The following is a 60,948-nucleotide window of genomic DNA, read 5'->3' as shown; positions in this document are numbered from 1 at the left end:
TCCATTGAAGACACTTTCTCATTGCAAGAAATCCTACATCGAATTATTTTCTTACTTCTTCTTATGTCTTCAATGACACATGTAGTTTCATCAGTCTCAACTTTTGCTTCACTGGTGGACATTCTAGATTCAGGGTCAATTTGTTCTCAACGATGTTAGAATCTAACTCAAACATATCTTAATATGTTGATGCGAAGACACCAACATAATTAGTACAAAATCTTGATCAATAGGTCTTGTTCATCCCTTTTTATAACAATACCAACTTTGACTTCTTTTTTGTCATCTCCATTTCTAAGATATATCATTTTAATTTCTTCCCCATGAGGTTGAATTATTCGATCTTCTTGCTCAACTAACTTCTTCAACTAACATGGAGTTTCAAAATTATCGTCATTTTCATTACCTTGATAAATGGAATGATCTAAATTGTAGCATAGGATGCTAACATTCCCATTTTCATAATGACTATTTTAATATCTCCAATTTAAATGGAATGATCAAGATTGTAGCATAAGATGCTAGCATTCCTATTTTAATAATGATTATTTTAATATCTCCAATTTCAGAGTTAACATGAATAAATAAAGAAGATAAAAAGGTTAAGACTACATGAAATAAGAGAGAGGGAAATAAAGACAATAATTCAAAAGTTTAAGCTACATTTCATTCCTATAATATTCTGAAATGTGACATGCAAGCTCTTCACAAAAACTTAAACAAAAGTCATAGGCATAGTCTTAACAATTTGTGTTACAATTACTTTTAAAGTGAATTAACAACCATAAGAAAAAATTGTTAATCTTCCATTGGTGAAGCTCCACATGGGAGTTGCATGGATACACGAGGTTGGCATGATCTTCAACATCTTGTTTTTCTTTAGTCATAGCCATTTTATTTGTATTTATTAGTCCTTTATTTTGGAAACTTTAATAAGGTCACAAATAGGAATTCTCTCAATTTTATACTTTTTGTTCCCTCGACGAGCCAACCTCAATTCTTTCTGTTCCTCAACTATTTTCTTTTTATCAACCTTAGTGAACTTATACCATCATCCACCACAATTCTTATTCTTTATAAGCTCAAGAAACTTCATAATCCCTTTTAATCTTTTCCCTAATTCGAACAATGGTTGATACCAGCCACTAACCATGGCTTGTGTTGTCATTATTGTTGCATTCAAGGTTCATGGTTTTCAAGGTGGAGGGTCTACATAAGCAATGTTGATTAGCTCTAAACATTGAAATACAGTTTCTAAGGCTTATTCTATTGCTCCAACATAACTAGTTTGAATAGAGTTAGTCATATGACATACACTAGTGTAAGGAAGGGTTTTGGCACCAATTACTTTTCACATTCTAATCAATTTCTACAATAGAAGTATATCCAAACGAAATAAAAAGAAAAGGATATTTTGGCTTGGGTTTTAAATCAAAGCATAAACTTGGGTATTAGGCTTCAATTGCCTTCAAAACTAAAGCATAAAACAATAAAAAAAAGATGGAAAATAAAACAAATAAAGGAAATCACTTCCATTCTTTTAATAATCGAAGCCTAATCCCTTTCTAATTTTGAAAATAATTTAAATTTAAGGGGAGAATAGGCTTCGATTCTCTAAATAACAAAAGCCTAATCCTCTTAAGTTTAAATTAGTTTTAAAATCAGAAAGCGATTAGGCTTCAGTTATTTTCAAAATCGAAGCCTAATCCCCTCTTTATGCTTCGATTTTGGTAATAATCGAAGCCTAAAGTAGACCTTTTTTTTCAAATACTTTATTTTTTTGTTTTTGTTTCTACCTACATAACAAACCTGGACAAAAAGAAAATAACTAGAACCAATAGACAAAATCTATATACAACAGTATATGAATGACAATTTTATATCATTGCACTTTAAATAATGTACAAGTAAATATTTCACATCCTAATTACTCATTATTATACATTTGTAGTATATATTTTGCACAAGCTTTCCTTACATATTCTATCGACTTCTTGTGCATTGGTGTGAGAATGTTGAATTTGTACAAGAAGACAATAATTTCTATTAGTATATCAAAAGGAAAAGTTGCAAAGTATTTGATTCAATTAAATTATTATCGTTTCCCAATCACTTGTAATACGAGCACGAATAATGGTTGTTATCCATTGCATAACATAGTAATCACACTCATATAAGTTGGTTTCTTTATGACACTACAATATATCAAATAATTATAAATAGTTGAGGAAGAAAAGGAATCAAACAATTATATATGGACCAAAAAAAAAAAACTGGAGGGACAACCATTGAAGCATTTTAGTTGTAGTAGTTGATCTCCTGACAACATGCTATGTCAACCAAATGAACTATGAAAAAATGGAATGTTTTATGATACTCCTATATAATAAAGAAAATTCATTAGATTGAGGTTATTACCAATGTATTACCTGTTTGAGATGCTTTAGGGGAGACTTGGTGATGTATGTTGTTAGCAAAAGAAGGAAGCCTAAAGATTTTGAATGATGATCAAGCAAGAATGAAGACAAAATGTTAAATGTTTAAAGTTATCTTGTAAAATAAATTAAGTATTGTTGTAGAGTAGTTTCACTTAACTTAGAATCAGCCGCATAAACTTTGTCTCTCAAGGTTCTCTCATTTTTGGAAAAACTGTAGTGAATGATAATGGATTATCTGTGCAAACTTTCATTTTTCAAAATCATACTAGAGTAATCGATTATCCCTTAGAATAATCGATTATCTTGTTTAAAATTTGTTTTTAGAAAACCTACTGGAATAATTGATTATCCTTAATGATAATCAATTATCCTTGGTAGTTGGAATATTTTTGTTCAGTTTTTAACCTAATTTTCGAAACTCCTATTTAAAGAACTGCAGTTCAACTTCGAAATCACCTTTTTGAGAAGCTATAGTGCTAGTGTTGTGATTGCAAAAAAAGTTCTCTCAGTGTTCTTAAAAGAACTTTGAAAAACTTAGTGTGGGTAGAACGATAACTTTTCCTAAGGGGGTTTCTAGAAGATTGAGTGTTGCTACTGTTGCTAGGAAAGCTAGGTCAAGTTCTCTGTGTGATTCAGAGAAAGGTTGTTCATCTCTTGTGTCTTCAAGAGAGGTGTTTTCTTTTCCCTATTCTTTTGTTATTTGTTTGTAATATGATATTTTTAGTGATTGAGTTAATCTCTCTGTTTAAAAAGATTAACACCTAACGTAGGATCTTTTGATCTGAACTAGTATAAATACTTGTGTTAAATCTTGTTCCCTATCTCTTTATTGTATCTACTGCTGCATTTAAAGTAACTAATATTAAATTAATCGGTAAATTTTCAGAAAAATTTTAAAGTATTAATTTTAATATTAAAAAACAATTCACCCCCTCTTGGTTTTTGTCTAAACGTTAAACATTCCGCTGTGCGATATCAACAATGTTTGGGTGTCATCAAACTTATTGCCAAAATGAATGAGATAGGGGTCCATGAACCCGTATATAACACTCAACCCTACATTCTTAATGATACCAAACATATACCTTAACAAAACATTGATTTAATATAACTAACTAGATAAATCAATTAAATATAAAGAATGGTTTAGAGACTTACATCATTCATAACTAAATAAGTGTAATATTCAATTTTTCCCGCCGCAAGTTCTAAGATATCTTCCTTATATAAATACAATGGGATTTCACTATCTTTCCTAAATGCAACAAAATCCTACTAAAATATCATCTGCTCACTGCTTATGGTGTCGACAAGTTGTTGTAATACACCAAGAGAATTGTCCATAGGTATAGAAGGCTTCTTTGTAGGTCTAGGACTTTCCTCTCAGTGCGACTATTGTCACATGAAAAACAATTTAAGTATGAAGATAAAAAACATGGAAACATAAAATAAAGTAATGTAGGGTTTAAGAGTCCATACCATGAGGTTAGATATAAATTCAATAAAATCCTTAGGCCAGACGAGGAAAAATTGAAATGCATGTGTTGTAATTAGTAAAAGAAATAATTAGCCAAGAAAGGGGTGTTAAATGGGCCTTTTCTATAACTTTAGTTCTTTTTAATCTTGTAAATATCCTTCTAGAACATGCATTTTCAATCGATTTAAAACAGAGTTAACAAGTTGATTTCATTAAATAGAGAGTCAATCAGACAAAGAAATACTTTTTCAATTGATTAAAACACTAAAACTAGAAATTGAAACATTGACAAATTATGTAGAAAAACGAAATTAATGATAAACTCAGAAAGTTTTAACAACACATTAGGATTAATTCCAATTAGTAATACAAACAAAAGTACAACTTCATATTATATCAAATACAAGAATACAGTAAAGATTGCTTTAAATAGATTTCTTGAAACTTTTTATCAAGGAACAAATAAGGAGAGAAAGATCAAACAAGTGTACACAGAGTTTTATACTGGTTCACTAAAAAATGAGCTATGTCTAGTTTATCATGACAACATAGCCTGACAATCCATTATATCAAAAGTTTGACACAATCCACCATGATTACAACTCTCTTTAAAAACCAGACTTTATAGGTTGATTTATTTGTTTAATCTGTTGATTCAATAGGTTGATTTATTTGTTTAATCTGTTGATTTCATTTAACTAAAGTGAAAATAACTAATTAAAAGTTAATTTAGCTGATTGAATATGTTAATGACAAAAACTATAGCATCTACCCAATTAATATGTTAAAAACTCATTTAACAGGTTAAAAGACTGCAACCAGACACAAGATACATATACTCTATCAAATTGTCTTCATGTTAAGTTCTAATCTTGAAGCTTCAAGATCTTCATGGGAAAGCTAGATTAAGGACACATCAAGCTTGATCAACACACCATTTCTTCAAATCTTCATCAATTTATTAAGACTTTATATCTTCATCAAGTTTGCTTATGCAATATCTTCATCAAATCTCCAAGCATCAAAGTCATGTGTGCTAAGATGTGCCATAATATATATCTTATCTGTTGGAACAAGAACTAAAGATCCTCCCATGAGAACTTCCTCTACCGTGACCTTAATGATAGTGTCCGACAGTTGCATACCATGAACAAATGTGGTTGCCTCAAATACTTTTCCATGGGCCACTAATGTCCTCCCTTGACCATACTCAACACATAGTTGACATTGGCGAGTTTCATTAATGTCATCTTCTGATTGGAGTGGAACTGAACAACTCCCCTTTTCATTTCTACATGTCAAAGCCAATGTTAAAGTTATTTTATCAAAGAACAACTATTCAATTCATAACTTAGCATAAAATGATTGTTAATTTTAAGCGTCGAAGGCAGAAAAGGTTTTGGTGTATGAGATACTTGTGGACATATGACATAACTAACGAACTGCTAATAAACTTGTTGGATAACCCTCTTAGTCACTTGTTTAGTGATTTCATTATAAGTTGCAGTTTGATACTCGAAGTGATTTGCTACTTCAGCCTTTGTAAAATCTCAGCACTTTGTGTGCTAAAAGAATAACAATGAAAGCCTCTAAAATAGTGGCGAATGTTGACTCCTGATCCAACAACACACGCATATCCAGAGTTCTCAGGCTATCCAATTGCAGTAGCAAGTATTTCATGATGACCTTTAGGTGTAAAAGTACCTTGGGAGCTTTGTTTAACCAAGGAGTCCTACAACATAACAACAAAAATTTAACATCTAACATGTATAAAATGATAATATTATTTAAAGAAAAATTATATCTTACAATTTTTTTCTGATATTGTTGTGCGGTGTCAGGTGTAAGGAGCTTAATGATCGTATACGAGCTAGTTTCCACTTTTCATGACGCCATAGTGGTGAAGGAGGTTGAACAACATCATCCTCAGAAGGTGGGGCCTTGATTTTTGCTTTTCTTTCAAGATCCTTTCTTCAAGTTTTCTATACGCACCATGAGATAATATGTGTAGGTTTTTATTTTGAGCGTTGATCCTTTGGGCTTTTTTCCTAACATCATACAACATATAAGATCCATCTCATGAATTAGTTTAAATTTTACTCACTTATCAATTGAGAAATGAATGATTTAAAGTAAAGTAACCTTCCAACCCTTGATAAAAGAATATTAACAAATTGACGTCATGCTTCTTCATGATTTTCCTTATATCTAGAATAGAGATTTTCACCATTTTATATCCAAACATGTATCTAGACGTCAGTTTTTTCTTAAACCCACAAAATTTAAGGGCGACTAAAGAAAGACATTTATTTTTTAAATTTGCTACATTTGGAATATCAAATGTCATCTACAATAAAAGAAAAAATGCACATTACTTTTATTTAGGAAGTATCAATATAATCAAACTATAAATTCAATAACATTAATTAAGTTACCAATAAATTCTACCAAATTATGTTTTGATCAACCTCAGACACAAGATGAAAAGATAGAATAAGGATGAAAATCCTATCACATGCCAATACTCCTAAGTAGCTATTGAACACATCCACATATAGACATGAAGCCACATTAATGATGATGTCAACATCCATAGGTGTCTTCTCACCACTAACTCTTCTATTTAAGATTTGTGTCAAGCTAATGGCTCCTCTGATAGGTCTCCTAGAAGGTCCTTCATCCCTTGATGAATTTTAATGGTAAGCCATATCTCTGTTAAAAGAAACAAGCACAAAACATTAATAAAAAACATAAAAAATAACATAGGACATATTATTTAATAAAACACAAAAAATTATACAAGAATATGAAATTCATAGACAAGTTGTAGACTACTCATATGTATATTCCCTCATTGTGATCTTCTCGAATTGCATGTATATCATCAACTAGAGGGTCTTCATCAAAATGTATCACTATTTTAAAGGGATGAGTGTCAACAATATGAAGATTACTCAGATTCTCTTCATTAACACAATTTTTTTTTGCCATGAAGAACGACATATCAATTTCAAAGACAACATCTTTTACATAAAAAACCTTATATGCTTATTGTGCCCTGATAAAGGGCTTGTCTTGATAACCCACCTTCCAAAAATCAACTAGATTCATACCTAATTCATCCATTGTGACACCACTCTCACTGAACCCACTTACATTAGAACATTGGAGTAGTAAACATAAGATAGTCAACCTGCTAGATCTCTTCTATTATACCATAGTACATCATTAATCCAAATGTAGGATTTTGATTTTTGGATGTGGAAAATTGTACCGGCTCGACTTCAAGACTAATTCCACTATTTTGTATTGTATTTTTATCATCCAAAGACTTTGTATAAAATGTGAAATTATTAATTTTAAAAGCTATACAACATAGGAAACCAAACCTCAATCCATTTGCTAGCCACGTCAAAGTCTCAAAAGATTTTGAATCTTTCAAAACCTCAACTTTAAACCAAGGCATAAATGTTCTATTATGCTCCATCAATTGCCATTTCTCTTAAAGTCTCTGGTTGTTCTCTTTCACAATGGCTTTGTGTACAGATAAGTACAGGATGACCTCATATGTGTTGTTAAGGATGTATAGATGTGCTTGCAAAATTTCTTCACAGGAACTCCTATTGGACTTTCTTTTGTCATGTACTTTGGATAAAACTCAATACTTTCTTCAACAATACACCTTTCAATCACAACCATTGAAAGATGGAATGAAAAACATCTCTGGTTGACAGAAGATGATAACAATCTCACCTTAAAGTTCATCTAACTTTACAGGATCAATGACTTTACCCCAAATTGAAAAGGAAAATGAACACAAACGAGTTATAGTTTGTGTAACATTTTTTGGTAAAATACCATGAATAGCCACTAGTAATAATTGTTTTATTAATATGTGGCAATCATGAGACTTTAGGCTAACAAGCTTCAAGTAGTGCATCAACAATAAACTCTAAATATTTGAAGAGTATCACTATGGTACCTTAACACTCTTTAGACAAAGGAAAAACTTATCTCTAGTGGAACATGTGGGGGTTGGGGGTGGGAGTACGGTTACCAACCTCCCTTGGTACCAAGTCTTCTTCGATCTTTGTTTGAAGAAAATCCAAAGGAGCATTTACTCCATCTTTTTCTTTTCTTGAATGTTAAGAAGTATACCAATCAAGGTACCACACACATTCTTCTCTACAAGCATTACATCTATGCAATGTCTAACTTCAAACTTTGACCAATATGGAAGATAAAAAAATATTGATTTTTTTCTTCCAAAGGCTCATTACAAATGACTTCTTTGACATTGTCCCGAAGACATGATGTACTTTATTAACTTTTTCATGAATTTGAAGCCTAGTCAATGGAATTGGTGCATCGTCATTCTCTTAATGACCATTAAATGTTTTATTTGACATTTGATAAGGATGATTAGATTGTAAAACTCTTCGATGGCACAAATATATTGTCTTACTTTTGTGTTTCAATTGATGAGCTACAATGTTTTCTTCACATATAGGGCATGCTTTATGACCCTTGACAATGTACCCTGACAAATTACTATAACCTGGGAAGTCATTGATGGTGCAGAATAACACTGCATGCATCATGAAAGTTTCATAAGAAAGAAACATCAAATATTTCAACCCTGTCAACCCATAACAACTTCAAGTCTTAAAATAGTTGATTGAGATAAACATTTATATCATTTCCAAGCTACCTTGGATCAAATATCATCATAGACAACATGATGTACTTTCTCTTCATGAACAATCTAGGAGATAAGTTATAAATGAATAATATGATAGACTAGATATTGTGGTTGATACTTAAATTACCAAATGGATTCGTTCCATCAATAGTTAAACCAAACTGAAGATTTCTCCATTCTTGACTAAAGGATGGGAATTCCTAATCAGTTGGATGCTGAAGCAGTCTATCACATCTTCTCTTATATGCATGTCATATAAGGTTTTTAACGTCTTTTGGGTTTACAAACAAACGCTTAAGTCTGGGTATGATCAGAAGGCATTAAAGTAATTTCAAAGTGGGATCATCCATTTCTATCTCACCATTATCTTCACTATTGTTTTTCCACTTGAACCGTGATAACCCACACTTCAGACATTTTTTCAACCATTCAAATTATTTCCTATATATTTTGCAATCATTAGGACATGCATGTATATTTTTATACTCCATACCCATCAAACAAAGAATTTTGTTGGCATCATAGTTGCGAGCATGTAGTGTATTTCCATCTAGAAGCAATAAATTCAACAGTAGTGGCAATTCTGTGAAACTCTTATCGGTCTACCCATTGGTCGCCTTAAACATCATGAGTTACAACCTTGTGGACTTTGTTTATTGCTATGTATCAATTTTAAACATATGTTACGAAATTTTTTCAACATTTCGCATTAGTTTTCAAATTACACAAAATACAAACTATAGTTGGCAAATATTCATGAAATTTTAAGACATGTATATTAATATATATATATATATATATATATATATATATATTAATAAACTATGAAAAAGTGATTAATCTTCGTTAATTGTCTAACCCGACAATTCAAAATTTAATACATATAAATTATAAGTACTGCCTCCTCTTATATAACCGGGGTCGAGTTCATCCCCGACCAAGGCTGATCCTTCCAAAGTTACTTCTATATTGTGGGTTGTCATGGGAGGGTAAGGTAGTTTTAGGCTAGCCATGTAGCATTCTCTAGCTACTCGTTGATCTCCGTGTACTATGAGGATATCTCGTGACGGTTATGGGAATTTCATGGCGAGGTGGGGGGTGAAAACTATCACACCAAGGGTGTAACATCCCGACCAGATATTACGGATTTAAATATTAAAATAAAGAAATCTAATTAAATTGCATTCAATGAAATATCATTTCCCCAAAAATGCGTGAAATTTTAAACTTTCATTACCTTAACAATAATCCAAAATCCATAATAATAAATATTATTATAATTATCCAAAAGTCTAGTAATATCAATGATTACAATTTATTTGAAATCATAAAAATAATATAAAAACTCTGAGAAAATCTGTCTCCCAAGTCTAGCCCCGCTCTGGCTCTATGCCTCCTAGACCCACCTGCAATATTATCTGCTCACGTATACCACCTGTAATACCCTGCTAAACCCAAAAAATCCACACCTCTGTAACTGTTTGGGGCCTCTCCCACTTCACCACTATCTCAATCTTAGTCGGGTCCACTACTATCCCCCGGGCTGAGATCACATGACCCAAGATCCTGTTCATGTAGTCCATGAAAATTGTAGGAGCGTTCGTCACCCCAAATGGCATCACCACATATTCGTAGTGTCCATATCGTCACCTGAAAGTTGTCTTCTGCACATCCTCAGGCTTGACCAAGATCTGATGATATCCAGACCTCAAGTTAATCTTGGAGAACATTGTTGCTCCTCTCAACTGATCCAGCAAGTCATCAATTCTTGACAGTGGGTATTTGTTCTTGATAGTCAACTTGTTCAGTTGACGGTAATCAACACACAACCTTGAACTGCCATCCTTCTTCTTCACCAATAGTACAGGTGCTCCCTAGGGTGATGCACTTGGTTTGATGAACTTCTTCTCAAGTAGGTCCTCAATCTGCTTTTTCAACTCAGCTAATTTTGTCGGTGTCATCCTGTACGGTGCCATCGAGACTGGGCCAGCTCCACGGGTGAGAACAATAGTTGAATCCACATCCCTACTTGGCTGAAGTTCTGGAATTTCATTTGGGAAGACATCTGCATACTCATCCACCATTGGTATGCTTTATATCTGCTCAATTGTACTCTTTTTCTCTACTTGAGCCACTATCATGAAGCAAGTAGCTCCAGCTTCTATCTCCTTCATCGCCTGATTAGACGATATAAGCCCCAATCCTTCTGTATTTGGGAATACTACTCTATGTCGTCCGTAATCGATGACAATATGGTTGCTTGACAACTAGTCCATTCCAAGAATCACGTCCAGACCCTCCATTGGCAAGAAAATGCGATTCACCTTGAACCTGCGGCCTACCACCTCCATAAGGCATCCCACACAAACAGAAGTGGTGGATACCTCGCCAGACGCTAGTGTCACAACTATCAACTCGCACCCCAGCTCTCGAATCACAAGCCCGAGCCTCCTCACACATTCATTAGATACGAATGAATGGGTAGCTCCTGAGTCATACAACACCACAACCTCATGATTAAACAATAAACAAATAGTCTGCACCAGGTTACTTGACTGTGTCACCTCAATGGTTGTCAATAAGGGTGTCAAAACGGGCCAACCCCACCCTATTTTGACCCATTTTAAACGGGTCGGGTCAGGCTGGCCCGTAAGGGGAAAATAGGTTGTGTTGTTGAAAATTGGCCTGCGGGCTGGCGGGCTGGCCCGCCTATTTATTTTCACATGTGTCCAGATTTATATCTCGTTAATAGTCCATGATTCGGCCTTAATTATTTCTTCTTCCATCTTCATTGGGGAAAATTGAAACAACTACGAAACTGAAATTGGGGAAAATTTTAAGCAACACCAGCAATTACGATTCACAAAATGGGTCCAAAGAAGGGCAAGTCGCAACAACAACAACCACACATACACCATAACCTCCAATTATGGGAAACGAATTTTAGGGTTACGAAAATCATAAATTTAGGTCACAAATAAAAAAAAGGAACCAGAACTCAAATTACAAACAAACTTGTCTTCGCGGTGGTCGTGGCGGTCGGAATCATCGTGGATCGTAGTCCAATGGTGGCTCTACGTTCTCCGTTCACTACGCTCTGCCTTCGTGAATCGCAATCCGATGGAGACGTTGTGAATGGCCTGTAGTCTACATTCGTGTTTCCTTGTCAGTGACATGGGTGGAGGAGAAACGCGATTGGTCTCTTCTGATTTCCCAAAACGCGGGTGGAATGGAGTGGAGGAGAAGAGAAGAGAGTGTAATGTTAGGAATGACTGTCTGGCAGAGTAGAGAAAAGAGTTCGAAAAAATTAAACACAACACCATTGCCGCTGCACTACACGTGCTTTTTATGAATTATTAACTCATTCGACCCGCGGGTTGTCTCGGGTTGGCGGGCTGAATTTTTTGACCCAGCCCATGCTATTTTGGTCGGGCTGGCGGGCTGGCGGGCTGGCCCATCGGGCCCGACCCATTTTGACATCCCTAGTTGTCAAGACAAATACATGCCCTGGTGCTCTAGCCGCTCTCCAACTGGTTTCTTGGCTGGTGCACCTCTTACTAGTTTATTGTTAGGGCAATGACATGCAAAATGTTAAGTCTGTTCACATACATAACACTTGCCAGTTCTAGATCCTCCTCTAGAACTGCTAGAGGGTTTTGGGCAGTCCCTCTTGACATGTTATCCCCCGAATTGTAACATTGCAGTTTCCTGGCTGAAGATTGTGGTTTGCTATAGGGTTTCTTCTGTTGTCGAGTACCTACGAGGGTTTTCTGTGACCGCGCCACCCTGTTGGGCCCCATCTCCAGCTGCTCTACTGCCTTGGCCTGCTTCACCAAGACCGGGAACTCTCTGATCCTCAAAGGTATGAGGAATCTTTGAAGATCATGTTTCATCTCGCCCTCATACTTCTGGCATCTCCATTCCTCCATGACAGTGGACGAGTAGAATCTCGCCGAGTACTCAAACTTGTCTGTGTATGCCTGCACAATCACGTTCTCCTACTGGAATGTGAGGAACTTAGCTTCCTCTCATGTGTGGCATTGTCAGGGAAGTATTTCTCCAGGAACCTCATCCTGAAGGAAGTCCAGGTTACCTCCTCTACCCGGGTCTGCATCAGCTGCTGCATCCCTTGCCACCAATACTCAGCATCCGCCACCAGTAAGAATGTGACGAATGAGAGTTTCTGTGCATCAGTACATTCGATCACCTTGCATATCTTCTCACATTTCATGAGCTAAGCATCTACTTTGTCAGGAGTGGCCTTGCCCGTGAATTTATAGGGCTTATGTCTCTTGAAGTCCTCCATAGTTATCGGGCGAGCAAGTGCGACTATGGCCCTGGGTTACGCTGCAATGGGCTGCATCGCGTCCACCATATGATGAATCACCTGAGTAATGTCATCCGCCCCAGCAACATTCCTCCTCCTCCTGTTTGCCATAACATGTGCATGCCACATTTTTAGCTATTCAAATCTCATAGCTTAAGTCATAATTATACAAGCAAGGTTAACACAAAACACACAAACAGTTACGCAAACGTAACACAATAAGCTCACTCCCCATAGACCCCAAAAATCATTTTGAAAACCTTTGCTCTGATACCAAATGTAACATCCCGATCGGATACTACGGATTTAAATATTAAAATAAAGAAATCTAATTAAATTGCATTCAATGAAATATCATTTCCCCAAAAATGCGGGAAATTTTAAAACTTTCATTACCTCAACAATAATCCAAAATCCATGATAACAAATACTATTATAGTTATCCAAAAGTCTAGTAATATCAATGATTACAATTTATTTGAAAGCATAAAAACAATATAAAAACTCTGAGAAAATCCTTCTCTCAAGTCTAGCCCCGCTCTGGCTTTATGCCTTCCCAGACCAACTTGTAACTAGTAGTGGATCTTGATCAAAATTTTTGGGGGAGCCAAAATAATATGCTTAAAATTTATATATATTTAACATTATTGTCACCATTCAATGAAAATGAATAATACTTTAATATAGCTATAATTATAAACAAACTACATTATCTAACGTATTGTCCATTGTATGCGATGAGTAACCATGTTGTCATATTTTAATCGTCACTCATTTTTTGTCAATTTTAAAAAAATGAATTTATTCTTTTATTTTTCATTAATATACCTATTTAAAAAAACAAGTTTAAGACTAAATTTTTTTTATCATAATATAACCAATAATTGAGAGACATAATTACTAAAAAATTATGATAAACAAGTCAAAATTAAAAATTGTCTATATATATATATATATATATATATATATATATATACAAAAGGGTCATGAGATAAAAAGATAGTAGTAAATATTAAACGTATTTCACTACCAAGTGAGACCGGAGAAAATTTCTTTTTTTTCTTTTTTAAGAATGGAAGGAGAAGATATATAAAATGAGGGTAGTGATAATAAGTTTTTCCTTAACTTTTTTTTTTCTTCGTAACATAAAAAAGTGAAATTAGGTAAATGTGAGAGATAAATACAACATGTGAAAAACTAAAAAGACAATTAGAATAGAAAATAAAAATTATCATAATAATTTATTTTCTTTATTATATTTGATTTTTTATTTTATAATTTATTAACATTAAATGTTATACCCTATAATAGAAATAAAAAATACCTAATTTTATTTTTATTAACTTTTCAATATAATATTATCTAATTTAAAAAGATATATATTTAAAAAAAAATTTAACAAATTTTAAACATATATAATTTTAAAAAAAATTAAAAAATTAAAAGAATCAAAAAGTTTGGGGGGCCGTGGCCCCTCCCTACCTCAATTATGGTCTGCCACTGCTTGCAACATTATCTGCTCACGTATACCGCGTATACGATTATCGTCACACACAAGCAGATAGGGTGAGCTAACAGAATAAATATATATACAATACATTTATATATATAACACAATCACACCAAAGGATTTGATTTCATCCCACATGGCCACAACCATGTTAACTGTGTTCTACGTCTTCTAGTGAGTACCTCAAGATGTCTTGCTGCCACATCTATCGGCCACAACCGATAGATCACGTGCGGGAAACCATGCTACGGATCACAAACCATAATGCTAGGTGGAGTTCCCAATATGAACATAGCTCATAACGTCCCAATACTACCAAACTCGTCAACTAATTACTGAGATGGACAATCTATCTGGACCCATCCGTGCGGGCCACAACCAGCACACTTACATCGGCAACACTCACAACCCGAGCCACAACTCAAGAGTTCCTCGTGTTCATCCGCCATTCCGAGCCACAACTCGAGAGATGCCATTCCGAGCCACAACTCAAGGGATATGTTTCGAGGCACAACTCAAGGAACACCAGCAAGCCGACCTTTAAGTTATCCTAGAAGCTATGTAGACCACGCAAGTCACACAAGTAGAATATAATTATGTTGCACCAATATCACCTGACGCTGCTCACGAGGCGCCAAGCACTTTCCACTTCCAAACCGTCTTGAGGGTATGATAAGTCAAACATTTTCTCTCATTAAGTGCTTAAATTTTGGGGATTTAATATCATTTTTTGCTCTTAAGAATTAATTTTAGTTGCATAATATATTATTGGATATTCTTAAGTTTAATAATGCAACTGAAATTTAATTTAGGTCCTTAAGAGTGTGAATTGGGAATATTTCAAGTCATAAAATAAGTCCCAAAATCAGAATTTTGGAGAGAAATAATTCAGGTGCTAAATGCACCCCTAGTTTTCATTTTTACAGCCCCCCTTCTGCAATTGGGCTATCTATTTCTGAAGAGAATATTTTTGGAGTTAAATGCACCTCCAATTTTTATTTTCCACACCCTTTCTGAAATTGGGTCTTCTAACTCTGTTCTGCACCTTTTCTTTTTACTAATTTGCACCACTAATATCACTTAAACTCCACTCAACCAGATTACCCACGTGGCAATCCTCCACTTACTAAAATAACCTATTAAAACTTGCCACGACCTCAATCCTCCACTCACTAAAATAACCACTTAAAACATGCCACGTCACCGCACCACCGTTGACTTTCTCCTTCGCGCCTGCAACTCGTTGGGACAACTTCCTTTCCGTCGCACCGCCGTCGTGGTCATCTATCGCAGCCCAAACGACCTCTATTTCTTCTTCGTCGCGCCTCCCTTTTCCTTCATCATCATGTTGCCGAAATCCCCCATGGACGTATCACTTGAGATCTTAAAGTCTTCATACCCCGCCGCCACCGTGCCAACCACCGTAACCTTCGCGCAACCACTCATGGCAGTTAAACCCTAATGGAGAGAGAGAGAGACTATTCTGACATGTGGCAGCCTCTCATTGGACTATCAAAGAGTTAAGACTAGTCAACCAGTCAACTTTGGGCAAGGGCAGTCAATGTTGGTCAATCAAGTACTTTCAACCATTTGGGCTAACACTTCTCCACACAATCAAGTACTTTCAACTATTTGGGCTAACACTTCTCCACGTTATATAAATCAATAATCAATGCCTTAAAGGCTTCCACTACCCGCATTTATTAATTAATTAATTATTTAATTAATTAATTTTTACGGGTTTTACAAAGGGCATTAAGTGATGGGCATCCCAAAAGCATGTTATAGGAGGTATGGGCGTCTATGACCAATTAGCGTGTAAATATGGTTTTCATTTCCCACCCCCCACCGAAAGTCGTGTGTAAGTCAACGTAACCCATGGTTGGAACTCTTTCTCCAGTAAAGTCGTATATGGGTTCGTCGTATGGTGCTAAATCTTCTAGGGGTATCTGAAGTTTATGAAAAGTCATTCAATATAGGATGTCGACCGAGCTTCCTTGGTCGACCCAAACATTTCCAGCAAAGTCGTATGGGTTCGTCGTATGGTGCTAAATCTTCTAGGGGTATCTGAAGTTTTTGAAAAGTCATTCAATATAGGATGTCGACCGAGCTTCCTGGGTCGACCAAAACATTTTTTACCGCGAAACTTTCGAGCTCCACCATTATGACCATAGGATCCTCCTGATTCGGGTCTGTACCCTTGAAGTTCGAGTTTGTGAATGTTATGGGAGGCATCCTCCTTTGGGATCTGCCGATTATGGCATGGACTGATTGGACAGCTCTTAGATGCCTTTTCTTGAAGGAAGATGAGTGCCCTCCCCCCACAAACCCTCTAGAGATCGTATTAATTGTTCGCCTCAGTGGGGGTCTATCGTCTAGGCATTTGTCTTGTTGTTGTTGTTCCATCCTACGCTCTACGTTCTGGTTTCTTCCGGGCTCTCTTCTCGATTCCTTACACTCAGGTCTTCTTTCTTCTCTTCGCTCGAATCTTCTGTTATTAGTTATGTCGTAGCGGGGTCGGGACCCTCCTTCTCCCACATTTTTTACGTAATGTTTGAGGTGACTAGCACGTATCAGCTCCTCTATTTTGTTCCGCAAGGTTTCACATTCTTCGGTCATGTGTCCACTGTTGCGGTGGTAGTGGCAATACTTGCTCATGTCAGCGTTGGGCAGGTTCTGGAATTTCCTAGGCGGCGGGATGAGTTCCGCTTGTAGGACTTCATCTAGAATGCGGGATTTGGGTGCATTCAAAGGGGCATAGTTGGAGAACCTAGCTTGTTTCTGTTCTTCGGGGCGATTTTGGTCGCGCGTCATGGATTCTTTATTGGATCGTCTTATCTTTGTTTGGGGTGGGGTGGGCTGGATATTGTCTTGGTATTAGCACATATCTTCCACCCTGATGAACATAGCAACCATCTTTCTAAGTTCTTGCATCCCAAGGGGTGGGCGCATGGCTAGCTCGTATATGAAGGGCTTTGGCCTAGTGGCGATTATCATGTATGTTAATATAAGGTTTGGGGCTGCTTACTATGTACTAAGGGATTTCTTGGTACAGAGTAAGTGGCCTTTGTAAGATCCGTGAAATTTAATTAATTAAATAAATAAATAATTAATAAATGTGGGTAGTAGGAGCCTTATGGCATTTAATTCTGACATGTATGATGTGGAAAAGTACTAGCTCAAGTGGTTAAGAGTACTTGGTTGTGTTGAGAGGACTTAGGTTCGAGTCCTATGTATGTCATTTATGTGTTTTTATTTATACTATTTTAATAATGTGATCGATCATGATGAGTGATCACTTAATCTTAGGATTCTATGAATTAATAAGAAATACGAATTTGGCATAATGGTTGTGCATTGGCTTGATGATTGGATGGTTGTGTGTTCAAACCTTGATAGACATGAATTAAACCTTATATTTGCTAAATTTAGCTCTGGCATGAATGTGAAAGGGCAAAGGAAAACCTGAGCAGCCAAGGGGGCTGGAAAACTAGTATAAACCACAAATTCAATGACCATTAAGTGTGTATAAAAGTAATTTTCGTTTTGCACTATTTACCTCTCATTAAGGCAATATTTAGTGACCAAGCAAGAGAAAGAGGGTGGTTTTGGGGCTGTCATTGTGGCATAAGAAGAAGATCACGAATTCAGAGAGTGTGTGGTGAGAATTGACTATTATTGGGAGTGGACTTGAGTGGAGGAACTAGGCGGTCTAGTGAATCGAAGAAGAACCCTCAAAGTCTAAAATTTTTAAGCAAAGGAATCCAGGTTAGGGGAAACTGAACTCTTTTCTTTTATCTTTTGTGGGCTGATGCATGATTAGTGTATTTATTAAATGTATGAATATATCCAAAAATGTATGAATATCGTGTGTTTTGTTGTATATTGTTTTCCTATCCTGTTGGGTGTGTGAACTGATATGGGGCAGCTAGGGTTTACAGTTTTCTATGATTTTTAGCGTATTTCCTGGTTTTAAATCATGCCTTTTAGGTTTGCTTGCCATTATAGAGTCCTTGGTAATGATTGAGCTGTGTTTTGGTAATTATTATTGTTGTTTGCGTGCGTGAATAGGGAAAAGCCTTTGTTATTTTTGCCCAAGCGAGCAACCCTCGCCAAGGTGAAAGTCGCAAAGATTCGACCCTGGTTCGATTCAAGCATCTCGCTCACGACCAACTCTGGGGTTGAGCGACATGCCATCTCGCTCAGGCGAGAACGGCTCACTCAGGCGAGCATTCGAGGATATCAGTCGCGTTCTCTATATGAATCCTTGTCCAGGCGAAGGACTATTGTTTTAGGCGAATGATGACCTCGCTCAGGCGAGAAGGTCTCGCTTGGACGAGGGAGCTTAGCTTGAGCGAGACAGACATTCTTGCTTGGGCGAAGGCTGGTTATTTTATTGCGAAAACATAGGAATTATGTGAATATGCCTATGTTGTTGGTTCGTGAGAACGGAAAATTGTTCTGTGTGGATTCTTCGCCCGGTGATGCTTTGGCAATGCCAGGCGGATACGGTCGTGGTTGGAATTTTATGTTTCTGATGTTGGGCTTGAAGGACTAAGTCCATAGGCGATATGGGATGTGCTTGGTTTGAGTCACGAGCAGGGAGTCATGTTGGGTGAACTGCATGCAGAACGTGAAGGGTTTAGTTCACCGGAGGTATTCTTGTTTAGGATGAGTGAGCAAGGGAGTTCATTTCATGCTTAAACTTGAGAATGCTATGAGTGAGGGAGTTCATAGTAGGAAAGCCGGGTATACGTGTCCAATTTCGAGTGAGGAGTTTGGATGACGGGTGAGGGAGTCCGTGAAGCAGGACTACGAGCGGGATAAACTTGTAGGTTGGACCACGAACGAGGAGGGTCCTGGAAGCACAGGAAAGTCCCATGATCAAGAGTACATGCATAAACTCATAATGGTTATGAGTATGGGAAAATGGGTGTTTATTGTACAAAGATAAATAATTATGAGTGTTTGGGTGGGTTTATTTCATTATTATTTTTATCTATGTGCATAGCTCACCCTATCTGTTTGTGTGTGGCGATGATCGGGTAACTTGTTATCCGGGAGCAGATGTTGATACAAGTGAGTTAGGAGATGCTTAGTGGCGGAGAGTGGGAGCATATTACATGGGGATTTATAAAGACTGCTTTATTAAATTTTCATGTAATTTAATTATTGGTTTTTACTGCTTTTGACTTTTGAATTGCAAAGATCGATTATGACTATTTTGCCCTTATATCGCGATTCTTAAGTCTAAAGTTTAATTTTTTTTTTGCCTTTTTGGGAAATGATTTGATAATAAATGAGGTATTTATTTCAATAAATTGTTTATTTTTATTTATTTAAGTAATATCCTATCAGGATGTTATAGCCTTGGAGGTTGCTGATGGTTGCTTACTGTGTACTAAGGGATTCCTTAGTACAGAGTAAGCGGTCTTGGAGATTGCTAATGGTCGCTTAATGTATACTAAGGGATTTCTTAGTACAAAGTAGGTAGCCTTGGAAGTTATTGGTGGCCGCTTACTGTGTACTAAGGGATTCCTTAGTACAAAGTAGGTAGCCTTGGAAGTTACTGATGGTAGCTTATTGTATACTAAGGGATTCCTTAGTACAAAGTAGACGACCTTGGAAATTACGAGTGGTCGCTTACTGTGTACTGAGGGATTCTTTAGTACGGACGAAGCGGCCTTTGCAGTTACTAGAGGCTAGCGATGGCAACGGGGCGGGGAGGGGACGGGTTTCGCTATCCCATACCCATCCCCGTAGAAAGAATTCTTCCTCATCCCCATACCCAAACCCAACGGGTATCAAACTTTTGACCCATCCCCATCACCACTAGGTAACGGGTATAATCTCGTACCCATACTCGTACCTATGCTCTAACTACTTCAATATTAATTTTTATAAAAGACAAAAATTACGGTAAAGAAAACATAATATTATCTGTACTACACCTAGGCGACTTAGCCTGACTATAACCGTAAAATCCGCGTACATAACCCCCAAGGACGCAAATGATCACCATATATGCTGAGCGAATAAGAGTAACTAACCTAAGCCGCTAACTTAAAGAAATTAAGCGAGAACTTGACAGATTTAGAGATTACTAGCAAAGCCCCTAGGGCCCACAATAATTGAGCTAAGGGGCCTAAGCTAGGCCCAGGCCCACCTGCGGCCCAAATAGAGGCCCAACCCATGATGTGGCCAAACATAATTAATAATCTATAAATACGCATGGTGTAAGACCCGCTAAATTTAAATAATTAAATAATTAATTATTTAATTAATGCGAGTGAGAGAAGCCTTTAACGTATTAAATGCTAACCTTCATGACGTGGAAAAGTACTAGCTCAAGTGGTTGAGAGTACTTGGTTTGTGTGAGAGGACTTGGGTTCGAGTCCTATGTATGCCATTTGTGTAGGATTTAATTTTTATTTTTCTTTTCTAATATGTATGTGCGTGTAAGTAAGAAGATAGCAATTGGGTTATACCAGTTGGCATGAAATATGAATTGGCATGATGGTTTGGTATTAACGTAGTAATTGCATGGTTATAGGTTCTAGCCTTGGGGAAAACCTAAATTAAACTTTATATTTTTTTTGCTAATGCTAGATTTGGGTGGAATGGGAAGGGTTAAAGGAAACCCTAACTGATTTAGCAGCCAATGGAGGCTGAAAAACAACCATAAAGGGACCATGAATGGCCATTAACCATTAATTAAGTGGGAATCCCGTTTTTGTATTATTAACCTAAATTTAAGCACTGTTTAAAAGGTAAAAGTTGAGTATTAGGAAGGGTTTTTCCAAGGTTGAGACTATACCAGAAATAGAGCATGAAAGGAGAGTGATCGTGAGTGTGGAGTGAGGTTCTGGGTCTGAATTGGTAGAAGAGCAAGAAGGAGATTGGCAAACAAGAAGGAAGTAGCACATTTAGCAAATTGAGCAAGGAAATCCAGGTTAGGGGAGTTCCTATTCCGTGTTTTAATTGTTGCTATCTTATAATGATGTGTCCTAGATCATGTTTGAATTGTGAAAGCTTTGAATCCTGGTTCTGTTCGCGTTTTCTGGAATTTTCCAGAAACCGCATGAACTGCTGCCAGGCGGCACATGTGGTTGCACCCAGTTTCTGGGTTTTCGTATGATCTGCATGGCGGCCGAGAGTGACCCACCAGGCGCTGCTGTCACTGTTGTTATTTCTCTCTCGTTTTAATGTGTTGTCAGTGATGTTGTGATAGTGGGTGGTATTCTTATTGCACATATATGAATTGTATGACGAATTATGGTTTACAGTTCCTAAATTGATGGAAGTTGCATGAACTTGTGAATTGAATTGAGGGTATAGGGTTTATGCTGGTGTTGGGGATAATAATCATAGACTATTTCAATGATTGATGCATTGGTTTTATCGTATTGAGCATAAAATGGATGATGGATGAACTCTTTATGATGTACGCATCTAGAAACCCATTGGCATGAAGGTGAGTACAATAATTTGGAATATTAGGGTGTATTATAGTGCTAGAAAAACTTGGGCAGAACCCAGATATGCATGCACCGCCTGGCGGCACAGGAACTACCGACAGGCGGCTCGTCAGTTTAGGTTGCTATGTGATTTTGTATGAAATTGCATCCTTAGTTATTTAAATTCAGAATTATTATAGACTCAATTTAAATGGAGGATGTAGTTGTAAGTGGCATGATAGTGACTAAATAAGATTAATGAAAGTGAAAGCGGAAATGATGACATGGAGTAGTATATGTGTTAATTAGTTGTTTTATGAAATGAGTTGTCTTCCAAAAAGTATGATAATTTGGTAAAATGAAAAGCGTGAACTAGAATGTGGTTATTGTGAATAGATGGTATGCTAATAAATGAGAAGAATGTCAAGCGCAGTGGGTGGAGTGTAAATTCAGTTTGATGAACATGTCTGGATGAAGGAAAATTATGTTTATTAGGGGTAGCTACTATGTCACTTTGTTTGTATTATTGTAAGAAGTGTGTGTAACATTGGTATGTGAATTGCTATGAGATATCTTAGTATTCATCTGCTGAAGTATGTGACTTGTATTCTGGAGTGTGTTACAACATGTTTTAAAGTAGCGCTTGTAAAAGAATGTGGTGGGATGTGTCCATAATGAAAAAGGGATTGATGGGATACATATTTGTGTGGGATGTTAACTAATTATAGAATATGTCTAGGAAATCATGTTGAGTTAAAATTTCAAATGTTGTATGTTTTAGGTCTGTTAGGACCTGTTTTTAGGTGCCAAAAACAAGTAGCATTACGCTACTGGAATGGCGCCTGACGGCATGAGCGGGCCGCTAGGCGGTAGAACCTTCAATCAGTGGCAGTGGCCACTATTAATACAGCGCGCCTGGCGGTAAGTATGGTTTCGCCAGGCGGAATCGGTGCAGTAGGAGACCTGGAAGAAGATAGGCGTCTGGCGACACAGGGAGGAAGCGCCAAGCGGCGACAATGTCAGGGGTGCCTGGCGGCGAGAAGGTGTCCGCTAGGCGGTGGCGGTGTAGTGAGGATACTGCAGGCGCGTTGCGCCTGGCGGTGTGTGATGCCCGCCAAACGGTTTGGAGCTAAATTCTGCCTAGCAGCGTGTAATGCGCGCCAAGCGGTTTTGGTCCAGTGATGGCGCACGAGGAAAGTTTTCTACACCGCTTTAGGGGATGTTCATGGTGCGATGCTTTGGCTGGCGGCCCAGTTACGAGTGCATCTTGTATTGGGGTAACACGTGACCACTCCAGGTTGTAGCCTGGTGGTTTAGGAAGTCTAGTGGAGTGTGCGGGTTGTGGCTCGTACGACAAGGTTTCAGATGATTGCCCTCTTCGGTGGATTCTGATAGAGATTTGGTAGTCTGGAAATAACTACAACTTAGGTTTGTTTTGGGGAACTCCACTTAGTGTCATAGTGAGATGTTGTGGCAAAGTTATTTCCACGTGTGTACTATCAGGTGGTGGCCTGTAGTCGGAGGGGCGAGTAGACACTCGTACAGTAAAGATCGATCATTGATCTCACCTAAAGGGTATATAGATGATAGACGTCTAAAGGCAAGTGTTGGAAGTGAAGGAGTAAAAGAAAAGGGGAAAGTGTACTAACTCGGGTTTAAATTTGTTGATGTTGCATTTAATATTATATTGTTTGGTTTTATTTAAATGAGCTCACCCTATCTGTGTGTGTGTGGCGATGACCATGTAACTTGTTACATGGGAGCAGATGTTGATGCAGGTGAGCAGACAGATGCCTAGAGACGGAGTGGGGATATCTCAGGGTTTATCACTAGTCATTATGTTGAACTATGATTTTCTATGTAATAATTTTATAAACGATTTTAATTGTAACACGTACTGATGCGATTTATTTAAATTTTCCCAGTAATTAAAGGTACGCATTCGTTAATTCCCTGACCACGAGATTTGACTTTCTGAGAATCTTTAGCTGACTTGAACGTCAGAGTCTCTTCCGCAGGTAACCCCTCCCGGGTCCAAATCGGTCCAAACCGGGACACCAGCAGATAGCGCATACATACTGGAGAAAGCTTGCTAGGGAGATTGCGGATTGAGGTAAGGTGATACTCGTGTCTGACATCTCTTATTTATTCTCTGTATGAACAATTGGCACCCACCATGGGACACAAAGTGATACTTTACAGATCAACCCGCATTCTCTCGAAGATGGTCTCAACCCGCAGCAGAGCAGGAGTTAACAAACAAACTGAAGCAGGTCCTGTAGAACCTGCTAATACCACCCCGGACTTGGCCGCTATCCTGGAAGGTCAAGCCAAAATGCAACAAGGGTTGGCTGATATGAAAAAGTGCAGTGTTGATGAAATGCAAACACTTAGACAGGAGAACTCACGCCTAAGGAGAAAGATCGAGGCCGATACCACCCAAAAGGGAAAGGCCAAGGAAACATCTGACGCCGCAAAGTCCCCAGCTTTCCAGCCTACCGAAGAAGAAAGCGAGTACAATCCTACCTCGCACACCTTCACCACCACTCAACAGACTCCCATCATCTCAACCCATCATACACACTTCCATCCCACCCTCCCAGGAAACACTGCGGCACCTACCCCCACCGCCACCCACATCCCACCTCACAACTTCCCTCCCACCCTTCCTACTACCCATATCCCACCTCACAACTTCACATCAACCTTTCCCAACCTCATCCACCATAACATCCCCCTCACCCGGTACCACTCCCACAACCCCGGCGCCACCACTTTTTTACTAATTTCATCACCAACACCCCTCTCCCTGCCGAGTGGGAACCTTTCACACTGGATCGTTATACAAGCGATGCAGATTCAGACGAGCACCTCAAAGTCTTTATCACCAATGTCGCCCTCTACACTTCTCACGATGCCGTTTTCTGCAAGGCCTTACCTACCACCCTTAAAGGCCTCGCCCTCAAATGGTTTACCACTCTACCACCATACTTCATCGACTGCTTTGACACCCTCTCCAACATGTTCACTACTCACTTCGCTGGCAGCCGCCCACATCAAATCACAACCATCTCTCTTCTTGGCGTCAAACAAAAACAAGACGAGACGCTTTGGGCCTTCATCGACTGCTTTAGTAAGGCTGCCCTCCGCACACCACACCTTAACCAAGAAATGATACTTCAGCGTATGACACTCACTCTCAAACCTGGCCCCTTCGCCAACAATGTCTACCTACACCCACCCGCCTCCATGCATGAACTGAAGCTCCGTGCTGCTTAACATACATCATTTTAACATAATTACATAGAGTTATGATAAGATGAAAAATATATTGAAGATGCGAATGAGTTTCATGACAAACCAAATAATTAGAAGAGATAAAAAATAGAAAGTATATATATATATATATATATATATATATATATATATATATGGTTACTTAATTAATTGTGAATATTTTAATCATTTAAAAGAGGATGGATGGGTGTACTGTCTTAATGCTGAAAATACTGCGGATAGGTCCTGAGCGTGTTGGTGATGGCTTGGGGATTTGACAACCCTGTTGTCGACGTATACTTCGACACATTTGCCCATTAAATAGTTGAAGACTTTATCCATCAGTCGTTGGTACGTTGCCCCTGCGTTTTTGAGATCGAATGGCATGACCTTGTAGAAGTAGTTGGCGTCGTCTGTAATGAAGGCGGTTTTGTTCATGTCGAATGTGGTCATGGGAATTTGGTTATAACCGGAGTATGCATCAAGAAAACTGAGAATCATGTCACTAACTGCACCGTCGACAAGTCGGTCAATGTTGGGTAAGGGGTAGGCATCCCTAGGACAGGCTTTGTTAAGATCCATGTAATCAACGCACATCCGCCACTTGCCATTAGCTTTCTTGACCAGAACCACATTGGAGAGCCAAGTGGTGTAGTGGGCTTCTTCCATAAACCCTGTGTTGAGCAACTTGTCGGCCTCGGCCTTGGCCACTAATCACCGTTCTTCGCCAAGCTTGCATTTTTTCTGGGAGATATATCGGGCCTCCTTGTAAAGGGACAACTTGTGGGATGCAACGTAAGGGTCAACTCCGGGTAAGTCAGCAGCTGACCAAGCAAAGAGGTCTGTGTTGTTGATAACGGTTGGCGTAAGGATGTCGCGCTGTTCAGGTTGTAATCCAGTGCCGAGTTTAATGGCGCAACCATTAGGGAGCTCCAGGGGGATGGTTTCTTCGACCAACTCGAGGCGGGTATCCCGGCCCATTCTGGGGTCTAGATCAACGCCAGATAAGGCTATCTCAAAGTCGGGTGGCCGTTCAATATGATTGGTTTGAAGGATGGGAAGCTGTGGGCGTAGGCTGGCCATGTAGCATTTGAGTGCGAGCCGTTGGTCGCCATGAATGGTAAGGATGTCGCCGGATGAGGATGGGAATTTCATGGCCAGATGTGGTGTGGAGATGACAGCGCCAAGAGTGTTGAGTGAAGGTCGGTCGAGGTGGACATTATAAGATGTGGGCGCGTCGACGACAAGGAATCATATAGGAATTGTCTTGGTTTGAGCGCCATCGCGAAAAACGGTATGGAGGTCAATGTAGCTGCGGGTGGACACCTTTTCCCCGGAGAATCCATATATCGGCTCATCGTATGGGACCATGGCGGTGTTGGAGAGTTGGAGTTTCTGGTATGTTGCCCAATAAAGGATGTCGACGGAACTGCCTTGGTCAATGAGGACTTTCTTGATGGCATAATTTTCTATCTCATCGATGATGACCATAGGGTCATCTTGCTGGTAATCAACGCCATGAAAATTGTCGTCCGTGAAGGTTATGGGGGGCATGCGACGTCTGTGATGAGAATGGGTGATGTGGTTGATGGATTGGATATGGTGAAGGTGTCTCTTCCTGGCGGATGAGGTGGATCCGCCACTAGCAAAGCCACCGGAGATGGTGTTAAATAGTGTCGCGTAGGGGAGGGTCGGTAGGAGTGACATCAGTGGGAGCCGGTTGGGGGTCGTGGTTTACGGTTGGCTTGGGCGTTTGTCGTGGCGAGAGTCACCGGGAGGGCGTCAGTGGTTAGAACGAGGAGGGTGATTGGATTGGGGAGGGTGGTCATCTCTGTGGATAAAGCGGCGGAAATGGCCAGCACGAACCAATTCTTCAATTTTATCTTGGAGTGCTTTACATTCCTATGTGGTGTGGTTGTGGTTTCGGTGATAGCAGCAGTATTTAGTCATGTCGGCGTTGGGAGGAGTGGTCGTCTTGCGTGGTGGTGAGATGAGGTCACCCTGTAAGGCCTCGTCAAGGAGACAGGATATAGGGACATTTAGGGGGGCATATCCGGTGAAGCGGGGTTCTCGGGGTTCTCGGGGTCTCGGGTCAGGTCGGGAAGGTTGTGGAGAGGGGGTGGCTGTGGAGGGTGTGTAGTCATTGCAGAATTTTGTATGGAGAGTTTGCATGTCCTCCATGCGGACGTAGTCGGCGGCAAAGTTTCAACTCATGCATAGAGGCGGGTGGGTGAAGGTAGACGTTGTTGGCGAAGGGGTCGGGTTTGAGAGTGAGGGCCATGCACTGAAGTATCATTTCTTGGTTTAGGTGTGGTGTGCGAATGGCAGCCTTACTGAAACGGTACAATGAAAGCCCGAAGCGTCTCGTCTTGTTCATGTCTGACGCCGAGAAGTGAAATTTTTGTAGTTTGATGCGGGCGGCTGCCGACGAAGTGAGTGGTGAACATGTGGGAGAGGGTGTCGAAGCAGTCAATGGAGTATGGCGGAAGGGTGGTAAACCATTCGAGGGCAGGGCCTTTAAGGGTGGTAGGAAAGGCCTTGGAGAAAATAGCATCATGGGAAGTGTAGAGGGCGACGTGGGTGATGTAGACCTTGAGGTGTTCGTTTGGGTCGGTCTCATCGGTGTACCGTTCCAGTGTGAAAGGTTCCCACTGGGCAGGGAGGGGAGTGTTGGCGATGAAATCGGTAAAAGGATGACGACGCCTAGGTTGAGCAGATGGTAGCAGGTGATGGGGGATGGGATGGTGAACGAGGGTGGGAAAAGTGGAAGTGAAGTTGTGAGGGGGGATTTGGGTGGTAGGGAGGGTGTGAGGGTTGTTATATGGTGGGATATCACTAACACAAAAAAGCCTTTTAACGTCCGACATTTTCGACCTTTGACGTCTGCCCAAACACCGACGTCGTATCGGGTGACGTCAAAATAACGTCGGAAAAATAGCAGACGTCACTTGACGTCGGTCCTTTTGGGAGTCCGACGTTATCCAACGTCGGGGCCAGTAATTGCAGACGTCAATTTTCGCACCAGAAAGAGGGAAAAACCTGAGCAATTTAACGTCTGTCAGGGACTGTCAGACGTTAAATAACGTCGGCCCTGCAACAGTCAGACGTTAAATTACGTCGGCCCTGGTACAGTCCGACGTTAAATTACGTCTGTCAGGGCACACCAGACGTCAAACTGCTCCATTTTTTTTAAAAAATTTGACTGTTTTTACAATATCCACACGCCTGAAAATCAGAAAATTCCCATAACAATTTCATAAAACTTTCAGCACAATTTTAGAGTTACAGTTATATATAATAGAACTAAAGTTTCAACATATATTCTAAACTAATATAAATAACAACAAACTAAAAGTTTCAACATGAAATTCTTGTACAATAAAGTTTTTAAAACGAGTTCTAATTCATGGTATCAACTCCATCTCTCCAATAGATATGTCTGCTTTCATATATGCAATCAAGAACAACTTAAACCACAAAAAATGCATAATAAAAACAATGGGGAATACGTAGCAGACAAGCTTTGAAAGCCAAGATAATACGGTAGAAAATCAACTCACCACAAAATCCATGTATTCCACAATGTTGTTGGCATAATTTCTACTAATTGTCACTTTCAATATGTACCTGCATGATTTCAAAAAAGGATTTACTGCCTTCAGTTAAGTAACTATTATGTTAATCCCTTACAAACTTTAATTGTTTAGCTAATAACAATGTTGACTGAATTATGAAAAAGGTGAACAGATGGAATCATCCATGACAGCAAAACCATTAGCATATTCAGATGGTAACCTTTAACTAAAAATGGTTTAGAGGATGAGCCATTAGCTTTATAGCATTTGCCCATGACTTTTAAAATTCATATTAGAGAATCTAATTATTCTGAAACATTTATTGAAGAAAAGTAAGAAACAAAGTAGAGAAATTGAGAATTCAAGGTTAGCGTAGAAATTGAGAATTCAAGGTTAGCGTAGAAATTGAGAAATCGAATGGATATGTTTTCCTTTCATACAAATTGCCAGGAACATCAAGTTCGCGTACTGCGCATAAGTTATAGGGAGTTAAAAATTATGAACAAGTATCATAAAACCTCTAACCAATGTTACATCAAAGCATCGCCCACCATGAGAGAGCATGAAACTTAGGAGAGTACAAGGAGAACAAAACAGATTTTGTATTGGAACTTCTAAATATTAACATGATTTAGAAGAATACCATGTACTATAATTTATAAGTATGAGAAGCAATTATGAAATTAACTAACTATTCAAACACCTCTATAAACGAAAATAGAAGGAAAAGACAAAAAATGAAAAATCTCAATTGTTGCTTATAAACTTACCAAGAGAAGTAAAGTCATAGAAGTTGCCTCTATCAAAATACAATTCTGCAAGCAAGGAAATGAACTAATGGAGAATCATTCATTATACACACAATGCTAAAAAGTAATGCCACAGCTAAAATCATTGAACACAATTAATTCCATATACCAACAATATCCATTAATTCAAAACTTTGAGCACACTTCTTTTGATGGCATTTAGAGGGATTTATTCCATGACCATAGTATGTATTGAGATGAGAAAAAGATAGAACGATTCAAATCCAACTTCCTTTTTTCTAGATATCTTGAATGATATACACACACATTTAACCACAAGTTAAAATCATGATAAATAGAATAATAAAAAAATATATATATAGATATAATTGTTACAGTAACTCTTTATTTTTCTTTTGATGTTAGACAAACATATAACCAAAAATTAGACGCAAAAGAGTATTGCCATCACTATTGAATATAAACATAACAATCTGCACTTTTACCAAAAACGATAACTAAGGAAACACTAATTCTTGTACATAAATGCATATATCTAATAATAAATATAATCTTATTTACTAATTTTACAAATATTATTATAAAATTTTAAATAAAATATAAAAATAGTCTAAGACTAAAACTATAATGACATTTATAAATTATACAAGTAATTCTATACATACAATGAACAAATATATACATACAATGAAAAACTAACCTTCTCTAATTGAAAGACGAACTTTGATAGGAAGTCTAGGGTCTCCGCACACTGCTGGCCAAATGGGAACGAAGAGCAAGTGGGACGAATCTCAAAACGCTGCAAATGGGGATGAAAACGAAAAATAATCGGTTCAAAACGCGTAAAATCAACCCATAATTAAACCCCAACAAGTTTGATGGCGAAACCCTTTCGAAACTCACCTGGAGGGGGTCGGAAATGGCGTCGCCGGCGGGAACTCTCGCGGAAACGATGAACAGCGCGAGGGTTTCTGCGTTTCGCGCAGAGATAACCTAAAACTTAACGTCGGGGGTCTTATGTCCGACGTTAAGTGACGTCTGGCGCGCACTGGTCCGACGTCAAGTGACGTCTGTCTCGCACTGGTCCGACGTCCTTTTTTGAGTGACGTCGGGGTATTTTTCAACAGACGTTAAGTAACGTCTGACGTGGAGCGGGCAGACGTTAAAAATGTCTCATTATTTACAAAAATGCCACCGCGCATTTTTAACGTTGGGCTTTTTTTAGGCAGACGTTATTGGGGTGACGTTAAAGGCCTTTTTTGTATTAGTGTATGAGTAGTGTGTAGGGTGGTGGGCATGTTATAGGGCGAGATGTGGGTGGTGGGCAGGGTGGCGACGGGGGTAGGAGCTGCAGTACTCCCCGGGAGGGTGGAATGGAAGTGTGTATGATGGGTTGAGAGGATGGGAGTTTGTTGAGTGGTGGTGAAGGTGTGTGGGGTAGGATTGTACTCGCTTTCTTCTTCAGTTGGCTGGAAAGCTGGGGACCCTACGGCATCGGATGTTTCCTTGGCCTTTCCCTTTTGAGTGGGCTCGACCTCAATCTTTCGCCTTTGGAGTGAGTTCTCCTGTCGTAGTGCCTCCATCTCGTCAGCACTGCGCTTCTTCAAATCAGCCAGTTCCTGTTGCATCTTGGCTTGACCGTCTAGGATGGCGGCCAAGTCTGGGGTGATGTTAGCAGGTCCTGAGGGACCTCCTTCAACCTGTTTGTTAACTCCTGCTCTGCTACGGGTAGAAACCATCTTCGGAAGAATGCGGGTTGGTCCGTAAGGTATAATCTCGTGCCCCACGGTGGACGCTAATTGTTCCTGCAGAGAACAAATAAGATATGTCAGACACAAACGTTACCTTACTCTGGTCCGCAATCTCCTCAATAGGCTTCCTCCCGGCCGATACATGTCGCCTGTGGATATCTCGGTGTGAACTAGTTTGGACCCGAAGGGGGTTACCTGCAGAAGAGACTCCGATGCTCAAGTCAGCAAAATCTCTTAGAAAGTCAAATCTCGTAATTAGGAGAGTAATGAATGCGTACCTTTAATTGTTGGGGTCCATGCCTATTTATAGGCTTATTAATTATGTCCTACCACGTCATGGGCTGGGCTCCTGCTTGGGCCATAGGTGGGCCTGGGTCATGGTCCAGGCTCCTTAATTCGAATATCGTGGGCCTCAAGGGCAATACTGGTAGTGTCCAAAATATGCTAAGTTCGTGTTTAATTATCCTCAGTTAGCAGCTTAGGCTGGTTACTTCTTTGGCGGTCTGGGCCAGGTACTTATCATTTATTCATACATGGTGATTATTATTTGCGTCCTTGGTGGTTACATAGATGGGCTTTATGGATATAACTTGGCTAGGCCGGCTAGGTGTGGTACACCAGTCCCCCAACCTTTGCCAGTATAGCTGTGACGGTAAAGGATGAGAAGTGTTGGTATGTGTGGCTAGGCTGGCTAGGTGTGGTACAATGAGTATTATGGCAGGGATATGTACATCCCCATTCCCAATTGACAAAGTCGGGGATTTCCCATCCCATACCCAGTCAATTCCCCCGTCAAAACAGGAACGAGTTTAGACAATACTCACGGGACAGGTTTATTTGCCATCTCTACTGGATGCCGCTTAATGTGTACTTAGGGATTTTTCAGTACAGAGTAAGCGGTTTCAGAAGTTACTGAAGATTGCTTACTATGTATTGTGTGTATTTGCACTTAGTTCATGGTATATGGTTGGGACATAAGTGCTAAAGAAATGGGTTTCAACGGCAGATAGTGGAGAGCCTCAAAAACTTCTGTTCTGCGGCGGCTGATAGTGGGAATGTAATAGACACGAGGTTAAGCAAAAACGAACAACGAAAATTTTTCAATGGTGAAGGAAGACGAAGAAGGAAGGTACTACATTCCTAGAAAAGAACAATTTGGAGTTCAACAACATACAGAAAAAGAAAACAAAGGAGCAACAATGAACAATATTCACAAAAGAGAAAAACCACATCAATAAATGATTTAAAAAGTCAAATAATGTCCTATAAATAAAAATAAACAAACTTTTAAAAGTATTAACCAAATATCTCAACAAGAAATTTTTTTAATTAAATTATCAAAAAGTTTTAATTTACTTTGATAAAAAGTTTCAATTTTGTTTAATACATTAGTTAAAAAATTAACTAATTTTTTATTTAAATCCTAAGAGTGTTTTATTTATTTTGAATTTAAAATATATAATATTTTAAGTTAACATTGATGTAAAGTAAGAAAATAATTTAAATTATTCATATTAGACATGCAATAAATATATGATAAAATTAGATATCGACACTTTGATAGTTAGTTTGTGGCAAAAGAAAAGTGGAAGCTCTTGGTTCTGACACGTGTGTTTTATAGAGTTGATTATATCCAATTAATTTCTTTTTTCTACATATATATTAACATTGATACCCACACTTTTATAAATTGAAGTTTTTTGTAACAAAATTAAATTACAATTTCAGCGTCGAACTAAATAATTTTATCATCTTAGTAGTTTTTGTGAAACTAAATACTGAGGACGAGACTTTTATCATCTTAGTAGTTTTAGTCAATTTAAATATAATTATCTAAAAGAAAAGAAATATTAAGTTACATAAATCTATATAAACATTAAGCCATTGTTACGATTTTTTTCTTCTTCTTCGTCTTCTCTGAACAGATTTAATTGGATAATTGATTAGGAATTGCCAACCAACTTAGCTTTATGACCTTACAGAAGCCGTATACTTCCACAAATCAACCAACAATGCACATTAGACTAACCACTCACTATTGTTTTTTAATATTTGCTGCTATTAAACTAACTCACTCATCAAAGTTTCTATGCATCAGAATTGACGCCCATAACAATGGGTGTTATAGGATTACGACATATTTTAAAACAAATAAAAAATATTTATATCACTTTGAACTTTTTTATTTTACCAATAATAAAGAATACATTAATGAGAATATTTAGAGTGTTTCAGCCCTTTTACAAAAGCATATAAAAAGATGTTTAATCACAAAATGATACACAGATACGAATTCACAAACTCATCTTAAAATCTAATAAATTAAGCTAACTTACTCTTCCTCTCTTTGACACCTTTTAATATCCTGTATCGGTCTTATGATATTCAACTAAAAAGGTTTAGATTTCCTTTTCCATCATATAACATAGCAAACTTTCTAGGTTTTTTCTTTCTTTATTATTAAATCACTACATCATTTGAACTATAACATTTTAGTTATATTCACACTACTCCAAAGTTCATTTATCATATGTCCATGAAATATATTATTAAAAAAAATGTAAGAACCAAATCAAACTCATTCCCAAAAAAAAAGAAATACAAAACAGACTTGTTACCAGAAAGTTACACAACCTACAATATGTAAGACCCACTTTTTCTGCTCCTTATTTTTAAAGGGTTGCCCCAAATTAGTTGGACCTAGGGTTGACCCATAAGGAACCAAAACCCTAAACCAGCCTAACACTCTCACTCCCATCTCACTTTCAGAAAACATCAATTCTCAAACCCCCGTGTCCTCAACAGAAGCTCTGCTAGGGTTTGATTCTTAGCCTCCGTCAAGTTTGCTCAAGCTCTTTCAATTCCACGTAAGTTACTCCTTAGCTCATACTAGATCTCCCCTAGTCTTATTTTCGTGTTTACTCTGAGGCTCATCTCAATGAACTCGTTCTGCTCCATTTTGCTATGTTTCCAGCTCACTAAGTCGTTCTCGGAGCTGTGGTGCTCACTGTTTGCATATACGAGTCATTTGGCTAGCTCTTTCAAGGTAAGGGAAGCTAGAACTTATTTGTTTAATGTGAGTGTTGCTTGTCTTGCTATTGTTCCATGATTCTTAAGCTTGTGTGCCACTATGGATGCATGGGATGCCTGGTTATATTATTTGGATATGTATGTATGGCTATTGTAGGGAGAATAGTGGTGAGATCCGACGTTTTCGCCCAAGCAAACCTGTCTCGCCTAGGTGAGACTTGCAGAAATAGACCCAAACTCACACTCGAGCTCTCGCTCAGGCGGAGAGCTCTCGTTTTTCGTGAGATATTATCTCGCTCAGACGAGAGGACCTCGCCTAAGCGAGAACGTATGAAGGTTTGAAGCACGTCGCTGCAATTGTAGCCCAGGCGAGGAACCTCACCTTTGGGCGAAGGGTAGCCTCGCCCAGGCGAGGGGTGGCCTCGTTCAGGCAAGGAGGGCTCGCCTAAGCGAGAACTCGTGAGTCTTGCAGGGTTCTCTGTTGGCAGTCTCGCCTAAGCGAGAACCTGTAGCTTGAGCGAAAGATCACTTTCACCTGAGCGAGGGTCCTTAGCTTGAGCGATTACCCTATTTTAAGCATGAAGTATGTGAAAATGTATGAGATCTCTGATATAATGGGCTAGATTCATGAGTTTTGGTATGGTTTTGGCACGAGACATGTATGGGATGGTTGGCATTAAAGTGACATGGAATTGGTATGAGCGATACTTGTATATTGGTTGATGGAACATGTTGGTTTGGTTAGGAAGCAATTCCACGATAGTTTCGTGGTGGTGCCTCATTGGGTCAGGGCGTAATTCCATGAATCTCTAGGTGAGATCTCATGGTGGTGTCTTAGTTGGTCGGGACGTAATTCCATGACCCTTGTTAATGGGAGTTCATGGTGGTGCCCCATCTATATAATTTAGTAAGGATTCAAGGCAAGGTTGCATCCTGACACTCTAAAGAGTCAGTTAGTCTCACATAAAGCGTACTGACTCTAGTGGTGAGAATAGCAGGAGGTCTGAAACTCATTTAGGGCTAACCTTGTGTGTGGGGGATGAGACATTGTGACATAGCTTGGTAGAGCAGCTCGGTAGAGCAGGGAAGTCCACCACAAGTGCAAGCATCCGCTGAATCCGACTAATTATATGTATCCGGATGAGTCGTGTCTGAGTCTTAGTGTATTGTTTGCAAATCATAACATGATTGATTGGTATATGTATCTTGAACTATGAAATTGTATGTAATTGCATGATAAACTATTTTTAGGCTCTAGCTTACCCTTTTGTTGTTGTATGTTCTGTCTGGTGTGGTTTTCTCTTTTGCGATGATCATCAATTTATTGATGTGAGCAGATGTAAGAAACCCTTGTGGTCAACAGGGGAATGGTGACTCCGCTACATAGTCCGCCTGGGCTGGATTCCGCTTATTGGGCTTTTCTTTTTGGGCTATGGCCCATGTATTGGCTAGTCTTTTGATCTTAATTTAATCACTGTTGGATTTTATACCCTGTCTTGTATTGGCATCGCGGTGCGCCTCAGGATTTTTCTTTTATGAATTCTTGGATATCTTTAAGGAGTGATTTTATAATCTGAATTTTTGCTCATAATATTATATTGTGTGACGTGTCATTTAAGTAAGTTTATTTATTAAATGGGACCAAAATACGTAGAGTTGATACCTATTAAAAAAAGGAAAATTATATTATGACTTTCATTTTTTTACTTTCATCCTTTATTTTGTTATGTGACTTAGTGTTGGCCATTAATTCTTTCAAAAGAAAACATAATGGTACATTAATCAATGACCCACTAAGCTACGTCAAGAAAGAAATGATGAGAGTCAAAAAAATTAGTCATATTGTCCAAAAAAATGTCTAAATTATTAACAATAGAGAAAAGTCAAATCACTATAGCTTATCAACACAATAATCTTTTCACAATAAATGAGATATATTGAATTTCTTATTCTCATATCTTCATATATATTCTCCATTATTTTCTAATTAATTAACCGAAAAACAATCAAATGATATATTTTAATATCATCTTAAAAATTATATTTCAAATTCTAATTCAAGTTTTTGAAATTGGTTTGAAAGATAATATTCACACTCATTTCATATCAAATAAGCAATTTATAATTTCAAATTTAACAGCATTCCGCTAAAAAATATTTGAAATATCTGAGATGAAAGCACAAATTTTTACTAGAATTTATCAATATATATAGATATATAGTTTGTTGTTTGTAGTTTGTAGTATCTCATAATGGAGGAGATACATTATTGGACCTGACAGTGCAACTAATGAGAAACAGTTTAATATGATGTTGTGAGGAGTTATAGGTGCAAGTACATTCACAAAAATAAGTGGGTTTCAACTTTGATGATTTAACTTGAACGTTGACAAAAAATACATCATACTATAATTATTGATCTTGATCCCAAATGTCAAGTTTCCATGACGACAAATCCATCATGTGCTTAATTGTGAGTGTAATAACATGTAAAGGTCGTAAGCTAGTTTTGATGGTGACAACCCAACAACAAACGTTTCATTATTAATTGTTAGGTTCTAAATCAAAATGTGTTGATACAACATTACCAAACCCTAACATTTTCTCTTCCATACACTAATTAGTAGTTTTCATTTGGTTAAATTTTGGACGTGTGAAAAGACATTCCCCCAATCCTTCACCTAAGATATGAAACACATGTGGATGCTATATACCCTTTTTAGATATAAAATGTGGATTATCTTTTAGTCAAGATTTTAATTTTTATATGCCATGTTACTTACTTCCTTGAAACATCATCATCAAGTAAATAAAACAACATTTGTTAGAAGATTCTTCATTTTTCCAAGGTTCAAAAATATCTTTTTAGATTTGGATTACTTAACTTTTTGAAAAATAGTTTTTAGTAAAATTTTATTACAAAAAACTATATATTATATTACTCTTATTAAATCGTAATAAAAAATTAAATAATATTTTGCCGTAAAATAATACGTAATTGTTTTATGATTTAATAGTATTTTTAATTTTTATATTGTTAGTAATGATTCAATATTTATTTTTCTATTTATTTTTTTATTCAACATAGTTTATATATTTTAGATCAACGGTAATGAAAGGGACTAAAAATAATTCTCATAAATATAGTGAAAAAAAATGCTATTAAGCTTTTGTTAATTATTTAAGAAAATTTATGTACACATTTATAATAATAAAAAATTATCACTCCTTTTGTTACTTTTAAGTATTATAATTCTTAGTATTTTCATTGCGATTTGAAAATTTTATTTCATGTATTTTTCATTTGTACTCAAACTTTGTTAATATTTCTGCATTAAAATTTGTGATGTAATTGTTAAAGTCTATAATATTGCAATTAAAATGTAAGTTATTTCATGGAGAAATTATCGGTAAGAAAAAAAATTATAATGAAGTGTGCAAAGAAACAAATAGAGAATTGACAAACATATGATAAGAAAGGATCAATAATTAAAACAAGAGTGAATAATCAATAATTGAGTATAGAAATAGAACAATCACATTCCCAGACAAATATGAAACAGAGGTTTCCGTATAGAACGATGAAGATGCATCTATCTCCATTGCATAATGAGTTGTCAACATGCATATATAAAGCTATAATTTCAACAATTCTAGAATTACTTGTTATAGAATATTTATTATTTTCCATCATTAAATGTATATAATTTTGGGGAAATAAACGTTCAATTATTTTTATACTCTCATGAAATAATTTGTTTCTTCTTCTATTTTTCTTCCGAAAAAAGACACCGGTTAAAATATTTCATATATGAGAAAATTTCAAATTACTTTACGTTTTCTTAAGGAAATTACTGATTGAAAATTTTCAGTTAATATTTTATGATAAATTAAAGTGTCGGATAGGAGTTAATTAAGGATTTATTTTTGAATTTTTTATTTATTTTTAATTACAGTGATAAAAAATCATTTTTATTTTCACCTTTTCGAGAGTTTATATAAAAGCAGTGAAAATAATCATTTTTATATGATTATCTGAAAATAGATATAAAAAATGGAATTTTTGTATTTTAAAGTTAAAATCATTAAAAATAAAATACTTTCCGAAATCAAATAATTTAAGTAAAATACCAATACATGTTAGTCCTCTTAGAAAGAAAAGTAATCAATGTTTTATTAGTTTTCTAAATTGAAAAATATTCTGAAACAGACTACAATTAATAAAAAGTAATTTACTGTTAACACCAATATTTGTGAAAAAATTTTAAAAATCTTAAGAGACAGTTTGTGCTTTTGTACTATATTATGATTTTAAGGTTCATGAAGTACTTCTCCAAAATAATAAAAGTTTATATTTTTCTGAATTATTCTAAAGTCAACTTAAAATTCCATATCATTACATAATGGAAGAATGATGATCTGAACAAAATGGGGCATCTAATTAAGGTGCATCAACTCCAAACACTGTAAACATCTAGAGTAGCTAGCTCTATGAACAGTGTCTTTGATTTGGTGTGATTATATAGGTTAGGTTATTTGACATCAAACAAAAAAAGAATATTCTGGGTTGAAAACAGCTATGGTTATGATTTAAATATCCATTTCAGATTTGGCTATAGTATATATTCTCAACTAAAGAAAACATATAACTAATTTATAAGGTAAAAATAAATCTAATAAACTATACAAATTTAAATTAACTATGCATCTCAATTTGTTTAAAGTGTGTTCTCCATATAAACACTTATAAATAAAAACTTTCAGAGTTATTGTCTTAAAATCTTTTAAAGTAGGTCTATATAAATGAAAAGACTCTTGTATATGAATTACAAATTGTTTTAACCTCAAAATCTTAGTTAGGTCAATCACTCTTTATTAGAAGTATTATTCACTTTAGATTTTGAAATTCTTTCATAGTTTTATTTGACAGAATATTTAAGTTATTCTTAATCTCTTGTAAGTAATATGAAATTATTGGTATAGCGGAAACAAACTAATTGAGATAGTTCATGCTAATTTTGTTAAATGCAATTTTACTTGGAATATGGACTATTAACTTCGCACTTTTCTTTTCTTATTTGATAATTGAGACACCCCAATAATAACATATTACAAGCTTCCAAATGTTGTCCTTGTGATCAAACTTAAAACAGCAATGCTAATTAGCGATATATAACTACATTAGTTGTCACTCGCATTATTAGGATAATAATGTAGTGATCAAATATCTCCCACAACTTTTAACCTGAAACATATTACAAATATATATTTTTAGGTTGAACTAATCTTATTCAACCATACCCATTATACAAAATTTGACTGAAACATGATTATTTTTTCATTTATTAAACTTTTATTGTCTTTTTTTTAAATGGATTGAATAAAATGTTAAAAGCATGCCTTATTATTAATTTTAAAGTATTTTAGGGGTGGATAATAAATTGAACTTCTTTTATTTGATTTTATTCAAAAGACCAATTTTTTTATGTTCTAATACATTTAATAAGTTCTACATCACCTAGGAGTTGAGACTAAGCATAATTTAAATACTCATGTTTCCCGTTGACTTTCAAAGTATCTTTTTAGGACAAAATCGTGACGTAACTCTACGTTCTACGTTAGGACTCGACAACTCTTCTTCAACTTCTCTTGTCTTCGATTAGGAGTCTTCAAACACTACGAAATGTCACTCATTCTTTTTTCTTATTAACAAATCGTTTTAATTTTTCATAACTTAAGTTATTTTACCTTTGTAGGATTATTGTCTCTTTCCTTATAACAGGTTGAGTTTGACCCCTTATACCTATTTGTTTTTCTTTTCCTTTTTCTTCTTCTATAATCTTCATGTGATGAAAAACGTTTGTTCAATTTTTTTATAACACTAACCTGTGCTAAAGTTTCATACTAATAACTAAAATGATTTATTAAAAAAAATTGTACTATTAGTCAATTACTATTATGGTCATCCATCAACCTTATGGAATACCTCTACCTTTTTTTATGGAACATAAACTAAGATTGACTTTGACTACTAAAGCCAAATGAAAGGCTACAAAAGCATGTGTGGAAATGACTTTCTCAAGCATAAGAGTGCGTGACTTTCGATACGTTACAAGTTAATAATCTTTTGTCCCTTGTTAGCACCATTTTCTCTTCCAGCTACCATGCTTTGACTGGAAAATGGATTTCAAACTCCACAACTGTAATATAAAATGACTGGCAAAAAATTTATATATATATATATATATATATATATATATATATATATATATATATATATATATATATATATATGATGTTACTATTGTATTCTTTATAACATTATAATATGCATACTACTATAATTCTACGCGTATGTGGAATGAATATATGAAACACTACTTACTAAAATGATTGACTTCAATAATATTTGTCTGATTTCTTGAAAGGAAATCTTTGGGTTCATGTATTGTATAGTAAATAATGATTATTGAAAAAAACGAAATCAATTCTATAATATCTTAGAAGTTTTAATTAATTTCTATAAAATCAACTTTAAGAATAAGAATGTTAAATATAGGTTCAACTAAACCTATTTCACTACCTAAAATCATGGATTAAGTTGGACTATATTTAAATTTTTAACCTGTATATATAACCCAAATAATCAATGAGTGAGTTGGGTTAGTTTGATTCGTTAAAATGAGAATTAGAAGCAATACATTCATTGTTTAGTTAAATATGGTTTTGTTAGACGTAATGTTTTCATGTTGTTTTTACTACAAATTTGATTCAAGATAGCTACTATAAGAGCCTTTGTGGCTACGCTATTCAGTAGAATATTTTTTAACTGCGATATTATATTTATGTATGAATGATTTATATTTTTTATTCATTCGATATGTAACTTATGAATTTTTTAATTTCATATATATATATATATATATATATATATATATATATATATATATATATATATATATATTAGAAGAATAGTATTAAAATAGGTCTTCGGTGAGTTAAAAGTATTCAAATTGGGTTGATTTAACCCGATTCACAATCTTTCTTGAAGAGGATGGTAATAGTTAAGATAAATTATGAAAAAATTTATGATTTAGTAAGTTGGATTCTTATACTACATGATGGTTAGATTAGGGTTTTGTAATCGATAGGTTGGATGGATCAAAGAGTGTATGAAATCGACTTCTGTTTGTTTCAGTCGATTCGTTTCTATAAGGGGATTGAGACAGTGGATCATAAGACATCATTCTTATTCCTTCAACTAGTGGAGGCCTTAGCAAGGTTGGTTAGATAAGAGATCAAGAAAAACCTATATTGTGGAATCAAAGTGAGTGCTAAGAAAAATGAAGTTGAATATTACAATTTGCAGATAATACAGTTTTTTTGTGAGTGATGCAAGTTTTTAAAATATTTGGAGAAGTTTTGTATTGGTGTTAGGACTTAGGTTAAATTTTTCCAAAACTAAGATTGGAGTGTTATGCAACATTGATACATAATTACTTTAACATCCTAAACTACAAACACATGAAAATACTATTTGATTACCTAGGAATGGCAATACGAATCACTGCAACAAAAATCGCTTTAGGCAACAACATAAAATTGTGACTTAAATCATAAAAATCGTGGGCTAAAGTTTAAACAACAATTTTTTAGGTGTGATCTAGGTGAGCGTAGCTGTAGATAATAGGTCACAGTTTCCAGTACAACAACAATTTTAAAATTGTTTCTTAAAATTCTCATAATAGGCAACGATTTTAATGTACGAGTTTTTCAAAACTTCACATTTTCAGCACTGTGAGCTTTTGGCGATTTCAGTCTAAAAACAAAGGAAAAGGAAGAAATTCAAATTTTCGTGTTTTTGGAATTGAGTTTTGCGTTTTCAGTCAAAATAAGAGGGATGACATATTTCTAATCTAAAAACTTTAATTTTTAGTGTATTTTAGACCACATTCTTTATGCATTAGCCCACACTTTTTACAAACAACATTTATATAAATGTTGCTTACAATGTTTTTATGCCACGTCAAACAAAGTGTTGCCTTTACTATGTTTAGAGCACATTTTTATACTCGTGGTCTCATTTAGTGTTATCTAAAGTCATTTTTGTTTTAGTGGATAAATCCAAGAAAAAAATAATTTTGTCAAACTATGATTGCTAAAATTAGAAGCAAGTTATCAAGTTGGAAAGGAAAATTATTGTTTATGTCTAGTCAAGTATGTCTAAAAAATTTGGTAATCTTTGCACTAGCGTTGTACTTCTCTCTTTCTTCGAAGCACCAAAAAGTTTGTTTAATGAACTTACAAAATTACAAAGAAATTTTCTCTAAGGATGTGGGTCTGAGGATGGGAAGATAGTTTGGGTAAGGGGAAGGTTGTGGGTTTTGCTTGTTTTGCACGCGTAGATGTGATGGCCTTGGGTCTAGGATATGTTTGAATGTATGATGAGCGGGGAGGTTTGTAATTGAGTTTAAACATGTGATTAATATAGACGGGGAGTTTCGTATAATTTTTGCTCACACTTGAGGGTTTTACAAGTAGGGAGGTTCGTAATTACATGTGTTCACGCGTGTTGGACTACGAGCGGGGAGGTTCGTAGAGGTTGGACTACGAGTGGGTAGGTTCGTAGAAGCATATGATATCCTTAAGGCCATGGTCAGTATGTGCACGATGTGGTTGGATGTGCTAGTCTCATATAAGTTATGAGACTATGATTTCATATTTACCTTGTGATATAAGGTCTTTAAGTATGTGGGTCTTGCCAAGTGAAGTTAACTCTTTTGGGTGAGATGATAATGTTATTTATGTACTTTATTCTTTTGTTTAGCTCACCCTTTCTGGTTGTGATTGACAATGATCGTGTGACTTGCCACACAAGAGCAAATGTTATTTCAGGTGATGATGGCGAGGCATAAAGACGAAGTGAGTGCTAGCTTGGGAAATTTTACTAAAGAACTATGCTTTGGAATGTTTTATTATTTTATTTTAATTTGGATTTGGATTTTTAACTTGTAATAGTTGAATTGCGAATTATGGATTGTTATTTTAAGCGAATAATTAAAGTTTTAAATTTTCTCGCATTCGGGATTAGTATCAAATGAATATTTTTGATAATATTTTGCTGTACCAAGTAATATCCGCCTCAAGTGTTACAATAGTTACTATGCATATACTCTAATTGAATATTTTACAAAAGAAACACTCAATTCAATTTTGAATAAAAGATGAAATCTGACTTGAAAGGAAGAATTGAAGTAGAAACATGTTTAGAAAGTGGATTGGTTGGATTTAACAGGTGAAAAAAAAGAGAACATGTCATAGATGGAGTGAATCACGAAAAAATATTGAAAAACAATGAATTCTCAATTTATTAACCCTCTTTGTAGTGTGTAAATCATCAACAAACAAAGACTAAAAACAACAAACTTGAATCATAATTCCTTCTAGCTAACTATGTAGTCGAGAAATCCTTGCAAATTTAGAGAAAAATCTACTTCACAAGTGAAAAAAAAATGAAATTTGCAAAGTTGTGTGCCTTTAGCTTTCACGTTCTAGCTCTATGCATTTTGGTTCATGATGTAAAAAAAAAAATCCTCTCTTCTATTACAAAATTCCTATTTAATATCCTACAACCTAATGCATACAAGAATCGTGGGCCTAGTCTTTACAAAGTGGACCAAGTTCTTATCTTGTGGGCCAACTTTGTAAATATTAGAATACTAATATTTTGGGCATAGTTTGGGTTTGGACCAAGTAGTCTAGTTTAGGTCTAAAAGAAGATGGGCCTAGTTTTGGACCAAGGTGTGTGCACCTAAAATTAAGATTTCTTAAACCTAGAGGAGTGCAAACTTGCCTTGGATGTCTCTCTTTTTACGCATAGGAGCATGGAGCATGTGATTGCTTAGGTGGCAAGTCATAACTTAAGCATGTTCACTTTTGGCTCCAAATTTCAAATTTGATAGACAAGTTTTGGCTCTCCTTTTTTAGACCATTTTTAGGGTTTCTTGGCCTATAAATAAAGGCTTTCACTCATGTATTTTTCAAATATAATTTGAGTAATGAAGTGTTGCCCAATTGTGTACACATGCCTTTTGTTTGATCTTACCTTAGAGTAGAATCCTCTCTAGACTACTCTAGCTTCTTTCCCTAGAAGTTGGTCTCACCTCTCTTAGAATTCCTCCACCTAAATCAAACTAAAACACTTCAATCCTCCATCATTCTCTTAGCTTCCATGCCACTCAACCTCATCTCTTCATCATCTTCCACCATGGATGTAAGCAAGCTTAGAGGAAGCCCATCATTTGGTATTATAGTCATGTTACTCGTGACTTTTCTTCAAGAGATAAGTCATCCTCCATTTTTTTATTTATTTTTGGAGTTGTTTACATTTTCTTTTTCATGTCTTGATGTGTTTGTAGCAATTAGCTTGTGGTTCTAGTCATCTTGTTTGGTTCAAAGCTCATTGCTATTCTTAAACCTTCATTTATGTGCTTTAGGTGTTCTATTTTGTGTTTTACCATTTGCTTTTAATTTCTCTTTGAGTGTTTGTTATTTTTTTTAGTTAAATTTCTTTATCTTTGAGTCTTTTTTAATTTTATGATCATTACATGTTGTCTAAAAGTCATGTTTAGTCCATATATGTCATTACATCTATGTTTAATCATTTGAATTTTGAAAACAATTATGACGCTTTTTTGTCTTGCTGATTTGCACATACTATATGGCTTGTGGTGTTCTAAATTTCAATTGTGTTAATTGGAGGGGCACCTTCATATTTAGATTACCTTGGTTATCTTAATATCTAGTGTGAATCTTTCTTGAGCTTGCTTAATCACTTAATCACCATTTTATTTGTCATTGTCCTTTTAAGTGCTTTTTAATTTGCAAATTGGAGTTCAGATTTTTTAATTGGTTCTTAGCGAATTCTTAGAGTTAGGATTCTGTTATGTTCATTGAGTTTCTCGTTCTATAATTTTCTTCCAGTAGGTTTCATTCCTTGTGTAGCTTTTTTTCTTTATTTTACTTCAAGTAATTTGTATGATGAATTTGGAATGGTAGTGATTTAGTAGTTGTTGTGTTAAGCTGTAGGAAAATAGTTAAAAAATACAAAAAGAAGAAAAAGAAAAGAAGAAAAAAGTTAAAGAACAAGAGCAAAAGAAAAAGGACAAAAAGAATGCACTAGAATCACTACTATAACTTGCATTTTGTGTTGTTTTATGTGCTTTGAATCTTGAAGTTTAACATTTTGTAAAATGCACATGAGTGTCTCAGTTTGATGCTTATTAAGTGACATTATGCACTAATATCTCATGACCTTAAGAGACAAGAAACATTCATTTCAATTATAGTCTCATTCTTTAGGTAAATCTTTTGAGTGCTTTCTCTTATTTTATACCTTTAATTTCTTGATTTTATTTTCTTTTTACTCATGGTGTATGTCTCAGTTTTACTCTAATTGAATTTAGCATCCTTAATTTTGTGCTTTTCTTGCTTTACTTTCTTGGCCTCTTTAGGTTTGGTTATCATATATGATATAGTTTTCCTTTTGGAGATGTTCTAACTTTCCTAAGGTAGCATCCTAGAAAGTGGAGTTCATAACCTTGAAGGAGAATCCTATTTGGGTGAAATCAACAAGAGTAAGTGCAAGAGAGTAAACACTTGTGAGCTAATCGAGAACACAAAAGAATGAGAACTTGAAAGAACTTTAATTTTTACAACTTGTGTGATTGTGTTTCATTTTAAGTTGTAATTGCTTTAAACCTTACTTGAGTAATTCGACCTAATTAAGTGTCATAGGGAAATCTTAGGTTTTCTCTCATCTCTTATTTAGAACCTTAATCAAATTGTAAATCGGTTTAGACAGTGAGTGTGTCTTGTACTAACAAGCCTCACCTTATCCGCCTAGCATGGCATATTTAATTGCTTATTTGTTTTGTTTAGTAGCTTAATGCAAGTCATCTTAGTCTTTGACTTAATGTCAATTAGGAAGTCTTGTGCAAGAACATTGAATTCCCTTGGCTAGGAAAGACTTGGTACATAAGCAATCTAAGTGGTTCACCTCTCTTTCCTGAAGGAGAGCTCAAGAAGCTTGTTATCTACTTGTTCTTTGAAATTTCTTCTAATGACCAAAGTTTTAAATCTTAGAAAATAAAAACAAAAATTTTAAGATGTTTAGAGATCCCTTGTACCAAATTGGAAGTGACTCAACTGAAGGAGAGAAAACTTTAAACCAAATTGCTTAGGAGCTTAAGTCACATAAATTTGGAGGAAGCAAGAGGCTATTTTAAAAGAGAAGGAAAAGATTGAAACAAAAGCCAAACTTGCTATGCTAAAAGAAGATATTAGGCTTCTTAAGCAAAAAGAAGAATGATTGCAAGAAAGAATGAAGAGTAAGACCCACTTTAGAAGCTCCAAGACTCCTACATTTATAACACACTATGAGGAGGATAGTAAATTAGTGGATAATTTCTATCAACCTTTTCCTCCACCACCTAGAAGACCTAGAAGAGACAATGTTCCTAGCGAACTTAGAGAACATAGAGTATACCTCCCTCACTTTATTGGAAAATAGGATATAGAAACCTATATTCATTGGGAAATGAAGATGGAACAACTTTTTTCTTGCCACCAAATAACTGAGGAGAGGAAGGTACCCCTAGCTACCTTAAGTTTACAAGGCAATGCTATGTGTTGGTGGTCATCCCTTGAAACAGGGGGGAGAGAGAATAAAAAATTCTCCTCAAGTCCAATATTAGAATGACCTTAAGGGTGCCCTAAGAAGGAGGCACATTCCCTTCTACTACCATAAGGAGCTTATGGACAAGCTCTAAAGACTCCATCAAAATAATATGAAAGTTGAAGAGGGTTCTAGTGAGAATGAGGAATCACTTAAGGATAAAAGGGAGGATACCCACCCTTGTGATGAAGACATTCTTATGATTAGAAGGACTCTCAATAATAAACCTAGTCCACAACTATTGTCACAAAGAGAGAACATCTTTCATACAAGATGTAAAGTTCAAGAAAGTACATGTTCTCTCATTTTAGGCAGTGGGTCTTGTTTCAACTATTGTAGTACTAGGCTGGTTAACAAGTTGGACTTGATTGTTATACCACATCCTAAACCTTAGAAACTTAATTGACTTAATGAAGACGGGGATATGACAGTTAACCAACAAGTGAAGGTCAAGTTCTCCATTGGGAAATATGAAGATATTGCGCTTTGTGATGTAGTCCCAATGGAAACTTGTCACATTTTATTAGGGAGACCATGGTGGGAGCTGATTAAAATCTAAGCAAGGAAAAATTTGCATTGTGAAATAAATTGGATGAACACTTAAATGATGAAGTTTGCTTTAAGGTTGACTTTTACATTTAGGGTTCCAACTGGTGGTTTAAGAGTTGAAGACCTTCAAGGAAATTAAAATGGACCTGTAAAAAGTCAATTCAACATGAAGGAAGCACCAACTCTAGCAAATTCATAATCTGACCACAATGAGCCATTCTATATGCTAAAATTTTGACTAAAAGTTGACTTTTTTATTTTCAAGCTCAAAGGCATTGCAAGTTAATGGAGCATGTAAAGGCACCTAAACACACTTTTGCAAGGTAGAATTAACCATTGGAATGCTTCCAAATAGTGTCAGTTGGACCAGAGTTAGGAAATTTAAGTTTAGTAACTAGTGTAGTTAGTTTGGTGAGTTTTTTGTTTTTGGCTTTTAGAATTTAGAAGCTAATGAGCTAAGTTCTTGGATTCTAATCCTCTTGTGATGCTTTGTATGAGTTGCTTGAAGTTTCTGTTGACATGAGAAGCCAAGGTGGTTTGCTTCTTGAAGATTTGATGAAGATTGAATGAAGTTCTTTTGAACTATCTTGAAGCCATAAACATTGGAATGAAGTCTACATTGATGAAGGAAAGGAGATTTGATGATATCCATGGTGATCAAGGCTGGAATGTGTGCTCTCCATGTACTTACATCATTAAGAAAGTGTGCTTGTAGTTTGTAATTCATGTTGTAGACCTTAAAGCATTAATTAGATGTAGTTTGGTCTTTGGTGCGTTTTTTAATCTGTTGAATGGTTTTTCAACAGGTTAAAATGTCTCTTTTAATCTGTTGAATGGCTTTTTAACAGGTTAAAAGGTTGGCTGCAGTAGTCTTAAACTACAACAAATTCAATCAGTTGATTTAGTTTTTAATCTACTGATTTCACTTAAGTTAAGTGAAATCAACCGATTGATTTGAAAATCAACCTGTTGAATTTCGTAACAGTTTGACTATAAAAGCTGTGATTTTCGACAGAGAGGTCTGTTGATCATTTTAGAGCACGAATTGGTTCTAGAAACTTGTGGAAACTCTCTCCTTCGTGATCATAGGTGTTGTAGCTGTTGAAGATTGATCTTGGATCAATTCTTGAAGCTTTTGGCTTGGTTTGAAGCTTGGAGAAAGTGGTTTGTGGTAGGCAAGGCTGTGCTACCACTAAGGTTTGATCTTTCTCAAGCTTTGTGTGTGTGCCTGGTGGTTTTCCAGGTCTGCAAGAGAGTTCTTGCTGTGCTGGTGTGATTCTTGTGTGATTCAAGAGTCTTTTGTGGTGTTTTGCATATTTTGGAAGTGTAAGGGTGGATTCTTTGTAAAACTTTTGAAATAGTGCAAAGTCAAGCTCAGGTTGCCTTGACAAACTGGATGTAGCTCAAGTTTGAGTGAACCAATATAAAAATTCGTGGTGTCCTCTCTTCTCTAACCTTTCTCTCTTGCATTTTCATTTTAAAGTTTCAAGAACTTGTGCTTTAATCATCTTTTTCATGTTCTTGCATGTTTTCATAGCATCTGAAGCATTGAGCATGTTTGTATAATCATTTGGAACTGATCTTGATCATTCTTGAGCATTGTTTCTGGTTTAAAATTCAAATTCATATTTCTGCATTTTCCCAGTATTTCAGTCGACTGTTTTTCAATTTCAATCGATTGATTATACCAGAACATAATCTGTTTAGTAAAATCAATTTGTTAACTCCGTTTTTGATCGATTGAAAGTGTATAGTTCAGTAATGTTTGCATCCTAACTTGGTGATCTATTTGATTCAATTAAAGGAGGTTTTTAGCTTGCAAAAATAGCCTAAAGTTTTAACTAGCCAATTCAACCCCCCCTCCCCCTTCTTGGCTTTTCAACCATTTCAAAACTAACAATTGGTATCTAGAGCAAGGTACTTGAAATTTGATCAAGTAAGGTCCTAAATCTGTTTTGAACTACTTGAAATGGCTGAAAACAAGTTACCATTTGGTGAAGGTGTCTCAATTCATAGACCCCCTATGTTTAGTGGCACTAATTACCAATTTTGGAAAATTAGGATGAAAATCTTTATTGAGTCAATAGATCAAGGGATATGGGATGCAATCATAAATGGACCATATACTCCTAAACATATTGTTGATGATGTGCAGGTTAATAAGCCATGGACTCAATGGAATGAGGAAAAAAGGAGGAGAGCCCAATATGATTGCAATGCAAAGAATATCCTCACTTCATCTCTCAACATGGATGAGTTTTTTCGTGTTTCACAATGCAAGAGTGTCAAGGAAATGTGGGAGGTTCTTGAAGTGACTCATGAAGGAACCAATGATGTTAAGAGAGCTAGAAAGCATGCCTTGATTCAAGAATATGAGCTATTCAAGATGAAACAAGGAGAATCCATAGCGGATGTGCAAAAGAGATTCACTCACATAGTCAACCATCTCATAGGCTTAGGTAAGGAATTTGACAAGGAAGAGTTAAACATCAAGGTGCTAAAGTGTCTTGATAGATCTTGGCAACCAAAGGTCACGGCTATCTCAGAAACAAGAGATCTATCCACTTTGACTACAGCCGCATTGTTTGGTAAGCTTAGGGAGCATGAGATTGAGATGCAAAGGCTTAATGAGTTTGAGTCAAGTGAGAAAAAGGTCAAGAACATAGCCTAGAAGACTAGCACCAAGAAAAATGAGGAAATTGAGGATGAGGTGGTTGAATCAAGTGAAAGTGAGAACTTGAATCTCCTTGTCAAGAGGTTTGGTAAGTATCTCAAAAGGAAAGGTATCAAAGGTAATTTCAAGAGGTATACTTCCAAACACAATGAATCAAACTCTTCTAATTTTACATGTTATAACTGTGGAAAACAAGGACATATCAAGAATGAATGTCCAAATGCTAACAAAGAAAAGGAGAAGAGTGTTGATAGGAAAAAGGAGAAGAAGCCAAAGGAGAAACGTGCATACATTGCATGGGAGGACAATGATGATTCAACAACAAGTAGCTCCTCACAAGATGAGAGCGAAGAAGCCAACTTGTGTCTCATGGCTGGTTATGAGTCATCTTCCTCAAGCCAAGTAAGTTCTATAGACTTAAATGACTATAATCAATTGTTGCATGATTTTGAAGAGTTGCATAATGAAGCAAACAAGATTTCTGCATTAAACAATCAGTTGAAAGGCTTAAACAATTGGCTGAAAAACAAAGTCAGTCAACTGGAAAAAGAATCAGCTGGTTTAAAAACTGATTTTGAACATTTGGAAATTATTTACAGTAATTCAACTGACTGTTTTAGAAATCAGTCAGTTGAAAGATGCTGTGAAAACTGCACAATTTTGAAAAATCAAGTGAAATACCTTATAAAAACCTATGCAAGGTTCACAACAGGAGAAGCAAACTTAGAGGCTGTTCTTGGTTCACAAAATTGTGTGTTTGACAAAGTTGGACTTGGTTTTAATCCTTCTTTTCAAAAGAAAACCAAGAAGTTCTCTAGTTTCTTTACTAAAAGCATGCCAAGTGACATGTCATTCATTTCATGCAACTATTGTATGCAAAAAGGTCATGCTATTAAGAACTGTCATGCTAGAAAATATGATGTTCCTAAAGGGATTATGAAATGGATCCCAAAAGGATCTAGAAAGGCATAACCATGATGGACCCAACCTATCAAAGGGTACCAAATAATCCAAATCTGTTTTGCAGGTCATGAAAGGTGATAAGAAAGATTTGTGGTACCTTGATAGTGGCTGTTCAAGACATATGACAGGAGATAAAACCAAATTTGCAAAGTTTGAGTTAAAGGAGGAAGGGTTTGTAACCTATGGAGACAACAACAAAGGAAGAATCCTTGGAAATGGAGTCATAGGCAATGGATCCTCTTTCAACATCAAGAATGTGCTGCTGGTTGAAGGACTCAAACACAATTTGATAAGTATAAGTCAACTATGTGATAAAGGCTTTAAAGTCATGTTTGAACCAAATAGTTGTTTGATATATGATGCACATGGTAGTATTGTTTTGATAGGCAAGAGAGTCAATAATATATATCTACTTGACTTGCATCATGCATCATTTTGCATCCATTGTTTGCTTACAAAAGAGGATGATACTTGGTTATGGCATAAAAGACTTTGTCACATACACATGTAGCATTTCAATAGGCTGAATAGAAAACAGTTGGTTGAAGGACTACCAAAACTCAAGTTTGAGAAGGATAGAGTATGTGAAGCATGTCAAAAAGGAAAAAACTAAGGTCTCTTTTAAACCCAAAAATGTTGTTTCAACTGAAAGACCTTTAGAGATGCTTCACATGGATCTATTTGGTCCATCTCGAACCATGAGTCTTGGTGGCAATCTTTATGCATTAGTCATTGTTGATGATTTCTCTAGGTACACATGGACTTTGTTCTTAGCTGCCAAAACTGACACTTTTCATGCTTGAAAATGAAAAGAGTTCCAAGATAGTGTCTATTCGAAGTGATCATGGTGGGGAATTTCAAAATGAAAAGTTTGAACACTTTTGTGAAAAGCATGATATCAACCATAATTTTTCTGCACCAAGAACACCACAACAAAATGGTGTTGTTGAGAGGAATAATAGATCACTTGAGGAGCTAGCTAGAACTATGTTGAATGAAAACTCACTACCTAAGTACTTTTGGGCTGATGCAGTCAACACTGCTTGCTATGTCTTAAATAGAGTGTTGATTAGGCCAATTTTGAAGAAAACCCCTTATGAGCTTTTCAGAGGGAGAAGGCCTATTTTAAGTCACCTAAAAGTATTTGGATGTAAGTGCTTCATCTTAAATAATGGCAAAGAAAGTCTTGGCAAATTTGATGCAAAAGCGGATGAAGGTGTTTTTCTAGGCTATGCTACACAAAGTCATGCATATAGAGTCTATAATAAGAGATTGATGACTGTTGAAGAGTCTATGCATGTTATATTTGATGAAACTAACCCAAAATTGCAAGATCAAGTGTCAAAGAATGCAGATGAGGAAGATATACTGCAGAAGCAGATTTCTGCTACAGAAAAGTCCACTGCTGCAGGAAATCAGTTGGCTGAAAAGGAAAAACAGTCGACTGAAAAAGCTGCAGACAGCAAATTGCCCAAGGATTGGATCCAGCCTAGAGGTTTATCAAAGGACAACATCATAGGTGATATCAAACAGGGAGTATCTACTAGACGTAGGATTGTATTTTGTGAACATGTTGCATTTGTATCTCAAATTGAACCTAAGAATGTGAATGATGTTTTGAATGATAGTAATTGGATTGTGACTATGCAAGATGAACTCAATCAATTCACAAGAAATGATGTGTGGTTTCTAGTGCCTAAAATTGATGATATGAATATAATTGGAACCAAATTGGTTTTTAGAAACAAAATGGATGAAGATGGTAATATAGTAAGAAACAAAGCTAGACTAGTTGCTAAAGGTTATAATCAAGAAGAAGGCATTGATTTTGATGAAACTGATGCACCTGTAGCTAGGCTAGAAGCTGTGAGATTACTCTTAGCATATGCTTGCATGTGTAACTTTAAATTACATCAAATGGATGTGAAAAGTGAATTATTGAATGGTTTTCTAAATGAAGAAGTGTATGTATCACAACCTACTGGATTTGAGGATCATCTCTATCCTAACCATGTTTTCAAATTGAAAAAGGCCTTATATGGTTTAAAACAAGTACCAAGGCAATGGTATGAAAGGCTAAGCAATTTTCTCTTATCAAAAGGTTATGCTAGAGGTGCAGTGGATAAAACACTCTTCATTAGAAAACATGATAATGATGTTATACTTGTTCAAGTGTACATTGATGATATCATCTTTGGTTCAAACAATAACACATTGTGTGAAGAGTTTGTTGCAGCAATGCAGGGAGAGTTTGAGATGTCCATGATGGGTGAGCTTGCCTACTTTCTAGGGTTGCAAGTCAAGCAACTCAAGCATGGAACATTTTTAAATCAATCAAAATATTGTTTTGACTTGTTGAAAAAGTTCAAAATGGAGGATTGCAAGGAAGCTGCCACTCCAATTGTAACAAATTGCCTTATGGATGCAGATGAGGCTGGCCAACCAGTAGATTCAACCAAATATAGAGGGTTGATTGGGTCTTTGCTCTATCTTACAGCAAGTAGGCCAGACATTCAGTTTGGAGTATGCTTATGTGCTAGATTTCAAGCAAATCCTAAGGAATCACACTTTAAGGCTGCAAAAAGGATTCTAAAGTACCTCAAAGGAACAACCAATGTTGGTTTATGGTATTCATGTGATTCTAACATATCTCTTAGTGGTTTTTCAGATTCAGACTATGCAGGGTGCAAATTGGATAGGAAAAGCACAAGTGGTACTTGCCATTTGCTTGGATCAAGTCTAATCTCATGGAATAGCAAAAAGCAAGCTTGTGTGGCACTTTCCACAGCTGAAGCTGAATATATTGCTGCTGGACATGGTTGTGCACAAATCATATGGTTGAAACATCAACTTTTGGACTATGGTGTCAGCCTAAGTAAGGTACCTTTGTATTGTGATAATACTAGTGCAATCAACTTAACCAAGAATCCAATCCAACATTCTAAAACCAAGCATATAGAGATTAGGCATCATTTCATTCGTGATCATGTTCAAAAGGGAGATTGTGAAATCAAATTTGTTAAAACTGAAAATCAATTGGCGGCTTTGTTTACAAAACCATTGGCTAGAGATAGGTTTAACAAGCTAAGAACTGAACTAGATATTTTAGACATCAAGAATGTGGTTTGATGTGTTTGTAGCATGTTAATCTTATGTACTCATGCTTTGGTTTCATAAAAAACTACTGCAGTATGCAAAAATTAAAAACTGTCATAGTCAACCAGTTGATTTTGCATTTCAACGTGTTGATTTCACTTAAATTTTCCTCTGTTTGCAAAATTCATGATCTATCAACCTGTTGTTTCTGTATTTCAACATGTTTATTTCACTTAAACTGCCACTGGATGATGAAAAAATCTGCTATGATTTTTTATCTACTGTTTTCATAATTCAGTATGTTGATTTCATTAAAACTGAATCTGGAAAAATAAAGTTCAATTTCACGATTTTCAATCGATTGATTTTCAAAATCAATCAGCTGATTTCACTTAACCAGATTTTGTTTTTTAATCTCTGATACTCTGATGCTGTTTTAGTCGACTGATTCTATTTTTAACCTGTTGATTTCACTTAAATTGTGCTTTTACTCACGAATTGAATTGTTAAGCTAACTCAGTCAAAGAAAGCATCTTTTTGTCAGGTACTATCTGCTCTTAACTGCCATTTCATCAGCCATGTGTTACTTTTACTGAATTGTTTGACCAAAAAGCATTCTTGTGTACAATTCCAATGTGCATGCAGCTTACATGATCTGAACTGATTGATTCTCTCATAAAAACACATTGAAAACATCATGAATGCACGAGATACTATTTTGGACTGCATTAAATTGATTTGGGTAACATAAAACAAATTAATTAGAAAAATCTGCACCATTTAATCAACTGTTTCTGAAAATCAATTTGTTGAATTATAAATACTGCACTTGTGTTGCTGCATTTGCATCATACATCTCTTAGAAACAGCCATACCAACACTCATCATGCCTCGTCGTTCCCAAAGAGCTACCCAATTTGATGATGAGCACTCCACTCCTCCTACTCCAAGGTCTCCAAATCATGAAAGTCATGGGAGAATTGAAGCATGGTTTGAGGATCATGAGAACAACATTCAAGTGTTCCTCATTGAGATGAACAGGAAGCAGATCAGTATTCCTAAGGTGCTGCGGTTCTCATGGCTAAGGACTGAAGGCTTTGAGAGCCTATTCCAACAACTAAAGCATCAAAAGTTGAAGTCCTTCCTTGAACTTTCAGGGAAAATATATCCAAACTTGGTGAAGGTGTTTTTCACCAACTTAGAGTTCAAAAATGATGTCCTACTGTCCAGCATCAAGGGTGTTCAAATGGAGATCAACAAGAGAGCTTGGAAAGATGTGGTTGGACTCAAACCAAGGGGTGCGCAAGTGAGAAAAGGTGAAACTGGGGCTGTTCTAGAATTCAACAAGATGCAATACTATGGCCAATACTTGAGAAATCCTATTGTTGAAATCAAACACTTCCATGTTGGTGGTCTCAAGTTGGATCAAAGGTTACTTGGTATGATTGTCACAAAAATCCTTGTTCCACGTGGTAGCAACCATTCAACATTGAATGAGGGAGATTTGATACTCATGTACTGCATTCAACACAACATTCAAGTGGATTGGATCTATGTGTTTCGTGATCACATGCTCAAGGCCAAGAGACTCACAAATTTTAGGCTTCCATATGTGGTTTTGGTGTCTAAATTCACTAAATACTTTAGTATTGATGTAGAGGATGAGCTAGAGGAGTCAATTGGACTATTGAACCATACCTCCAACCAAAATCTGCACAAAATGGGCTTTATCAAGGTGGGAAATGGATGGACAACTGCTGGAGTTGTTGTTGGTGGTGCACATGACCATGAAGTCGGTCCAAGTGGTGCAAATCAAGAGGAAGAACCAACTGCTGAACCTATGGACTTGATTCCCTACAATCCTCCAGAAGATAGAGGCCCTGTGTACTCACATTTTGAGAGGATGGTGCTAAACCAGCTGCATGAGCTCAATGTGTCTCAACATGAACATCACAACTATTGCAATGAGAGGTTCAATGCATTGGATGGCCAAATCCATGATATCCATGATATGCTCCACTCATTCCAGAGCAGAAATGACCCTCAGGATGACTGAGTGTGGTGGTTGTTTAGGATCATGCATTGCATTCTTGTGTTTGTGATTTTTCAGTTTGAGTTCTGTCAGTTTCAGTTGGTTGTTTTTCATTTTAGTCGGCTGATTGTATCAGCTTTATGCATCTGTTTTCTGTTTTCAGTTTATGTTGGCTGTATTTCCTTCCAGTATTAATCAAATGATATGCAATGCTTGTTATCTTTATGCATTTGTTCTGTTTGATGAATCCAAAGGGGGAGAAAAATAGGAAAATTGGAAAGTGGATAATTGATCACATTAAAATAAGCATTAAAAATTGGAATCAATAATCAAATCTGAATTTGAACCCATATTATTGATAGGGGGAGCATGATCACAGTTGTATACTTGCTAGCTTGTGCGTATTGCTGCTGTAAAATGGTTTTTCAGGTTCACAAGCTTCAAGCTAAGGTGTTGCTTCATCAATTGGTTTCCAACAAATGGAAGAAGCATTTTACAATGGAAGATAGAAGATAGATGGAATAGAGGTTGGCTTCATCAAGTCAGGGGGAGATTGTTGACATGAGAAGCCAAGGTGGTTTGCTTCTTGAAGATTTGATGAAGATTGAATGAAGCTCTTTTGAACTATCTTGAAGCAATAAACATTGGAATGAAGTCTACATTGATGAAGGAAAGGAGATTTGATGATATCCATGGTGATCAAGGCTGGAATGTGTGCTCTCCATGTACTTACATCATTAAGAAAGTGTGCTTGTAGTTTGTAATTCATGTTGTAGACTTAAAGCATTAATTAGATGTATTTTGGTCTTTGGTGTGTTTTTTAATCTGTTGAATGGTTTTTCAACAGGTTAAAATGTCTCTTTTAATCTGTTGAATGGCTTTTTAATAGGTTAAAAGGTTGGCTGCAGTAGTCTTAAACTACAACAAATTCAATCAGTTGATTTAGTTTTTAATCTACTGATTTCACTTAAGTTAAGTGAAATCAACCGATTGATTTGAAAATCAACCTGTTGAATTTCGTAACAGTTTGACTATAAAAGTTGTGATTTTCGAAAGAGAGGTCTGTTGATCATTTTAGAGCACGAATTGGTTCTAGAAACTTGTGGAAACTCTCTCCTTCGTGATCATAGGTGTTGCAGCTGTTGAAGATTGATCTTGGATCAATTCTTGAAGCTTTTGGCTTGGTTTGAAGCTTGGAGAAAGTGGTTTGTGGTAGGCAAGGCTGTGCTACCACTAAGGTTTGATCTTTCTCAAGCTTTGTGTGTGTGCCTGCTGGTTTTCCAGGTCTGCAAGAGAGTTCTTGATATGCTGGTGTGATTCTTGTGTGATTCAAGAGTCTTTTGTGGTGTTTTTGCATATTTTGGAAGTGTAAGGGTGGATTCTTTGTAAAACTTTTGAAATAGTGCAAAGTCAAGCTCAGGTTGCCTTGACAAACTGGATGTAGCTTAAGTTTTAGTGAACCAGTATAAAAATTCGTGGTGTCCTCTCTTCTCTAACCTTTCTCTCTTGCATTTTCATTTTAAAGTTTCAAGAACTTGTGCTTTAATCATCTTTTTCTTGTTCTTGCATGTTTTCATAGCATCTGAAGCATTGAGCATGTTTGTATAATCATTTGGAACTGATCTTGATCATTCTTGAGCATTGTTTCTGGTTTAAAATTCAAATTCATATTTCTGCATTTTTCCCAGTATTTCAGTCGACTGTTTTTCAATTTCAATCGATTGATTATACCAGAACAGAATTTGTTTAGTAAAATCAATCTGTTAACTCTGTTTTTGATCGATTGAAAGTGTATAGTTCAGTATTGTTTGCATCCTAACTTGGTGATCTATTTGATTCAATTAAAGGAGGTTTTTAGCTTGCAAAAATAGCCTAAAGTTTTAACTAGCCAATTCAACCCCCCCCTTCTTTGCTTTTCAACCATTTCAAAACTAACAGTTTCAAAATGTTAATTTTGTAGTTAATTCAACTCAAGAAGCCAATTGCATTTTGTGGTAGTTAAGTTTGTTAAATAGGTTTTCAGATTTTCGAATTAGGGTTTTTACTCAATCATTTCAGTTTATTTCAACTCTTATTTCCAATTAATGATAGTTAGAATTGTTTCACCTTACAAATTCGTTCATTTAATCACTCCATATTCGTATTTGAATCTCTCGACATATTCATACATGAATAGCCATTTTGCATTTTGTAGTGTTTAGTTTTTAGTTGTTGTTAACATGATTTGTATTCTTTTAGGTTGATTTTAGTTTCTTTAGATTCATTGTTAGCACTCCATTTTGCATGTTTTTACCTTTATAAAAGTTTTCTTTTAGTTTAAATAAATGTGTTTCCATCTTTAATTAACTAGTTTTTGTTATTTGCTTTGGAAAATAGAGTTTTCATAAAAATATGATAAAAAGAGTTGTTTAGCAGTCTTTTATTTCTAATAGTTTTGTTTTTATTAGAACTCCCTTTTCAAATAACTCTCTTTGCCAGAAAGCCCTCCTTTTTGCTATATTAAGTTTTGGACCCCTAACTCTCATTTTTTTTCTCCTTTTTGCATATTAGCCCGTACTGGTCAACTAAAGCTTTGACCAACCTTGATTTCATCAAAATGCATTGTTTCACTAATAAAGTGGCGGATCAAATTTGTGATGCTGATCAAAAGAGGCACGAGCCCTCGATGCTACAACATGCATAGACAACCAGAACCTGATGCACATGGAGAGATGAGTCTGATGCACGATCAAAGGAGGAGGATGTATGATCAAGAATGAAGGAGATTCGAGCAGATTCGTGAACAAGTGGAAGGATCAAAGAGAGTTCAAGGGTATCGAAAGGGGGTTGCAATATTGTGATTATGGTTTCGTGCAAAGATAAAATGCTAGGTTAATTTTTGTTTCATTTCTCTATTTTCTTTTTCTTATGGAGGGGGGTTTTAAAGGAAGCGTTTAGGTTTTGTGAAACAACAAACGTTGGTTGCGCGATAGTGAGAAATGTTTGGGGGTTGGCTTCATGTTCTTATGTTCTTGTGAGTGAGGAAGAGGAAGTGTAATGTAAGAGGGTTTTCTCCATATCTGATGAGCGCAATAGTAGCCTTCATGAGATTGGGGTTTTCCTAGTGTGTTAGGTGGTTCTACTTAGTTCACCCACTTAGAGACAGACAACGGGATTGAACTAAGAGACCTTCCTTCACCATTTAAATTTCTAGCACTTTCTTTATCTCTTGTAAACCTTTGATTCTACAATGAAATACACTTTGATGTTCAGTTTCCTTTCCAATTTTCAGTTCTAAATTTAGTTTGTTTAGTTTTTGCTTCCAATGTTCCGATTTGTACCTTTAAATTTTGTATTGCTTTTGAATTCCTTTAGTGCTTTCCAGTTTTAAATTTAGTTGTGGTGTTGAGATAGTGGTTGAGTATGGTTCAAAACTAAGCCCAAAATTATGGTTTCTTTTAGGAATCGATGTGACCCCAAAGTGAGCGTAACCTTTCAAGATGTCTTCTCGAGGGCAAAGGAAGCATATTCTAATCACTAAATTAGTTTTAAGTTCAAAATTCACCTTGCATTATTGATTTTTGTCTCAGCATAGTTTGTGGTTACCATTTTTATTATTATTGTCTTCTGATCATGCATCAGTTCACTATCCATATTCCAACTTTAATTTCGTGTAGTAGTTAGCTTAAGATCATACTTTTTGTTAGTTATTTTGGTAGGAAATTTCAGTTGAAACAACATTTTTGGGTTTAAAAGAGACCTTGATCTGTTTTCCTTTTTGAAATGCTTCACACACTCTATCCTTCTCAAATTTGAATTTTGGTAGTCCTTCAACCAACTGTTTTCTATTTAGCCGATTGAAATGTTGCATGTGTATGTGACAAAGTCTCTTATGCCATAGCCAAGTATCATCCACTTTGTAAGCAAACAATGAATGCTAAATGATGCATGATGCAGATTAAGTAGGTATATATTGTTTACTCTTTTTCCTATCAAAACAATGCTACCACATGCATCATATATAAAACAATTATTTGGTTCACATATGACTTTAAAGCCTTTGTCACATAATTGACTTATACTTATCAAATTGTCTTTTAGCCCTTCTACCAGCAGCACATTCTTGATGTTGAAAGAGGATCCATTGCCTATGACTCCATTTCCAAGGACTCTTCCTTTGTTGTTGTCTCCATAGGTTACAAACCCTTCCTCCTTCAACTCTAACTTTGCAAATTTGGTCTTATCCCCTATCATATGCCTCGAATAGCCATTATCAAGGTACCACAAATCTTTTTTATCACCTTTTATAACCTGCAAAACAGATTTGGATTACTTGGTACCCTTTGATAGGTTGGGTCCATCATGGTTATACCTTTCTAGAATCTTTTGGGATCCATTTCCTAACCCCTTTACAAAAATCATATTTTCTAGCATAGCAGTTCTTAATGACATGACCTTTTTTCATACAATACTTGTAAGAAATGAATGACATATCATTTGGCTTACTTTTTGAAAAGAAACTAGAGAACTTCTTAGTTTTCGTTTAGAAAGTAGGATTGTAACCAAGTCTAGCTTTGCCAAACACACAATTTTGAGAACCAAGAAC

The 60,948-nt window shown here is 36.2% G+C and overlaps 2 protein-coding genes across 2 annotated transcripts; both read right to left on the bottom strand.

Moving 5' to 3' along the window:
* Nucleotides 1-10,884: 10,884 nt before the first annotated feature.
* Nucleotides 10,885-13,073, bottom strand: LOC114174516. Its single transcript, XM_028059352.1, has 4 exons — nucleotides 13,005-13,073; nucleotides 12,711-12,800; nucleotides 12,227-12,597; nucleotides 10,885-11,326 (listed from the first exon to the last, which is right to left on the bottom strand). Exons 1-4 carry the CDS (start codon nucleotides 13,071-13,073, stop codon nucleotides 10,885-10,887), a joined length of 972 nt encoding a protein of 323 aa, XP_027915153.1.
* Nucleotides 13,074-16,542: 3,469 nt separating this feature from the next.
* On the bottom strand, nucleotides 16,543-17,268 carry LOC114174515. The gene has a single exon (XM_028059351.1). It carries the CDS (start codon nucleotides 17,266-17,268, stop codon nucleotides 16,543-16,545), a length of 726 nt encoding a protein of 241 aa, XP_027915152.1.
* Between the last annotated feature and the right edge of the window lie 43,680 nt (nucleotides 17,269-60,948).

Source organism: Vigna unguiculata, chromosome 2 (genome assembly GCF_004118075.2).
Source record: "Vigna unguiculata cultivar IT97K-499-35 chromosome 2, ASM411807v1, whole genome shotgun sequence".
Lineage (NCBI taxonomy): Eukaryota > Viridiplantae > Streptophyta > Magnoliopsida > Fabales > Fabaceae > Vigna > Vigna unguiculata.
This window is presented reverse-complemented; position numbering and strand designations above follow the sequence as displayed.

What these genes read in the sequence shown, in the direction of transcription:
- LOC114174516 (XM_028059352.1), bottom strand. Translation starts at nt 13,073, where the DNA reads ATGTGGCATGCACATGTTATGGCAAACAGGAGGAGGAGGAATGTTGCT. An exon ending in GGGCGGATGACATTACTCAG is followed by an intron (nt 12,801 to 13,004) that starts GTGATTCATCAT and finishes ACTGATGCACAG; the next exon opens with AAACTCTCATTCGTCACATT. An exon ending in CTAGAACTGGCAAGTGTTAT is followed by an intron (nt 11,327 to 12,226) that starts GTATGTGAACAG and finishes GAAAATAAATAG; the next exon opens with GCGGGCCAGCCCGCCAGCCC.
- LOC114174515 (XM_028059351.1), bottom strand. Translation starts at nt 17,268, where the DNA reads ATGACGCGCGACCAAAATCGCCCCGAAGAACAGAAACAAGCTAGGTTC.